The sequence below is a fragment of the Phyllobates terribilis genome, unplaced genomic scaffold, assembly GCF_046119375.1.
Source record: "Phyllobates terribilis strain yellow unplaced genomic scaffold, ASM4611937v1 Scaffold_5__5_contigs__length_657084704, whole genome shotgun sequence".
Taxonomy (NCBI): Eukaryota; Metazoa; Chordata; class Amphibia; order Anura; family Dendrobatidae; genus Phyllobates; species Phyllobates terribilis.
In genome coordinates this window covers 213,074,801-213,146,889 of record NW_027362765.1, presented here as the reverse complement: position 1 = coordinate 213,146,889, position 72,089 = coordinate 213,074,801, and the positions used below count along the sequence as shown (strand labels likewise).

The window sequence follows — 72,089 nt, the reverse complement described above, 5'->3', positions numbered from 1 at the left end:
TCAAAAACTGGGTCAGTAGTGGGGCGTCTCTGCTGTTTTGGCACCTTGAGAGCTGTGCAAATGCGACATGGCATCCACAATCAATCCCAGCCAAAATTGCGCTCCAAAAAGGCAAATAGCGCTCCTTCCCTTCTGTGTTCCCAAACAGTCTATTGCGACCATCCTCCATGGGCATGCGTTCAGTAGAAATGGCTTAATAAATTTTTCGCTGCATTTCCTCTCACTACAGCTTGTGAAAATAAAAAATTTGGGGCTAAAGCAACATTATTCAACTTTGCATTAAAAAAATTTGAACCTAAAGCAACATCATTCCACTTTGCATTAATTTCCGTGAAGCACCAGAAGGGTTAACAAACTTCCTAAATGGTATCACTTTTGGGGTTTTTATAATATATATCCCTCAAAGTCATTTCAAAACTTAAAAGGGCTATAAAAAATTGATTTTGTAAATTTACTGTAGTTGAATAAATTAAAAATACTGTTAAACATTTACCTCAACAGCCTATCAAAATAAAAGCAGGTTTCAAAAATGATGCTGATGTAAAGTAGACATATAGAAAATGTACTGTAATATATTAACTATTTTGTGTGATTATAGGGCATAAAAATTAAAAGTTTAAAAATTGCTGTTTTTTTTTACATTTTCATTAAACTTCCGATATCTTCAAAAGTAAAGACAAATGTTAGCAACTTTAATGTACCACTATCATAAAGTAAAAAATGCATTACAAAAAAACATTCTCAGAATCACTGGGGCTGAAAGAAGAGATCCAGAGGTATTACCATATAAAGTGACACATCAGATGTGACAAATGGGGCTATTAGGAAAGTGAAATTGGCTGTGGTCGTAAAGAGTTAAGAGGAGATGCTTCACTTTGTAAAATTATGCAGAATGGGTGTGATCTCTCAACAAAAAAAGCCGCCAACTTTGACAAGGATGTTATCACCGAGTTTGATTATGAGAAAATACAATAGCAATATATGGTTTTCGCAATGAGGTTTTAAAAAATGTGCAATAAGCAAGTGTGCATCATGTAAGTAAGCTAGAGAAGTAAAAAAGTGTTCAAACTGCAATAAGTAGCAAACAACATTATATAACCCAGTTCATTAACTGCAGTAGTATATATGTAGTATATTGCATACAATGCACATTATGTGGAATTACACGGTGTGCACAACTTTAGGCAAGTTGTATTTTTGATCATTCATTTTATTATTAAACAACTACAGTGCTGTCGGGCAATTCAAAAGGTTAATAAACCAGGACCCTAAATATTTAACCCCTTTACCCCCGAGGGTGGTTTGCACGTTAATGACCAGACCAATTTTTACAATTCTGTCACTTTATGAGGTAATTACTCTGGAACGCTTCAACGGATTCCGCTGATTCTGAGAATGTTTTTTTCGTGACATATTGTACTTCATGATAGTGGTAAAATTTGTTCGATATCACTTGCGTTTATTTGTGAAAAAATCGGAAATTTGGCAAAAATGTTGAAAATTTTGCAATTTTCAAAATTTTAATTTTTATGCCCTTAAATCAGAGAGTTATGTTACGCAAAATAGTTAATAAATAACATTTCCCACATGTCTACTTTACATCAGCACAATTTTGGAACCAAAATTTTTTTTTAGAAGGGCGCTATAAGGGTTAAAAGTTGACCAGAGATTTCTCATTTTTATAACAAAATTTACAAAACCATTTTTTTTAGAGACCACATCACATTTGACGTGACTTTGAGGGGTCTTTATAACAGAAAATACCCAAAAGTGACACCATTCTAAAAACTGCACCCCTCAAGGTGCTCAAAACCACATTCAAGAAGTTTATTAACCCTTCAGTTTCTTCACAGGAATTTTTGGAATGAACATTTAACTTTTTTCACAAAAATTTTACTTTAGACCCAATTTTTTTTATTTTTGCAGGGGTAACAGGAAAAAATGGACCCCAAAATTTGTTGTGCAATTTCACTTGAGCATGCAGATACCCCATATGTGAGGAAAAACCACTGTTTGGGCGCACGGCAGGGCTCGGAAGGGAAGGAACGCCATTTAACTTTTTAAATGTAAAATTTGCTTGAATAATTAGCGGAACCATGTTGCGTTTGGGGAGCCCCTGATGTGCCTAAACAGTGGAAACCCCCCATAAGTGACACCATTTTGGAACTAGACCCCCCAGGGAACTTATCTAGATGTGTGGTGAGCACCTTGAACCCCCAAGTGCTTCACAGAAGTTTATAACATTGAGCCGTAAAAATAAAATTTTCACATTTTTCCAACAAAAATGTTTTCAGCCCCCAATTTTGCATTTTCACAAGGGTAACAGGAGAAATTGCACCATGAAATTTGTTGTGCAATTTCTCCTGAGTATGCCGATACCCCACATGTGGGGAAAAAACACTGTTTGGGCGCACTGCAGGGTTCGGAAGGGAAGGAGCGCCATTTGACTTTTTGAATGTAAAATTTGCTTGAATAATTAGCAGACGCCATGTTGCGTTTGGGGAGTCCCTGATGTGCCTAAATAGTGGAAACCACCTCCCCCTCCCCCCAGTGACTCCATTTTGGAACTAGACCCCTCAAGGATTTTATCAAGAAGTATAGTGAACATTTTGAACCCAGAGGTACGACACAGAATTTGATAACATTAGGTCATCATATTAAATAAGTTGTCATTAGTGTTGAGCGATACCTTCCGATATCGCCGATTCCGATACCGGAAACCAATGCAAGTCAATGGGACACAAATATCGGAATGAAAATAAAACCTTCCTTTCCTTGTAGGTTAATTCTACATGAAGTAAAACAACTAAGAATAATGTAGAGTGTATTACGCGAAAAGCCAGCAATTCATCAGCGGCATACACCGGTACCCGACAATTTACAACAGAAAGAATAGAGCTTCACACATAGATTAGATAGATAGAAACATGTCAGTCACATATATATGAAGTACAGTGACAGTGTTGCTTACTGTACTTGTCATTTAGTGTAAAGGATTTATTTAAAAAAATAATAGTGTTTTCATGCACCGTCTCTTTAAAAAAGCCGGCCGGCAATTCAGCAGCGGTACCCGACAATTTATAACAGACAGAATAGAGCTTCACACATAGATTAGATAGATAGAAACATGTCAGTCACATATATATGAAGTACAGTGACAGTGTTGATTACTGTACTTGTCATTTAGTGCTAAAATAAAGGATTTATTTAAAAAAAAATTGGCGTGGGGTTCCCCGTAATTTTAGTCTCTAGCGGAGGTTAAGCAGACAGCTGGGGCAGATGTTTGAAGCCTGGGAAGGGGGTAATACCCACGGAGCTTCCCAGGCTACTAATATCAGCCCCCAGCGGAATACCTAGCCTTTACTAGCTATTAAAATGGGGGACCCCCCCAAAAAAATGACGTGGGGTCCCGCCTAATTTAATAGCTAGCAAAGGCTAGGCAGACAGCTGGGGGCTGATATTAATAGCCCAGGAAGGGTGCCATGAATATTGGCCCCCTCCCAGGCTAGAAACACCAGCCGTCTGCCGCCCCAGAAATGGCGCATCCATAGGATGCGCCAATTCTGGCACTTAGCCTCGCTCTTCCCACTGCCCTGTAGCGGTGGCAGTGGGGTAATAGGGCTGGGGTTGATGTCAGCTTATAATGCCAGCTGACATCAAGCCCAGGTTAGTAATGGAGAGGCGTCTATAAGACACCCCCATTACTAACCCCATAGTCAAAGTTAAAAAAAACACAAACACCCAGAATAAAGTCCTTTAATTGAAATAAACACACAATTCTTTATTGTTCTAAATTAAACCATACTTACCATCACGCCCATTCCAGCTGAAGCCAACGATCTCCTGCAATAAAAGAAAAATAATAAAGCAACATCATCCTTACCTTTCCATGGTTCCCAGGACAGCTTCAGCTCTGCTACATCGAGATGACAGGCTGGACCACAGCAGAACGCTGACATCCAGCCTGTCATCCCGCGGACACTGAGAAGCGCAGGCATGCTTGCGCTCTGCAGTGTCTTGCTGTGACGGCATAAAGATGAGCCGAGGTCATGTCCAATGAACTCGGCTCACCTCATGCATGTCACTGACAGCGTGGGAAAATTCTCCTGCACTCAGCGCTTCAGCGTGAGAATTCTCCCACGCTGTCAGTGACGTGCATGAGGTGAGCTGAGTTCATTGGACATGACCTCGGCTCATCTTTATGCCGTCACAGCGAGACACTGAGGAGCGCAAGCATGCCTGCGCTTCTCAGTGTCTGCGGGATGACAGGCTGGATGGCAGCGTTCTGCTGCGGTCCAGCCTGTCATCTTGATGTAGCAGAGCTGAAGCTGTCGTGGGAACCATGGAAAGGTAAGGATGATGTTGCTTTATTATTTTTCTTTTATTGCAGGAGATCGTTGGCTTCAGCTGGAATGGGCGTGATGGTAAGTATGGTTTAATTTAGAACAATAAAGAATTGTGTGTTTATTTCAATTAAAGGACTTTATTCTGGGTGTTGTGTTTTTTTTAAATACTTTACTAGAAATTCATGGTGGTCATGTCTAATATTGGCGTGACCCCATGAATTTCGGGCTTAGGGCCAGCTGATAATGCCAAGCTGGCCCTAACCCCTTTATTACCCAGTGAGCCACCGCACCAGGGCCCTGGATGAGTTGGGTACAGCGCCAGAAGATGGCGCTTCTATGAACGCGCCATTTTCCGGGGTGGCTGCGGGCTGCAATTTGCAGCGCGGGTGGCCCAGAAAGCTTGGGCCTCCCAGCGCTGCGAATTCCAGCCCCCAGCTGCCTAGTTGTACCTGGCTGGACACAAAAACAGGGCGAAGCCCCACGTCAATTTTTTTTTAATTATTTCATGAAATAATTTTAAAAAAAGGGCTTCCCTATATTGTTGTGTCCGGCCAGGTACAAATAGGCAGCTGGTGGTTGGGGGCAGCCCGTTCCTGCCTGCTGTACCTGGCTGGACACAAATATAGTGCGAAGCCCCACGTCAATTTTTTTTAAATTATTTCATTAAATAATTAAAAAAAAAAGGGCTTCCCTATATTGTTGTGTCCGGCCAGGTACAAATAGGCAGCTGGGAGTTGGGGGCAGCCCGTTCCTGCCTGCTGTACCTGGCTGGCATACAAAAATGTGGCAAAGCCCACGTCAAAATTTTTGGTAAAAATTAATTAAAAAATAAATAATAATTTAGGGACTGCATCTTTATTAACCCCTCAAGTGTCATTTAGTGTTAAAATAAAGGATTTATTAAAAATAAAATTGGCGTGGGATCCCCCATAATTTTAGTCTCTAGCGGAGGTTAAGCAGATGGCTGGGGCAGATGTTTGAAGCCTGGGAAGGGGGTAATACCCACGGAGCTTCCCAGGCTACTAATATCAGCCCCCAGCTGAATACCTACCCTTTACTAGCTATTTAAATGGGAGACCCCCCAAAAAATGACGTGGGGTCCCCCCTATTTTAATAGCTAGCAAAGGCTAGGCAGACAGCTGGGGGCTGATATTAATAGCCCAGGAAGGGTGCCATGAATATTGGCCCCCTCCCAGGCTAGAAACACCAGCCGTCAACCGCCCCAGAAATGGCGCATCCATAGGATGCGCCAATTCTGGCACTTAGCCTCGCTCTTCCACGCTGCCCTGGTGCGGTGGCAGTGGGGTAATAGTGGTGGGGTTCATGTCAGCGCCAGCTGCCATGAAGCCCAGGTTAGTAATGATGGGCGTCTATAAGACACACCCATTACTAACCTACAAAGTGTTAAAAAGAAAAAACACACACTACACCCAGAAAAAAATAATTTATTTGAAATAAAACACACCATTTTATTTAATTCTTAGTTTACTAAAAAAAATAGTTACCTGTCCACTTTCCTGCGCTGATCTCCTATGCACAGCTGTCACATCTGGAGATGGTGACAGCTGTGCATGGCTGCTGTAAGCTCACGCTGCCGGGAACACGTCCGCTCCCGGCAGCGGGAGCCACTGACTGAGGTCACCGGAGTGCATTCAGTCAGCGCAGCTCCGGAGACCTCCTTTACGGCACTGCTGTACCGTGGGAATTTCTCACGGTACAGCGGGGCCGTAAAGCAGCTAACCGGAGCAGCGCTGCCTGAACTTCGGCGAACCCGCTTATGCAATGACGGGGCTGCTTTACGGCCCCATCATTCTAGCGGCGGCAGCGGTTCAGAGCGGTCACATTCTATGTGGCTGCTCTAAACTGGAGATCATCGTGGGACACTCGTGGACTACTACGGAGGGGTAAGGATAAGGTTGTGGTTTATTATTTTATATTTTATTACAGGAGATCGATGGCTTCGGGGAATTAGGTGTCTAGGTGAGTATAGGTGTAGTTTTTTATTTTTTACTTTATTTTAGGTGGCGATCGGCGGGGACAGGTAATGTATAAACTAATTTATTGTAGGTAACCACTGGCCACCAATGACATGTATTAAAATTTATTGGAGACCATGGGGCAGTTTAAATAGCAGGATCAGGCTGATGGGAACTACTGCTCCCATCGAGCTGATCCTGCTGGCACGAGTGGACGGGGGACAGACATAGGCCGATGGGAGTAGTAGTGTCACATCGGCCTATGTTTGCCTGCACGCAGACACCGGCAGACATCTCACAGACACCGCACACACCGCACAGACACCGCACACACCCGCACACATCGCATAGACACCCACACACACTAATCATGACGGGTCTGGGAGGTGAGGCTGACCTGTGCGACCGTGGGAAAGTTCATGTGAGTTCATGCAATGCAGTCAAGCATGAACTCACATGAACCCTCTGAGGGCACCGCGGCTACTTCAAATGAACAGCTGATCGGCATCACCTAATACCTCAGCTGTTCACTTGAAATAACCGGCGGGAAAGCGCAGCACAGAACGGTAAAGCCGGCGGTGAAGTCTTTTCACTGCCGGCTTCCCCGCTCGGGTCCTTCGCTCCCCGCTCCTTGGTGCTGCGCTCCCCGCACGGTCATAACTTACGATCTGGATGGGGGGAGCGGAGGATCGGGGTGGGAGGCTGCGGGGAAGCAGTATGGGGCTGTGTGATTGTTTAAAAGCCGGCAGCTTTTTACCGCCCGCCGGCTTTTAAACAATCAGGAGAATTCTCTCACGTTGGGATGGCATTCTGATGACAGGCTGGATCGCAGCTGAGCGCTGCCATCCAGCTTGTCATCCTTCAGAGACACTGCAGAGCGCAGGCATTATGGGAACTTCCGATTCCGGTATTCGATATTGTAAAAGTATAGGAATTAAGTATCGGAATTCCGATACCGCGAATATCGGCCGATACCCGATATTTCAGTATCGGAATGCTCAACACTAGTTGTCATTAGTCTTGAGTGCAAGTGCTCGCTACTTGAGTTTGCATTGGGTACTCGGGTATGCACAAAGTATCGCGGGTGCTCAAGTGACATGCTCGAGTCCCTACCCCGCATGTTTCACGGTTATTAGACACCCAAAAAAAACCATGCGGGGACCGCTCGTGCATGGCAGGCAATCCCTGCGAGGTTTTTTTGGCTGTATAACAGCTGCAAAACATTTGGGGCGGAGACTCGAGCATGACACTCGAGCACCCGCTATACTCGGTGAATACCCGGGCATCTGATGCAAACTCAAGTAGCGATCACTTGCGGTCAACATTAGTCGCCATATCGTCATCATTTTTTTTCTTTTCTTCTGAAAAAATCCCAACCCCAACCCTAACCTTAGTCCAACCCTAACCCTAGCCCAACCCTTGCCCAACCCTAAACTTAGCCTAACCCGAGCCCAACCCTAACCTTAGCACAACCCTAGCCCGAGCCCAACCCTAGCCCAACCCTAACCTTAGCCAAACCCTAGCCCTACTCTAACCCTAGCCCAGCCCGAGCCCAACCCTAGCCCAACCCTAACCTTAGCCAAACCCTAGCCCTACTCTAACCCTACCCCAACCCGAGCCCAACCCCAGCCCTAACCCTAGCACAGCCCTAACCCTAGCACAACCCTACTCCTAGCACAACCCTAACTCTAGCACAACCCTAACTCTAGCACAACCCTAACCCTAAAGTTTATTTTTTACGCCGTTCCTCGTGCGGTATAAGTGATTAGACGTCTTTATTCTTTGGGTTGGTGCAATTACAGCGATGTCAGATTCATATCAGATTTTTATGATTGACAGCTGTCACACACTAAAAGACGCATTTTTTTGCAAAGACTAGTTTTTACATCACCATATTTTGAGAGCTATAATTTTTCCAGATTTCGGCCGACAGAATCATGTGATGGCTTGTTTTTTGCGGGACAAGTTGTTGTTTTTATTGGTACCATTTTCGGGCACGTGACATTTTTTGATCGCTTTCTATTCTGATTTTTAGAAGGCAGAATAAACAAAAATCAACAATTCAGGAATTGTTTTTTTTTAATGCCATTCTGCATGTGGTAAAATTGATAAGGTAGCTTTATTCTTCGGGTCAGTACGTTTACATCGGTACAACATTTATATATTTTTTTTATATTTTGTCGCTTTTACACAATAAAAACTATTTTATAGAAAAAAGAATTGTTTTTGCATCACTTTATTCTGAGAGCTATAACTTTTTTATTTTTCGGCCGTTGAAGCTGTATGGTGGCTTGTTTTTTGTGGGACAAGGTGACATTTTCAGCGGTACCATTTTTATTTACATTTGTCTTTTTGATCGCGTTTTATTCCATTTTTTGTTTGGCGGTATGATGATAAAACATCGTTTTATGTTTCGTTTTTTTTTTTTTTTTTTTTTTTACTGTGTTCACTGAAGGGGTAAACTAGCGGGACAGTTTTATAGGTCAGGTCGTTCCGGACGTGGCGATACCAAATATGTGTACTTTTATTGGTTTATTAATTTTTTTTCAGAAGATTATTTATTTATGGGTACAATATATTTTATTTTTTTTATTATTATTATTATTATCTTCATTTTTTTTTTTTATATTTTTACAATTTTTTTTTTCACTTTCTGACATTTTTATTACTTTTTCACATTGTCCCACTATGGGACTTTCACTTTTTGCAGCCTGATCGGCTGCATGGCATACAGAGCAGCAGCTCCCTATGCCATGCAGCCTGTCAGCGCCGCACAGGGAGAAGTCACTTTGGTCGTGCACTGCGCATGACCAAAGCAACTTCCTGCCTCCTGGTGTCCCGGATGTTGTCATGATGACGTCGGGTCACCATGGCAACATCCGGGACCGGACTCAGACGCCCCAGGACGCCGGTAGAGAAGGTAAGTATCGCGCTTACCTCCTCTTGCCACCGGAATGCTGCGATCGATTTCGGGACCACTCCCTGCACATAGCACAGGGTGTCAGCTGTGACAATCAGCTGACACCCGGCGGCGATCGCGCCCGCACAGCCTGTGTGCGGGCGCAATCGCCAGGGCGTATTAATACGTATCAGGCCCATAAGGCCCAGGGCACAGATACGTATTAATACGCCCTGGGCCAGAAAGGAGTTAAAGGGAACCTGTCACTTCATTTCAAGCATCTAAACTGTTCCCAGTGCGTTGTTAGTGATGCAATGTGTATCACTAACACGTTATTTACATTAAAATCAGCGCTCTAATCATGTTCCAAAAGCACTTTATATACTTACATCATACCTGCTCATTTAGTCATAGGGGAGTGCTTAATTTTCATTCAGTCAGGGGCGTCACAGCCCACGCAATTTGATTGATTGTCCTGAAAGCCCCGATGTCACTCGAAACTGTGGTAAAATACCACGCTTGCGCAGTGTGGAGCATGGAGTGTGAAGCCACGCTTGTGCAGTGTTGAGATCGGGCAGCCGTGCTTGCGCAGTGTAGCTCGGAGCTGCGCTTGTGCAGTGTCAGGCGGGGAACCACTGGTGGCAGTACTAGCACGGGGAGCAGCTCGTAACGGCGCATGCGCGGCTTTCCGATCGACACTGCACAAGTGCGGCTCCACGCTACACAGGGCGCAAGCACGGCTCCAAGCTAAACACTGCGCAAGCGCGGCTGCCCGGGCTCAACACTGCACAAGCGCGGCTTAACACTCCACGCCCCACACTGCGCAAGCATGGTATTTTACAACGGTTTTGAGTGACGTCGGCGCTTCCAGGACAATCAATCAAATTGAGCGGGCAGTGACGCCCATGACTAAACAAAAATGAATCACACCCCTATGACTAAACAAGCAGGTAACTATATAAAGTGCTTAAGGGCATGATTAGTGCGCTGAATTTATTGAAAATGACGTGTTAGTGATGCACATTGCATCACTAACAACGCACTGTGGACAGTTTAGATGCTTGAAATTACATGACAGGTTCCCTCATAGCAAGTAAAAGTGAGGTTTTGTCTTTCTTAGGAGAATAGCTACAGTGCGGAAAATAAATATTTGATACACTGCAAATTTTTCAAGTTTTCCCACCAACAAAGAATGGAGAGGTCTGTAATTTTTATTGTAGGCACACTTCAACTGTGAGAGACAGAATCTAAAAAAATATCCATAAAATCACATTGTACGATTTTTACATAATTAAAAGGAGAACATAATATTAGGTCCAGAAACCTTTGTTTGCAATTACAGAGGTCAGCTGTTTCCTGTAGTTCTTGACCAAGTTTGCACACATTGCAGCAGGGATTTTGGTCCCCTCCTCCATACAGATCTTCTCCAGATCTTTCAGGTTTTGGGGCTTTCGCTGGGCAATGCTGAGTTTCAGCTCCCTCCAAAGATTTTCTATTGGGTTCAGGTCTGGAGATTGGCTAGGCCACTCCAGGACCTTGAAATGCTTCTTACACAGCCAATCCTTAGTAGCCCTGGCTGTGTGTCATTGTCATGCTGGAAGACCCAGCCACGACCCATCTTCAAAGCTCTTACTGAGGTAAGGAGGTTGTTGACCAAAATCTCGCGATACATGACCCCATCCATCCATCCTCCCTTCAATATGGTGTAGTCATCCTGTCCCCTTTGCAGAAAATCACCCCCAAAGTATGATGTTTCCCCCACCATACTTCACGGCTGGGACGGTGTTCTTGGGGTTGTACTCATCCTTCTCCTTCATCCAAACATGGTGAGTGGAGTTTATGCCAAAAAGTTCTATTTTGGTCTCATCTGACCACATGACCTTCTCCCATACCTCCTCTGGATCATCCAGATGGTCATTGGCAATCTTCAAACGGGCCTGTGACTAGTATAGCCACCCTTAATTTCAATAACAGTCATGAGACTTCCATCGATGAAGACTATCAGTTTCTTAATCTGTTGACAATCATTTTTTTTTTTGGGCAGCCCTAACCATAGCCTCCCAGACACTGTTCATATGGGTGTACTGTTTTCCTTCACCGTAAATCTCCCGTTTAAGAAGGGCCCACAATATGGTTTAGATCAGCTGAGGAAGGGGCAATGTCATTATTTTTTCATCTTTAAGACTTTTACTGGCTTGCCAAACAGTGGAGACGTCAATGTATGCGATGGAGCATTGTCCTGCATAAAAAGGAAGTGTTTCTTGGGAGATGCAGATTTTTTCCTGTACTGCTGCTTGAAGAAAGTGTTTTCTAAAAACTGACTATAGGTTTGGTTGCTAATTTTGAGTCCATCTGCAACCCAAATGTTCAACCCACTTTGTGAGGTGAATCCTCTGAGCCCCGATCCGGGTGGGCACATAGATCCCGGGCGCTGATGCAGCAGCAGAAAGGCACATATGAAGCAAGGACTGGAGGCGCAGGCAGATAGAACACTGGAAAGCAGGTATGGAGCAGGCACCAGAAGCACTGGAGACCGCAGCCAGACAGGTCACAGGTAAACAGGTATGGAGCAGATAGTGGTGAACAGTCAAACTAAGAGTCTTAATACATATATAGGCCTCGGCAGATAATCACGTAAGAGCACGCCAGGCTACTTGTAAAACCTGGCATGGATCACAGCAGAGGACAGCGGCTATAGGGGAAAGTGATGCCCTATAAGCCGAGGCAGATGTATAACAGTACCCCCCCCCCCCCCCTTTTAGGGCCCCACCCAGAAGAGTCGGCAATAGATTATGTGAAGAATATGGGGGGATTTAATGGTAGTTTACAATCCTCCTTCAGCATGTGTAGCTGTATCAGGACACCTGACTCAGCAAGTGGTACAGCCCCACCAGCTAGTATCTAGGTTTCTACAGGATGACCCCTGTGGAACCTACGCTGTGTAACTGCTTCATCCAGTCATATAGGATTTCATAAGGAGATTTAAGGAGAATATGGAGTTATCATAAGTCCTGACTATGCATTACATTACATTAGTTACATTTTCGAAATCTTTGGGCCTTCCAGGGTCTCAATCCATTCTAGCACCCCAGGAGAGGATGAAAATTTAGAATGGCTAGCAGAAGCCAGGTAGCAACGCTGTGTTTGGTCCCAAAAGCTGTGTTTAGTCTCCAAGTGTAACGGGGGCCCGGCCGGATCCGATTAAACAATACAGAAGGTATTCACATCCCTATAGGGAATACAGATCACTAATACCTAATTACCCAAAAGGGTAAATTAACCCAAATTTAGTTGCTATTGCTAATAGTTTTGCTGCTAGTGGCCAGAGCTGCCATCCAATGGTAGTGCAGGTAAACAACCGGACGGCTGCGCACATATGATGGTAAGATCGATGAGTGGCTAGATAGGCACCTATCGAATTCCCTATTGTAGGTAAGCGGTGTCAATGGCGTCTGATGTGTCGGCGATTTACAGGCTCCCTGGAGCAAGGTCTTCTGGGAACAGATTTTGTCTAAGGTAAGGATTGGACGGGGTATAGAAATTGGGAGTTGGCAAGTACATAAGATGGATCAGTGATTGTTTTTGTGTACTGGGAGACCGACTGGCTCCCTTTGGTCCTATAGCGCACAAGCAGAACCTTAAAAAGGTCAGTAGCACTTTTTTGTTTTCATCTTAGCACCAACCCCCTGAGGAAGCCCTTGTGGTGAAACTTGTTGGGGTGGCTATACGAAGTAATTTTAATGGCTGTTACGGATCCGGGTGGTGGAATCTCTGTGCTGCGGTGCAAGGAGGGACCAGAGGTGCGTGACTAGGCATCAACTCGGACTGACCAAGGTCGCACGGCGGCTCAATCGACTCCGTGAACCAGGGAAGGACCGAGCAGAGGGACCAGGTGCTACTCTGGGCCAGTCCTTGTATGAGAGCAGGTGACTCCCACGGGTCAGAAAGCAGGGACTGACCGGTACAGCGGATGAGCACGGCAGGCAGGCTGACGGGTGATCCGGGTAGACGGACTGGTAGACACCACGGGTAACTGGCAGGAGCCTCCAGGTAGGCTGGCTGGTAGGCACGGCAGGTAACTGGTACGTTCTCCGGGTAGGCAGGCAAGCCTGGCCCATAGACAGACTGGCGGGTTTGGACCGTAGGCAGACCGTCGGGCTGGAGAGTGTACTTGGCTGGCGGAGACAGGTAGTCAGGCTGGCGGACTGAACTGGTAGTCAGGCTGGCGGACTGGACTGGTAGTCAGGCTGGCGGGCTGGACTGGTAGTCAGGCTGGCGGACTGGACTGGTAGTCAGGCTGGCGGACTGGACTGGTAGTCAGGCTGGCAGACTGGTAGACTAGCAGCGGGACCTGAGGGCCAAAGCAGAGTTTAGAACACAAAGCTACAACCTTGCACGGGCACCTCCATTTTGGAGGAGGTGCCTTTTATATGAGAGGTCCTCCGGCCATTGGCCGGGGACTCCTTAGGACGGCACGTGTGGCCCCTTTAAGAGGGAGGGAGCACGCGTACACGCGACCTAAGCACAGTGCTAGGGAAGCTGCGCGCGCCGGCAGCAGCAGCAGGAAGGCAGGAAGACGCTGAACCCGGAGCGCGGCGGTAAGAACGGGCGTCTCTGCCTGTCAGGGGGCAGAGGCGCCGATGCTACAATGGCATTATGCGTACCAGTGTGCCAGTAATATAGGCCCAGCTGTTCATCAATGTTAAAGCATGAACTGCAGTCATGCTGGTTATATACTGTTAGGTAGAAATTGGGTCAAGCAATAAATAGACTGTTAGTCTCTTATAAGTGGTGAATCACTCTGACATGCAGATGTGGTTTTAAATGTTAGTTCACAGGTTATTTTATAATGAGTAAATAAAAGTCACGTTTTAACTCATCCCTAAATTTGGGTTCAGTTACCCTTTTGGGTAATTAGGTATTAGCGGCCGGATCCGATGGCACCAGAACCGCTGTCCTATGAACTTCCATTGAGAAGTTATGATTATTCATAGGTTTGGGAATTTTAGCTACAAACATCCAGGTGAATAGGGATTAGGACCATCCCGGGGGGCCAAACAGGTAGTGACCGACCAAGGGGTTAGAAGGCTTGTGTAATGCTATGTGCTCTCTCTTTGTCTCGCATGCTGTTGAATTATAAAGGGGGAACAATGTTGAGTAACATGCGTGAAGGAATTGGAACCAGCTGAAATCCGATGCAGCCCAGCTCACATGGTCGAACACCAAACCGGTAACTGACATGTTTCATCGGCTTATATCTTTTGTACTTCACTTGTATTTGCTTATATGGCCATTGTATATGTATAACCATTGCATATATTGTGTTTTGCCTAGTGTGCCCTTAAGGCGATTAGATATATAATTTAACCATGGGCTGCTCTTTTATATCGATCCACAAATTTACACATCCGTGTTCTCAGCTTTAACTTCACATGCTACCGGCGCTGGTTTCTGGTCCGATATAATTCCGATATTGTTACGCTCACGCCCGGACTGACTGGCGTGAGCGTGATTAGTGATCCCACTGTACCATGAACCGAGGAGTGCCTGGAGGGGCGTAACTAAGTATCAACCCGATCCGACCACGCTTGCACGGCGGCTCAGTCGACTCCGTGAACCAAGGAGGAACCGAGCAGAGGGACCAAGTGCTACTCCAGGTCAGACCCCGGTCACAGCTGTTGACCCACACCGGGGAATGCAGGAACAGGCAGGTTAGACTGGCATACGGACTGGTGGGTATTGGCAGGCACGGCTGGTATGCAGACAGGGGAGTACTGGTAAGCACGGCTGGTATGCAGACAGGTGGGTACTGGCAAGCACGGCTGGTATGCAGACAGGTGGGTACTGACAAGCACGGCTGGTATGCGGACAGGTGGGTACTGGCAAGCACGGCTGGCGTTTTTGACAGGGAGATACTGGCAAGTACGGCTGGAGTGCAGACAGGTAGGTACTAGCAGGTTGGAGCGCAGGCTGGATAGGGTCCAGTACAGACTGGGAGACAGGAACAGAGCAGCAGATGCGGTAGACGAGCAGAGTAAAGCGAAACCGCCGGAGCGGAGGACAAGGCAGAGCGGAACCGCAGGTGCGGTGGACAAGGCAGAGCAGAGCGAAACCGCCGGAGCGGTGAGCAAGCAGAGCGGAGCGAAACCGCTGGTGCGGTGGACAAGGCAGAGCAGAGCGAAACCGCCGAAGCGGTGGACAAGGCAGAGCAGAGAGGAACCGCCGGAGCAGTGGACAAGGCAGAGCAGAGTGAAACCGCATTTGCGGTGGACAAGGCAGAGCAGAGAGGAACCGCCGGAGCGGTGGGCAAGGCAGAGCAGAGAGAAACTGCTGGCACGGTGAGCAAGCAGAGCAGAACAAATCCGCAGGTGCGGTGGACAAGGCAGAGCAGAGCGAAACCGCCGGAGCGGTGGACAAGGCAGAGCAGAGAGGATCCGCCGGAGCGGTGGACAAGGCAGAGCAGAGCGGAACCACCGGAACACATGGAAAATACAGGAAGATGGCTAGAACACAGGAGGTAGATACGGAGGAAGGGAAAAGGGACAAGCAGAACCAGATACACACAAGGTACTTACAATGAAGTAGCGAGTAGACACAAAACTCACAAACAGAAGTGCAGAGACAACGAGTTGGAGTTAGGTGCAGGTTCAGACACTGCAGGAAAAGGGAGGGTACGGACATAGAGACAAACAGGTAACAGGCTAGGAGACAGTTCAGACAGGAACTGATACTGCAACGAGATACAGGAACGAGCCTGGGTATACAGCCCCCAGGGTGGCGGAAATGGACTAGAAGTCACAGATAACAGGCCTGGGTATACAGCCCCAAGGGTGGCGGAAACAGACTAGAAGTCAGAGATAACAGGCCAGGGTATGCAGCCCCCAGGGTGGCAGAACAGACCAGAAGTCAGAGATAACAGGCCAGGGTATGCAGCCCCCAGGGTGGCAGAAACAGACAAGATACAGGACAAGACCTGGCAACTCAGAGGCAAGGAGCACACTGATAGTTAGTGTTGCTCAGGCACCTCCTTCTGGGTGGAGGGGGTTTAAATATCCAGTGACTCACAGCAATAGGCTGGAGACGCATTAGGGGTGCGCCCACAGCAGCTATAAGAATCAGGAAGTAACCGGGCCGCCGCCCTAAGCAGTCAGACAAGAGACATGCACACAGCATGAACTGGAGCAAGGTTTGCAGGCTGGACTGATGGGTAAGATTGCGGTCTTGCATGGTGGGAGGTGGTGCACTATGCAAGCACGCTGCCAGGGATGTTACAGATATCAGACCGGGCTTATTTATAACGAGGAACTGGAGGCAGTCCCACCGGGCTGGAAGGGCTCTATTTTACTGGTGCTACTGAAAGGGGCCTCTCAGGGTTGTGAGTGAGTGTAGTGCCACGTCAGCGGCTGCGTGGGCCACCTTCCCTCACTCCCTGTGCCTCCCTGGGCCCGTGTGGACTCCCCAGGGGGTGCGGAACATCACGCTGGTGCAAGTGGGGAGACCATACTGCATGATCCCTCTGACGTAATAGTAACGTCAGGCAGGGTGGCGAGGTGCGGGTTTGTCACATGTGGTGACAGCAGTGGGATCTGTGGGATCTCTCTGGTGCCATCCTTCACAGATGAAACAGAATGTTTAACACAAATTTTTTCGAGCAGGATTGAAGCATCTATATCTTTTTTGGTCACTTAGCATTTCTCCTCAGGACCACAAGTCATTTTACAGTCTAGAACCTGGTTGATTTCATACTCCATGATTGGATCAGAATCAGAAGAAGGAACCGTTTTGACTGTAGAAGATTCTTGGACTTTTAAGGGACAGGGGACGATCTGCAGATGGCGAGATAGAAAGCGAAGAAGCAGAAGCAAGGACACACTCAGGCTCACTCATGTCTTTTCTGTAGTTCTCTTTGACCCCATTCTTAGTGAACACATCTGGGAAGTTCTGATAGGAGACAAGAATATTAGAGGCAGCAGATGCTGAGCAGAGTTTCTGAGTAGCTGGTTAAAGCGGAGTGTGATGGCTGTAGATGTGGACCCACTGCACCACTGGCCGGGCTTACTCTGGAAGGGTCTAGTCACCAGGTGCCACTCCAGGGCAGTTCCCGGACCTGCAGCAGCTGACTGAAAAGTCAGAGACACAGATGCGAAGCACAGAGGGCGTAAATAGAGATGTGGTCAGAAAGTTCAAAGTCGGGCAGGCAGCACAGGTTCAAAATACGAGGCTGGGGTCAGAAGTGGAGAGGTCAGACAAAACGAGGAAACAAGCCGGGTTAGTAACAGGAGAGACAAAACTATAATGCACCTTGACAGGATACTAGAGACCCACTGAAACTAGGAACCTTCAGGCAAAGTGTGGAGGGTGGAGCTGCCTAATATATTCCCTGTTGGCAGGGGATAGGCCAGGGAAACAAAACTCTGCAGGACACAGAAGGGTTAAATTCTTGCAAAGTCTGGTCATGCCTCCCTATATCCATGTGGAGACTCCAGCCACATGAGGATGCAATAGTGCTGGGAGTGCTGCACGAGGCAGTTTAGCGTGATGGCCTGACACTGGGAGGAGCAGAGCAGTGAACTCAGTGAGTAGGACGGTGCTGAGAAGGCGTGCAAGCTAACGGCGTGACATGCAGTTTTTAAACAGTTATGAACGCAAGATGACTCGCACTGGGCGATCTGGTTGGATGACCAGTCAATAACCTGGAGCATGTAGCCACGGAAGTTACAAAAGCACCGGTGTATCAGGTAGCACTGACCAGGATGCTGGACAAGAGACTTGGGTATCCATCCGCTCATATCTAGTCCCAACTGTCCTGGATTTGTGTCTACACTCTGCAGTCTCAGGCATCTGCTGAATGCCCCACATTACCAACGCCCCTCTGATATCTCCTCCTGGTGGGGGAGAAAGAAATAGTAAATAGGTGTGGATTGGGGTGTGGCCATGGGCGTGGCCGATAAGCCTGCCGCATGATGTGTCCAACTTTCTGTTTTTCAAAAGTTGGGAGGTATGCCACTGCACCTGCATATGGTCTCACAAGGGGTCTGAGGATCTCATCCCGGTACCTAATGGCAGTCAGGGTACCGCGGTCTAGCACATGGAGGGCTGTCCGGCCCTCCGTTGGAATGCCTCCCCGCACCATTAATGACCCACTGCCAAACCAGTCATGCTGGAGGATGTTGCAGGCAGAACGCTCTCCACGGCGTCTCAAGACTCTGTCACGTGCTTAGTGTGAACCTGCTCTTATCTGTGCAATGCACAGGGTGCCAATGAGGAGTCTGACAATTTTGGTGTTCTCTGGCAAATGCCAATCGCCCTGCATGGTGTTGGGCTGTAAGAGAACACCCACTTGTGGACGTCGGGCCCTCATACCACCCTCATGGAGTCTGTTTCTGACAGTTTGCAGACACATGCACATTTGTGGCCAGCTGGAGGTCATTTTGCAGAGCTCTGGCAGTGCTCCTCTTGTTCCTCCTTGCACAAAGCTGCTGGGTTTTTGCCCTTCTACAGCCTCCTCCATGTCTCCTGGTGTACTGGCCTGTCTCCTGGTATCTGCTCCATGCTCTGGACACTACGCTGATGGACACAGCTACCCTTCTTGCACAGCTCGCATTGATGTGCCATCCTGGATGAGCTGCACTACCTGAGCAACTTCTGTGGGTTGTACTGCAGACACCTCACTGTGCTGGCAGTCCTTCTTCATAGAGGACAGTGGAAGGTGTAACCTGACACCTCACTGTGCTGGCAGTCCTTCATCATAGGAAGATAGTAGAGGATGTAACCTGACACCTCACTGTGCTGACAGTCCTTCTTCATAGAGGACAGTGGAAGGTGTAACCTGACACCTCACTGTGCTGGCAGTCCTTCATCATAGGAAGATAGTAGAGGATGTAACCTGACACCTCACTGTGCTGACAGTCCTTCTTCATAGAGGACAGTGGAAGGTGTAACCTGACACCTCACTGTGCTGGCAGTTCGTCTTCATAGAGGATAGTAGAAGGTGTAACCTGACAGTCCTTCTTCATAGAAGATAGTAGGTGTAACCTGACACCTCACTGTGCTGACAGTCCTTCATAGAAGATAGGTGTAACCTGACACCTCACTGTGCTGACAGTCCTTCTTCATAGAAGATAGTAGGTGTAACCTGACACCTCACTGTGATGACAGTCCTTCATAGAAGATAGTAGGTGTAACCTGACACCTCACTGTGCTGACAGTCCTTCATAGAAGATAGTAGGTGTAACCTGACACCTCACTGTGCTGACAGTCCTTCTTCATAGGCAGTCTGTCTTGCTTTGATGAAGAAGGATTTGAGATGCTTTTCAAAGTGGATGGTCAGTTAAAGGGGTTTTCCATTTTGAAAAAAGAGGTCCCCGAAAGACTGGATACTTGTAAAAAAAAAAAAAAAAAAAGGAAAAGCACAGTACTCACTCTCCCTGGGTCCAGAACCAACTCTTCACTTCTGCTCCAGTCTGTTTTTTTACACTGGTGACATCACAACTACAGCGCACTCTGCTTCACTCCTGTAGAGCTCAGTGATTGGCTGCATGACATCACCACTGCAGCCAAACCAAGGATGGAAGCAGTGTTGAAGATCCATTGAAGGGTGGTACTATTTATTTGTTGTTTTACATTTAGGCAATTGTTTCAAAGTGGAAACCCCCTTTAATGAATATGATGGATGTTCACTCGAGCCCCTTTAAAGCTATTTTAAAAATGGAGTTATTGGATGAAGACGGCGATACCCTTGAATGTGACTTTACAATGTCATCACTCCAGAACAGTACAGGACACGAGTCTGCAGCCATTGTCGTCCGGTGATCGCCCCCGGTGTCCCCGGCAGAGGTCACGGCACATGACGTCACGACTGTACACTCAGGAGACGCTCACTTATTAGTGTCCCCAGCTCCACCCATTCCTGCACAAGGCACGCCCACTCCGTTCCTGTGCCGAATTATGATGACGTAACCAACCGGCTTCTGATTGGTCGGCAGAGCTGTACCACTTTAGTAGGGGTGTTCTAGCAGCGCTTTGCTTTCCATTTCTGCCTCTCATGGAAATGCTCGCGGCACGGCAATCCCTTCTCGAGCGCGAAGTGGTACAGTCTGGGCCTCGCTGTTTTTTCGTTGTTCCCGGGAGCGGAAGGAGCCTGGAGTCCGGTAATAGGTGAGGGTGTCTCTTGTGGGGAATAACGGAGCCAAGTGCGGGGGCGAGTGGGGTCCCGAGAATGATATTGTGCACGGCGCCGTCACGGGAGGGCGCACTGTGTGTGCTGCACGGTGCAGAGGACACTACGTGTGTGCTGTGTGTATAGCCCAGTGAGCAGCCTGCGCCCATGTGAGCAGTGCAGGTGGTACGGGCCGGCCGTGTGTCCTGTGTGCTCGTACAGTGTGCACTGCTATGGCTGCGAGCTGCACACGCTCCCCATGTACAGCCTTGCTCGTTATTACATCGCAGGTGCTGTCATTCCTGACATTTGACAGTTTAAGAAGTTGGCTACTTGATCTCAAAAGTGGCCACTGAGTTGACTGCTTGATTTGTGCGGTGTCGGATGAGGTTGGCGAGTCTGTGGTCTTGGCCTGGTGTCGTGGTCCTGATGACCCGCTGGGGTTAGCGCTGACGCCCACCTGGGTTGTACCGATGCTGAGGCCTGTGCTGCTCTCTGGACCGCGGTGATGGGGCACCGATCAGTCCCACAGTCCACGCTGCAGCTGTCACTGATCATGCATGTTATATGAATCCTCAAGGACCGTGGTGATGGGGCACCGATCAGTCCCACAGTCCACGCTGCAGCTGTCACTGATCATGCATGTTATATGGACCCTCAAGGACCGCGGTGATGGGGCACCGATCAGTCCCACAGTCCACGCTGCAGCTGTCACTGATCATGCATGTTATATGGACCCTCAAGGACCGCGGTGATGGGGCACCGATCAGTCCCACAGTCCACGCTGCAGCTGTCACTGATCATGCATGTTATATGGACCCTCAAGGACCGCGGTGATGGGGCACCGATCAGTCCCACAGTCCACGCTGCAGCTGTCACTGATCATGCATGTTATATGGACCCTCAAGGACCGTGGTGATGGGGCACCGATCAGTCCCACAGTCCACGCTGCAGCTGTCACTGATCATGCATGTTATATGGACCCTCAAGGACCGCGGTGATGGGGCACCGATCAGTCCCACAGTCCACGCTGCAGCTGTCACTGATCATGCATGTTATATGGACCCTCAAGGACCGCAGTGATGGGGCACCGATCAGTCCCACAGTCCACGCTGCAGTGTCGCTGATCATGCATGTTGTATGGACCCTCAAAGACGACAGTGGTCACACACGTGCACTACCGTCCTGTCTGTCTATGGGACTGGACAAGATAAGCGTGCACAGTTGGCAGCTCTGCCAGTCCCCTAGTTATTGCGTGTAGCTGTCTTACAAGTGACAGATGCACCATTGAGTTAAGATCTGGGAATAATATTTGCGGTGTGGCGGGGCACACTATCCTGCTGATTGGGGATGCCATTAGGGTACACCGCTGCCATAAATTGGTGACCTGATGAATGCCAGTACCTGAAGTTGCCGCTACCACCACCAGCTTGTCTGCTTCCTGGTGCCCTCTCTCCCCTATGTAAGTGATGCACCCGCCACCTGGCCGTCCACAAGAAAACCTGACTTATTAGTCAGACTATCTCCTCCCTTTGCTCTGTTGTCCAGTTAGAATATTTCAGTGCCTATTTCTTTTAGCAGTGGACAAGTCACTCAGATCCTTATTCTTTCCACTTTTTTCCTGCTTTTTAACTACTCCTCCTCAAAATCTGATCACAAACCTACTGCCTAATACCTCGGACAGGGGCCATTGTCACAAAATGAGTGGTGTTCTCTTCAATGGCTGATCTGAGTGTATTAGATGAAGGGCTGCTGTCCCTTTTGGAGGTGGCTTTGGAGCTATTTTGGGTCTATTTTTTGTAAATTCCTGAATAACCTCTTAGACATTATTAATGATAGATTATGGAGACTCTGATTTTCTCTATGGCATGCCCCTCCTTTATGTCTTCTGGTTGGTGGCCTCCCATAGAGGTTGTTGAGGACTGATCTTCTGAACACTTAGGCCTCATGCACGTTATCTGGCTTCCGATCTGTTCACTTTCTCTGTAGCATGAAGTCACAATAATGTGCTGATTTTTGCCTATGAAAATTTTTATTTCTCCATGTGAGGCCACAGTTTTGCACATTTTTCATCTATTTTAATATTCCATTCCACTTTCTTCCCCAAAAGTCAGTAGAAACTCAAAATAAAACTCAGTAGTGTAGTTTGTGCGTCTGTACAGGGCTCCAGATGGTGCAGTATTTGTCATGTGGCCTTTGTGCATAAGGCCCCCGAACGGGGAACTCCAGCCATTAGAGGCGAGGAAGCCACCCCTTCACTGAGTATAGGGCCCCAATCTGGCAGCCGTCTTTCATGGATGATGTTTACAGAACACAAATCCATTTATTGTTTATGGGCATTTTCACATAAAGACTTGTCTACTTTTGATCCAAATTGTGGAAATGAGCTCAGACAAAATAACGGATGGTACTTGGATGTTATCTGAGTGCTGTCCATATTTTTTTTAACGGTTAAGGGATGGGAGAAACTTAGGATGTGTTTCTTGGAGGATCAGTTTGCCATATGAGAAAAATGGTTGCCACACTGATTCTAGGAATGGACATATGGATCTCGAGTTTTCTGGGGTCCTAGTGGTCAGACTCCCAGTTATCAGCAAGTCATCCTCTTTCGTATGGAGACTCTGAAATCCACCTCTGAGATTGATGACCTCTTGCATAAGTAACATGGCTGGCATACTCATGCTTTATGACATTTGGGTGATTTTGGCCCCCTATGTGCTGCGGTCCCAGCTTGTAGTCACCACTCGTGCTTTTCCCGAGTAGCTTTACAGCTGACGTATGTGCATTACATTTTTCTTATCTCTTTCATCAGTAAAGAGACGTATATGTTATAAATTGTTGGAAGTGGAAATATGTCATTCGCGTTTTTGAATTGCCGTCATGTTTTCCAGGACACAATCGGGGAGCTCCAGCATGCAAATCTGACTGAAGATGTCTTCTGCTGCCTCCTTCCTGAAGAGAGACCACCATGTAGAAACGTAGACGGAGCTCACCTTTGGAGCTGTGTCGGTAATAGAAATATAGCTACTCTACAAAGATGGAGGTCTATGTTTTATACGGCACAAGATTTAGTTTTTTTCTTTATTACCCATCTTCCCATTACAGAGTCAGAGCGAGAGAGTGACAAACACAGCTATGGACTCAGAAAAATGCCCTGACCCAAGAGACACCCAAGAAAGACCGTTCTCTCCTGAAATCGATCACGAAGGTGACATCGACTCTGGGATTGAGGATGAGCTGAGAGCAGAAGACAGCGGCTCCACAATCTTTGTAGCATTTAAAGGAGACATAGGGGATATCGATCTACAGTGTAAGCTAGAAAAAATTTTGCAAGGAGTACCCGATCTGATCAGCATGGGTAAGAACATTTAGCTTGTTAGTGCTCCTAGTTGCTTAGTTTTCAATATTTTAATATCCTAGATTAGTGGGAACTGGTCATCAGATTTATGGTGCCCAAACCATGTGCATGAATCAGAGTTTGGCTCTTACAACCAGGTACTTTTTTCTTTAAAATACTCCCCTTATTCAGAGAAAACGTAGCGTGAAAAGCTTGCCAGGAGTGTCTTGAATGACATGCGAGCTACATTTCTCAAAATCTAGGACTCGTGAATAGCATACATCCATCCGCATCTGTCAATCACTAGTCTGTTTCTAGCCTAATTATGTACCTAATGCAAAATATCTGTAAACTCCTGGTTCCCCTTATCTCATCTTTTCTGTACCCCTCTCCCTCTCTGTCCCCCAAAACACTGCTTTTTATTCTTTCTTTCTTGGGTGTATGTGTTTGAAGCTGTATACTTGTGTAGGTTACAGTTGGTTATTCCTGTATTACTGCTTTCCATCTTGGCACTCCTGTGTAGCATAGGCTGAGCTTCATAAGAGACCGCAATTTTCACAATATATCAATACTGTAGTATAGAAACTAAAATGCTTTTTATTTATTTATTTAACAAACTTCAGAATTTTTCCGTTGTATCATAGAGCAAAACAACCTACCATGTTTTTCGGACTATAAGACGCATTTTTTTTCCTCCAAAATTTTGGAGGAAAATGGGGGGTGCGTCTTATAGTCCGAATGTTGGGGGGGGGGGGGGGGGGTGTATGTTTGTGTGTGTGTGTGTGTGTGTGTGTGTGTGTATATAGATATAGATATAGAGAGAGAGAGAGAGAGCACTGAATATTCATCCTCCTTTAATAGCGGGCACACGCCATTGCCCGGCAGCAGCAGGAGCATTGCTGCGGCTACGCTGTGTGCCGGCTATTAGGGAGCATGAAGTCCCGGCGTGGGGAGCAGTGATTTCTGGCAGCTGATCTCCCCTTGTGAGCCGCGCATGGCAGTGACTCCATGCGCGGCTCACATGAGATCAGTGTGGACAGACAGGACGCAACGCTGGAGGAGAGAGAAGAGAGGTGAGTAGGAGTGTTTATTTTTTTTCTTGTGCAGCGTGATGGATATTAGGGGGGCCATGCATACCAGGATGAGGATGAGGGGGGGCATGCGTACCAGGATGAGGTTGTGAGGGGGGGGGGCATGCGTGCCAGGATGAGGATGCGAGGGGGGGGGCATGCGTGCCAGGATGAGGATGCGAGGGGGGGGGCATGCGTGCCAGGATGAGGATGCGAGGGGGGGGGCATGCGTGCCAGGATGAGGATGCGAGGGGGGGGGCATGCGTGCCGGGATGAGGATGCGAGGGGGGGGGCATGCGTGCCAGGATGAGGATGCGAGGGGGGGGGCATGCGTGCCAGGATGAGGATGCGAGGGGGGGGGCATGCGTGCCAGGATGAGGATGCGAGGGGGGGCATTCGTGCCAGGATGAGGATGCGAGGGGGGGGCATGCGTGCCAGGATGAGGATGCGAGGGGGGGGGCATGCGTGCCAGGATGAGGATGCGAGGGGGGGGCATGCGTGCCAGGATGAGGATGCGAGGGGGGGGGGGCATGCGTGCCAGGATGAGGATGCGAGGGGGGGCGTGCGTGCCAGGATGAGGGCCACGTATAATAGGAAGGGGGGCAATATCTACCAGGATGGGGGGATATTTTCAGAATTGGGGGACATTACCCCAATACCAGTGTCAGCAGCAGACCCACTCCCCCTTAACAGTGCATCGTGACCACATTTTTTGCTTAAAATTTTTTCTATTTTCCACCTCTAAAGCCTAGGTGCGTCTTATAGTCCAAAAAATACGGTACTTAATGATAAGATTTACAAATTTTATTCTATTAAAAATATATATCTTTTTTTCTATGGTCATATTGTATCAGTATTTTCTATGGTTGTATATTAGGGTTACTACTATCTAAGCTATATTCTTTTAATCATACATTGGGCCGTTGGGTTCACACAAACTGGACAATTTGCGGCAAGTACCTTCATTTTTTAACATATTTTCTACAGCAGTAATGCAGTTCCAATTTCATATATTCATTGTTTACATACTATAGCTTTAATTTGTTAATGGCTCACTGACAAGAAGAACTGAGCACGTTATAATGTTCTAACAGCAACATGCGAAAAACGTGACATCTTTCAATGAAAAGAAAATAGGAAAATATATGTTCATTAAAGAGGTTGTCCACTACTTTTACATTGATAACCTATCCTTGGGATAGGTCATCAATGTCTGATCGGCCGTGATCCGACACCCCCACCAATCAGCTGTTATCGGTGTAGGCGGCGCCAGCCGGAAGTACCCACTTGCAGAGCTGGCCATCTTCTGATAGTGGCCGCCACAGGGTACTCCTCAACTGCCTCCTATTGATTTGAATGTGTAGTACCAAGCCTCGGCCACTTCTAGATGACGGATGAGCTTGGCAAGTGAGTACTTTCGGCTGGTCGGCTGCCGTCACCAATAACAGCTGATCGGCCGGGGTGCTGGGTGTCTGACTGACTGATCAGACATTGATGATCAATCTAAAAGTAGTGGACAACCTCTTTAAATGTTTTTGGTATTGTATGGATTCTACGTTTTTGCTTTTATCTTGTATTCTTTCTCTTAGTATGAGCATCTTTCCAGTTGTGTTCATGTTGTTGCTGTTTGGTAATAGATGTACCATTGAGTTGTTTTACTGTGCTTGCTATGTAGATTCCAACCAGCTGAAGCTTAGAAAGGTGGAGCCGTGGAATAGTGTTCGAGTCACCTTCAACATCCCCAGAGAGGCCGCTGAACGCCTGCGCCTCCTTGCCCAAGGCAACAACCAACAGCTGCGGGATCTAGGAATTCTGTCTGTCCAGATTGAAGGTATAATGTCGACATGCGGTTGTTTCTTTGCCAGTACAATGCAGCACCCTGAACTTGTGCATTTTGCTAGGAGGGAATTGCCAATTCAGTTTTTTTGCAGATTGAAGTTATAAACAGGCATTAAAGGGTTTTTGTCTTTTCACTCAACATTTTGCATCATTCCCATCAGTACATACAGGGAAATCACATACGATGGTCAGCATTTCAGATATTTGTAAGTACTGTAAAGGACGAGCGCAGTAACAGGACTAGAATGTGCCTAAAAAGATCCGTGTTTTCCAGGTCTCTAAAATGAGTGACCTAGCCTTAGGATATGAATACCAGATTGGTTTGGTTCCAAATCTTGGCACCCTTCACAATCAGCCGTTTAAAGGGGCTACAGCCTTTTCATTGGTTGCATTGCTCCGTACACCTGAACGTGCACTTTTCGTAATGCAGTGCTGGATAGTGAACGTCACTTTGTTCACCTGAACATGCTAAAATGAACCATTGTATGTGACTGGAAAACCTTTACTGCAGAAACCATGGTGAGGAAAGGGATTGTAGTGGGAAATTTTGTTACTTTGGTTACAATCGATTAGGTTTATTTACTCTACCTTTTTAACACCACATGTGTTTTAAAGGGATCCTGAGACGTCCAAAAAATGCTATTTAGCTGCAGATGTAGGGTCAATCTGCAGGTAAATAGCGTTTAAACCCTGTGCAGTGGCTACAAGGAGGAAAAGAAGTTTTATTCTCCCTGCAAGCGCTCACTTTGTCATTGGGGAGGCGCAGGGAGCGATGAGTCACTGATCACTATACTGTGAGCGCGATATAATCACTCCCAGCACTTTGACAGTCCGCTCTGCCACTCTGTAGTGTGTGTGTATTTCTTCATTTTCTCCCTGTAGCCACTGCTCCAGTAAGTCAACTAAACAAGATTTAAACACTATTTACCTGCAGATGGCCGCTATACAGGTGCATCTCACTAAATTAAAATATCAGCAAAAAATTAATTTATTTCAGTTTTTTAATACAAAAAGTGAAACTCATATATTATATAGAGTCATTACAAACAGAGTGATCTATTTACAGTGTTTATTTCTGTTAATGTTGATGATTATGGCTTACAGCCAATGAAAACACAAAAGTCATTATCTCAGTAAATTAAAATACTTTATAACAACATCTTGAAATTTTTTTTTTAAAATACGAAATGTTGGCCTACTGAAATATATGTTCAGTAAAGGCACACAATACTTGGTCGGGGCTCCTTTTGCATCAATTACTGCATCAATGCGGTGTGGCATGGAGGTGATCAGCCTGTGGCACTGCTGAGGTGTTATGGAAGCCCAGGTTGCTTTGATAGCAGCTTTCAGCTCGTCTGCATTGTTGGGTCTGGTGTCTCTCATCTTCCTCTTGACAATACCCCATAGATTCTCTATGGGGTTAAGGTCAGGCGAGTTTGCTGGCTAATCAAGCACAGTGATACTGTTGTTTTTAAACCAGGTATTGGTACTTTTGGCAGTGTGGACAGGTGCCAAGTCCTGCTGGAGAATGAAATTTCCATCTCCAAAAAGCTTGTCGGCAGAGGGAAGCATGAAATGCTCTAAAATTTCCTGGTAGACGGCTGCGCTGACTTTCATCTTGATAAAACACAGTGAACCTACACCAGCAGATGACATGGCTCCCCAAACCACCACTGATTGTGGAAACTTCACACTAGACCTCAAGCAGCTTGGATTGTGGCCTCTCCACTCTTCCTCCAGACTCTGGGACCTTGATTTCCAAATTAAAGTTGGAACTCTGGGACCTTGTGGAGTGTGTCAATGACTGCCTTCTGGACATCTGTCAAGTCAGCAGTCTTCGCCATGATTGTGGAACCTACTGAAACAGACTAAGGGTCATTTTTAAACGCTTAGGAAGCCTTTGCAGGTGTTTTTTGTTAATTATTTTAATTTACTGAGATAATGACTTTTGTGTTTTCATTGGCTGTAAGCCATAATCATCAACATTAACAGAAATAAACACTTGAAATAGATCACTCTGTAATGACTCTCTATAATATAGGAGTTTCACTTTTTGTATTGAAGAACTGAAATAAATTAACTTTTTGATGATATTCTAATTTAGTGAGATGCACCTGTATCTGCAGGTATAGCTTTTCTGGGTGTGTTCCCTTTAATGTCCAGGCCATTTTTAACAATTTTCTGTTTGTACAGGATAAGCTTTGATGTTTTGACATTCTGACAAAGTTGGTTTTTAGAATTATCAGTTATCAGCATGAGGTTTCCATGTGCTTTACCCATCTGATTAAAGGAATTTTTTTCTACTGCGTTTCAGGAGAAGGGGCTATTAACCTAGTATTACCCCAAAATCCATCTCAAGAGGTGAGGATGAACGGCCCGGTGGCAGCAAGTAATGCAATGAGGATTGACCCCAGCTTTGCAGTGCAGAATAGAGCAGGTATGTCTAGCTATACTAGGTCAATAATGATTGCCTCCGGTGACTCCTTTTCTCACGCCTAGCTCCAGAAGACATATTGGCTAGTCAGTTACTATGTGTGGTATATAGCTGCAGCTTTTGAGCGTTGGTGTCAGTCACACAAAAGGTGACACTTTTAGGTGTTACCTTCTCTGAAATCTAGACCTAGCACCCATCTATAGTTTTCTTTTAACTTGCATTAAGGCCTATTTCTGCCCATAAACTAGCACCAATTGGTTATATAGCCAAGATTAAATGGCCCACATGAGCTACCCAATCAGACCCAAACAATATGGGGTTTTGCTCATTTGACAGCTGATCGGCGTCATGTTTACATGGGTTAAATGGTGACTTAATTGTTACCGTCCTATAAAATGTGAATTTTGTTATGTCTGTGACTGTTCAGGCTTGATCAGAATGAACAACCCCGCAACAACCTCTATGATGTCCCAGGGTCCCCATGTTTCATCAGCTATGATGGCTGCCGGTGTAAGCAATGAACTCCAGCCCAGGACTCCTCGGCCTCCTTCACACCAAGGTAAAATGGATGAGATGAAATAAAACTTTCAAAGACCATACAATGAAAAATCCTAGATCAACCTGTTATTTTTCAGCAGTCTGATGGTTTAGGGTAGTAATTGCATTTTGGTTTTGCACTGCTGCGGATAGCGCTCTATTGATCCCCCGAACTGCATGTCTGGAAAAGCTGCTTTACAGTGCAGGCGGCTTGACCTTATGGTTGTCACTTACCTAATCCATGGTCACCTTTTTGACAAACTTATATCACCTCAAGTGTACACCCTGTTAATATATTTCTGTGCCCACTTTCCCCCAAATGTTTTTTTTTGTCTCCCGTTACATATTTGTATACCTAATAATCCTGATTCTAAGGAAACTATTGATTGTGTCTGTTATAAAAAAAAGTTCCAAATTTGAGAAAACCAAATAAAAACAGTTTGAAAAGAGAAGGTGCCTTTGTTCTGCTGTTTTATAGAGGGCCCAGAAGTCACCCCCCCAACGCTGGTCACACTGCCGTCAATGTAAATACCATTTTAATGCTTGCTGGCAGCACCATGCTAACTAGACAGACTGACATACATTGGGAAACTAAAGTACATTTCCTTAGCTTGAAAGTTTTATACCATGATGAAACCCATCCAGTAAGTGATCTAAATTGATGGGTTATCCATATAATTCCATAGGTGTTGATTTAATTTATTGATGGTTATTTTTGGAAGGAAATAATGTATTCATTTTTCCTAAGGATTGTATTGTTTTTTCTTACCAGTCAATGTCCCATAGGTGGTAATGTGCTTATATGTGTTTCTTTTGTTAGATATTATGGATCCCTTTGTGCCTGGTTTAAATGCACAGCCACAGAGTCACCCCTCCAGTTCCATGGCTCCCCAGATGCTCCCCATGCAGGGTGGTGTTGGTAATCGGCCAGTCAATCCAGCCAACTTTCAACAGTTTCAGCAGCAGACTCGTCTGCCCCAACATCAGCAAGTAACTCAAGGCCTTCGTCCTGCTTTCGCAACCCCTGCACAAGTTCCTGTGCCCCCAGGCTGGAATCAGCTAGCATCAGGAGCTCTGCAGCCTCCTCCAGCACAAGCAAGTATGGGGACCGTGGCCTCCAACCAACAGTGGAAGAAATCTGGTCTGGGTGGAGGTCCATTACAGCAACAACAGCAGTTTCCACCAAGGCCATCACTGTCCACAGGACAAACACCTTCTCACCCCCCACCTCCATACCCATTTGGCAGCCAGCAGGCATCACAAGTTCACTCTAATTTCCCTACCATGGCCAATTCAAATCAGTTCAGCTCACCTCCAATGAAACCAATGCAGGGAGCACCTCCAAGGGTGCTCACTCCATTGCAGCAGCCTCATCTTTCCAAGTCTCCTGCCTCATCTCCTTCCTCCTTTCAGCAAAGCTCTCCTGCCTCATCCCCTACAGTGAACCAAACACAACAGCAAGCCATGGGACCACGGGCAGGACAGGGCGGCACATTGCCTCAGGGGTTTCAGCAACAGCCTGTAAGCTCTCCAGGGCGCATGATGCCACAGGGAAGCACAGCAGGAAACTTTATGATGCAGCAGAATCAGGGTCCACAAAATATTCACACAGGTACGTGATTACCTAATGGTGTATATAGTTCTTAAAATGACAAAAACTGATTTGTGCCATTTAGAGAAGGGTCATTGTTCTGTGTAAATTTACCTATATTTTTCTTCAGCAGTAGAGTAAAAATAAGTAGCCCACATTTGGGTGAAGGAATGTGAAATGCGTTGCATTTGTCCTATAAGAAAATGTATTGTGTTCTTAAAAATACAGCTATATTTCAAGCACATGGACCAATATAAATAGAAAACAGACAACCCCTATAATACTACTACTGGTGTCATGCTGATTGACAGCTGCTCTCTGCTGCCTAATTGGAGAAAACCAGTTGTTACTCAGCATGATGCCAGTAGTCCCGCTCTGTCAACAGGAAGATAAACCGCTGCTCTGACAGGGATCAGGTGAATCTCTGTTAGGAGCGGTCAATGGCCGGCGCCGGGTACAACAGACAGGTAGTTGCCTCTGATAGCAACCACATGACTTTTTTTTTTTTTAAAGTTCCAGATATCCCCTTTAAAGCAGAGTGATCATGCTCAGGGCTGTGGCGTGAAGCTGCTGCTAGGGGACAATGTTCCCAACCTCTCCTCTGTATCTTCACAGTCCATGAATGTAACACTGCTCTGATCATGTTCTCACAGCGATCAGAGTTGAGGGCAGTAAAACAGTGATGGACACATGAAGCACTGCAGAGAGGCAGGGAGCACTGATACAGTACTTCTGGTGACTCTTCTGAAGAGATTTCCCCTGCAGCCGTGGGTACAGTATCTTACTGCTTAATGCAAAGGGAATGATGTGCACGGCTGCTGAGGACATGGCTTCTGAAGAAGAGTCATCAGAAGTCAGTGCTGTATCAGTATTTCCTGCCTCTCAGAAGTTCTTCAGGTGTCCTTGACTGCTCTGATCACTGTGTTCTTACACCAATCAGCGTGAAGATCAATGTGAAGGTCATGGAAAGTGAAGATACTGAGGAGAGGCAGGGACACTGTCCCCCGGCAGCAACAGGCTTCCTGTTCCCTCCTCGTGTGCATTAGATACATCTATGGTGCTGAGGAATCAGTGAGAAGCCGTTCCAACAGCAAGATGGAGTCGTGCTTCCATTGAATAATTGGTATATAAATTAATGTTTTTTAGATACTGACTGCTTTGAAAATCAGTATCTACAGTACAGACCAAAAGTTTGGACACACCTCATTTAAAGATTTTTCTGTATTTTCATGACTATGAAAATTGTACATTCACACTGAAGGCATCAAAACTATGAATTAACACATGTGGAATTATATACTTAACAAAAAAGTGTGAAACAACTGAAAATATGTCTTATATTCTAGGTTCTTCAAAGTAGCCACCTTTTGCTTTGACGACTGCTTTGCACACTCTTGGCATTCTCTTGATGAGCTTCAAGAGGTAGTCACCGGAAATGGTCTTCCAACAATCTTGAAGGCGTTCCCAGAGATGCTTAGCACTTGTTGGCCCTTTTGCCTTCACTCTGCGGTGAAGCTCACCCCAAACCATCTCGATTCTGTTCAGGTCTGGTGACTGTGGAGGCCAGATCATCTGGCGTAGCACCCCATCACTCTCCTTCTTGGTCAAATAGCCCTTACACAGCCTGGAGGTGTGTTTGGGGTCATTGTCCTGTTGAAAAATAAATGATGGTCCAACTAAACGCAAACTGGATGGAATAGCATGCCACTGCAAGATGCTGTGGCTGCCATGCTGGTTCAGTATGCCTTCAATTTTGAATAAATCCCCAACAGTGTCACCAGCAAAGCACCCCCACACCATCACACCTCCTCCTCCTTGCTTCACGGTGGGAACCAGGCATGTAGAGTCTATCCTTTCACCTTTTCTGCGTCGCACAAAGACACAGTGGTTGGAACCAAAGATCTCAAATTTGGACTCATCAGACCAAAGCACAGATTTCCACTGGTCTAATGTCCATTCCTTGTGTTCTTTAGCCCAAACAAGTCTCTTCTGCTTGTTGCCTGTCCTTAGTGGTTTCCTAGCAGCTATTTTACCATGAAGGCCTGCTGCACAAAGTCTCCTCTTAACAGTTGTTGTAGAGATGTGTCTGCTGCTAGAACTCTGTGTGGCATTGACCTGGTCTCTAATCTGAGCTGCTGTTAACCTGCGATTTCTGAGGCTGGTGACTCGGATAAACTTATCCTCAGAATCAGAGGTGACTCTTGGTCTTCCTTTCCTGGGACGGTCCTCATGTGAGCCAGTTTCTTTGTAGCGCTTGATGGTTTTTGCAACTGCACTTGGGCACACTTTCAAAGTTTTCCCAATTTTTCGGACTGACTGACCTTAACTTCTTAAAGTAATGATGGCCACTCGTTTTTCTTTACTTGGCAGCTTTTTTCTTGGCATAATACAAATTCTAACAGTCTATTCAATAGGACTATCAGCTGTGTATCCACCAGATTTTTACACAACTGATGGTCCCAACCCCATTTATAAGGCAAGAAATCCCACTTATTAAACCTGACAGGGCACACCTGTGAAGTGAAAACCATTTCCGGTGACTACCTCTTGAAGCTCATCAAGAGAATGCCAAGAGTGTGCAAAGCAGTCATCAAAGCAAAAGGAGGCTACTTTGAAGAACCTAGAATATAAGACATATTTTCAGTTGTTTCACACTTTTTTGTTAAGTATATAATTCCACATGTGTTAATTCATAGTTTTGATGCCTTCAGCGTGATTGTACAATTTTCATAGTCATGAAAATACAGAAAAATCTTTAAATGAGAAGGTGTGTCCAAACTTTTGGTCTGTACTGTATCTAAAACAAGTAATCAGGCATATAATTACATTTTTTAATTTGAAAATAAAAGTTTATTCTTACCGACAGGTCCTCTTTAACTTGTTCCTCTTTAATGTTTCAAGGAGTTCCCAAACGGCTTCCACAAGGTTTTCCAGCAGGACAAACAAATGCAAATTTTCTACAAGGACAGACTCCATCCAGTGCAGCTGGATCACCGGCCAACATCGGAGTGGCGCAGCCGCAGGCAAACACTGCTGGGCAGGCAACTGGTATGTATCTCTCTGAGGAACTCTACCTATAGCCAGCAATGGCTCCCGTTTATGCTTCAAAATGCAATAAAAACTAAGAAACTTCTAAAGAAATGTTCACTGTGTGGCGCAGGATATCAGCCATGTCCTCTTCACTTTCCAGTGTTTGCAGCAGGAGCCTCCCCCTTACCTGTCTACAGTAGGACAAAGGTTGCTAAGCCCCATTCTATTAGTCGTTCCTCAGCCCAAAGTTGAAACATTAAGAAAGAGAATAAAATAAATAATCCTCCAGTTTCAGCAACTGTAGCCGTCAATTTTATAGATATTAGGGAATAACAGTAACCCATTACTTTTATAGGAAAGCTGGGAATTGCAGCAGCCTTGGGATTAAAATGAGTCCTCTCTGTACCCCAGTTTCTTCACCAGTTATGATAAAATAGAGTGATGCATTGATCCTGACCCAGATAGATGGAAACCAAGCAGGTGGGAAGATGTATATAAATGTTGGCCGTCATAAAGCACCGAGCATCGGTGGTTGCTTTGAACAGTCATTCTGTGCTGACAGTCCATTTAATTTGCAACAGTTTAACCTCAAAATGCCAGCGTGATGGTAGCATTTAGAAGGCTTCCATCATGACTGCCGTCACTTCTCCCAATTGTCACCCCTACTTGATTCAATTGCCTGATGCCAATGACTTGTCATAGCAGCTTGGGGTCTACTGAAGACCCCATGTCTGCCATGTTAAAGCCCATATGAATCCCAGCCTGTTGCTGGACTTCATATAAGATTGCCTACACAATACACTGCAATACTAAATTGACAATCAAGCGATCACAAGTTGAAGTTCCCTAGGGAGACTAATTTAAAGTTTAAAAAAATATATACATTTATATAGAAACAAAAAATGGCAATTCAAAAAAGTAAAAAGTTCTGTTTTTCCAAGCACATCTACATAACGTTTCGGCTCTGGCAATGAGCCTATTTCAAGTGCTGCTCATTACCAGAGCTGAAACTTTGCGTAGATGGGTAGAAAAACAGTGCCAGATTTTGTCTTGCCACCTGCGTAATTGCCCAAGCTAATGGGATAATAACATATCTTATAAGGCTAATGCGGAAATGTAAGCAAAAAAAAAATAAAATGCTGTTTTTTGGTCGACCAGATTCCACAAAAAATGCAATAAAAAGCGATCAAAACGTTGTATTCCAAAATATCAATTCACAAAGAACAAGCCCTCAAACAGCTCAATCGACTGAAGAATATAACTGTTATGTGTCTCAGAAAATGGTGACACAAACCAAATATAAAAGTTGGCCAGGTGCTTTGTAATGCATAAGGATCTCTATAAAACAAAACCCAAGATGTCATGGCAGAATTGCATTCTTTTTTTCACTATTTCACTGCACTTGTAGTTTTTTTTTCCAGCTTTTCACTACCATTATAGAATAACATGATTGATCTCATTCAAATCCAAACTTGTCCCTCACTAAACAAGCCCTTAAATGACTGTCGACGCTAAAATTTAGTTATGCCTCTTGATGAAAGGGAGGCAAAATTATAGCGCAAAAAAACAAACAAAAAAAAAAACTAAAAATTGCCTGTCCCCTAAGCGGTTAGATTAGATATGCATATAGGATTGTAGTGTCTGATAGTAATCACTGTTTTTTTGTGTCCTTTTGTAGGTAGTCAAACAAATGGAGCTTCCCACAGTCAGATGCAAGGATCCCATGGTGGTCCTAATCTGATGCAGACCAATCTGATAGGACTTCATAACAACCTGAATGCCCAGCAGCCAAGTGGAGGTGGGGTGAGCCAAGTGAATATTGGTGGTTTGCATGGCCAACCCCAGCAAGGAGCTCAATCTCAGATTCTTGGCATGCACCAGCAGATAATATCCTCCCAAGGTCAAATGGTGAACCTTCAAGGTCAAGCCCCTTTGAATACACAGGGACAGCTGGTACTTTCAAGAAATCAGCTTATGTCACAGGGACAGATGTTGGGCACATCTCAAAGTTTGGGTCAAGCGACTCAGAGAATGACACCTCCTAAGCAAATGATTCCCCCTCACAGTCAGATGATGGTGTCCCAAGGTCAAACGTTAATGCAGCAGAATCCTGTCATGGAGCAAATTATGCAAGGCAATAAACAGGGATTTAGTAACCAAAACCCAGGAGGTGTGATGGTGGGACCTAGCCAGATAGTAAGGGGACAAACCCCAGGTCTGGCCAACACCATGTTACAGTTTCCGGGGCAGACTGTTTCCCAACAGGGCACAGCAGGTGGTAATCCTTCACAGGGTGGTAATATGCAGGGTCAGGTCATCCGACAAACTGGACCTGGCCAGCATCTTCAGCAAGCCCATGCTGATGCCACAGCTCAGTCTGGCAGTGATTTGGGCGCTATGTTAAATGACATTTCCATGCAGCAACAAGGAAACATGGCACAACACCAGCAGCACTTGCAGAACATGCCAGGGAGTGGTGGCCCTGGACAACACTTTCCAGGCCATGGTTTACCTTTTGCATTTGGTCAAGGGGGCAATGGAAATCCGCTTTCCTGTGGTCAAAACCCAGCTTTCCCTATTAATAAAGATGTCACACTGACCAGCCCTCTCCTGGTGAACCTGCTTCAAAGTGACATATCAGCTGGACACTTTGGTATGAACAACAAACAGAATAGTAATGCTGCCAAACCTAAAAAAAAGAAGCCACCAAGGAAGAAGAAGAACCAGCAAGTGGAGGAACATATGAGGTAGGTAGAAAATGAGAAGGGGAACTCGATTTCATGTCAATTAGAACCCTAAGTGAAGACTTATTTTCTTATATATGCAAAGATGAAGGTTCAGAAAATCATGAACATACTGTATATGTGGGTTCACAGGTCATTTACAGCCCATGGCGCAGCTGACATAAGGCGAGTTGAACTTTTTTCTCAATGAAGAGGGACAGACACAATATGAGATAAAGAACAGGTCACTGGTTGGCATCTGCAAGATACATTTTCTGCACTGGTTCCCTGGCTAACCTTGGTGTGTGCTGTCACATACGGCCTTCCCTTCTTAATTCATAGATGGGGCATATATCAAATTAAAAGGGGTTTTCTACCATTTTCAAAAATCTGCTGAATGGTGTGAAATAATGTCACTCAGCTTAAAGCACCACTCCAGCTTCTTTTTTTTTTTTTTTTTTTTTGCAGCGCTGCATTGGCACTTTTAACGGTAACTCCCCTGCCCCCCCGGTCACTGGTTTTTGGTACTGCTCCGCTCCTGCAATGCCATCTTGTGAGCACAGCCTCTCAGTGGTCAGAAATCAGAAGCTGTGTCCCAAGCTCTCAATGCAAGTCTATGAGAGGCAAAACGAGGCTCTCATAAAGTTGTATTGAAAAGTGACTTCCGTTCTGCTCCATGGAGCTGCCTCCAGGTCCCTTTTTTGCTGAAGACTGATGGGATTGATGCTGAAAAATGATGAACGCGGCAGAAGATGAGATTGAGACAGGGTGCAGGGAATTACATTTAAAGCGCCACTCCAGTGGAGCAATAACCCCCCCCCCCCCCCTGCTGGAGTGGTGCTTTAAGCAATGCCTTGCTGGTCCCTGTTCATAAAATAAATGATGCACACGTGATTACTACGGCCAGTAAATCATATTTCTTTATTTTATACCATTCTCTACCCTGTTTTCTAAAATCATGGAAAACCTCTTTTAGGGTCTGTCCACACATTGCATTAATAGTTTTTGTTGCATTTTTTTCTGCTCAGTTTTGTCACAAAACCTGAAAGATTTCCTAATCCCAGCAAAGTGAAGGAGAGTCCTGAAGTCTTACGCACACGTTGTTTAATTTTTCCTTGCAGATTTGCAGCAGATTTAAAGCTGTAGCATGTCAATTTTCATTGGTTTTGCTGCACCCATATTAATGAATTGGAAAAAAACGCATCAAAACGCATGTATTTTATGTTGAGTTTTTCTTGCCACACCATCCGTATTTGCAGCAGATTTTTCTGCTGCAAATACTGAACGTGTGCACATACCTTTTAAAGGGATTCTGTCACCAGATTTTTGCTACCCCATCTGAGAGCAGTATAATGTAGGGGAGAGACCCTGATTCCAGTGATGTGTCCCTTTCTTGGCTGTTTGCTGTCATTTAGATAAAATTGCTGTTTTATCTGCTGAAGATCTACCAGATATCTGAGTTCTGAGCTCTGTATAACTCTGCCCACACTAATTGGCTGCTTTCTGCTTGTGTACAGAATACACATACAATACACATATATGTATACAGAAAGCTGCCTATCAGTGGTGTGGGTGGGGTTACACAGAATATGGAGGACTTCCAGGCAGCAGGTTTAAGAGTCCTCTAGTTCTAATCTCCTGCTGATAAAACAGTGATTTTTATCAAAACTGCATCAATTAACCCAGTAAGTGACATATCGCTGGAATCGGTGTCTATGACCCTACATTATGCTGCTCTCAGATTAGGTGGCAAAAACCTGGTGACAGATTCCCTTTAAGCAAAGAATCAGGGCAGGACATTTGCTAGAAACATTTTGGCTCATTCTTGCATGTGCCCACACCTCCTGATTGGAGAAGGAGATGCAGAGAGTGGATAATTGTCCTCCGCCTTCCACTACCATAACTTAGGTACAAAACCAATAAATACCCAGTATTCAAAACGCAGCAATCGGGTATTCCTAAAATACCATTAAATAACCATTCTGCCACTCTCATGCATTCTCCAAGGCTTTATAGAGCAAATAGTGCATATAACCTGCGCCGACTGTGGCATGCCACGTTGCAGTGAGATGAGGCCAAGTGTCTGCCGCCTTAGTCAGACACCGGCTACTTCTCTATGAGCCTCTGAGTGGCTGGTTTGTCATTTTATTACACATTTTCATATAGGTATTTATTGCCCATGTCCAAGGTGAATGGCTCCATTTCTTGGGGACTTGGCAGTTTTACAATAAGCTATTGGGCCAGTGGCTGCCACTCCCAGCATAGGCTGCTAATAAATAATAAAGGTCAGACAACTGTTAATTGTAAGAGACAGGTTCTCGCCCTGCTTATCCAAGTGCCTCAAAGTGATACCCTAATAGTCTCTGTATATTTGGGTATGTGCAGATCCACGCTGGAACATGCCTTAGAAAGGTCCCTAAAAAACGCTCTGAAGATTAAACCTAGGCATTTCAGTGTCAAAACAACTTGCTGTGCACATGTTCAGTCTTTAACCGATTTCCAGTTTCAAAAAGCACAATGGTTTAAAGAAGTGACCTGACCATTCTTCTGGTGTCTTCTGCTTGGAAGATGCTACAAACTAAATAAGGAAGTCTATGGGGAGTCCAAAAAGAGAAAAGACACCTGGTGCCTTTTGTAGTGTATTAAAACACCACAAAAAAGCCGACGTTTCAGGAAGCGGGTTCCTCTTAATAAAAAAAAAAAAAAAAAAAAAAAAAAAAAAAACAACTTTGGATTCACCGGAGTTTAAATAAAATGTGTGCACATACCCCAATGAGCTAAATAGGGGAGAAAGCACTTTTTTTTTTTTTTTTGAGCTGAAAAATTTGCTGAACCTTTTAAAAGGAAATGGCATGGGCAACGAAGTGATGCCACTTGGTTGATCTCCCTGGCTCCTGTCCGTAATGTACAAATCCCTTTGGTACCTAATGCTGAAACTGACTGTTCAGACATAGGCATGTTTGGAGTATCTCAGCTACCTAACTACATGCTGGTGGTTTAATTGCCACAAACTGGTTGCCTTTAGCGTGCAAGCAATGAAGCCATTGGCAGCATATATACTAATATACATTTGATTTTTTTTTTTTTTAATTAAAGTTTTATTTGTAATAAATAACCTTATATTAGATGCAGGAAAAAAATCAATGTAAAGCACTGATGTATAACAACCTCAATAAGTGTATCACAAGAGAATTTCTAAATGTTAACATAGGGTGACCATTTTCTAAGTAAATATATTTCTAAGGGTGCTATTAACATTATCCAGTTGTTGGTAACGACCCATCCAGTCCACAAAGGCAAAGAAAACAAACCATAGATGCCCATAAATTATGTATAATAATGAGAAATGACACCAGGAAAAAGTATTGAACACATGAAGAAAGAGAGGTGCAAAAAGCCATGGAAAGTTATGTCACCAGCTGAAATCGATCAGTAATTAGAAAGCAATCCTGCCACTTAGTGAAAAATATCAGCTGGTTCAACTGATGGCCTATAAAAAGGTGTCTTATTACCAAGGTGCCACAAAAGAAACATCTCATGATGGGTAAAACCAGTGAGCTGTCTGAAGACCTTTGCAACCTTATTGTTGCAAAACATACTGATAGAATTGGTTACAGAAGAATTTCTAAACAACTGAATGTTCCTGTGAGCACTGTTGGGGCCATAATCTTGAAGGGGAAATAACATCATTTTACCATAAACTGGCCACGACCAGGTGCCCCAGCAAGATTTCAGACAGAGGAGTGAAAAAAAATTATCAGAAGAGTTGTCCAAGAGCCAACAAATACCTGTGGAGAGTTACAAAAAGACCTGGAATCGGCAGGTATGATTGTTTAAAAGAAAACTCACTCAACCTCCATGGCCTGTATGCACACTCGCCACGCAACACTTCATTGCATACAGCGCGTTTAAGGTTTGGTCAACAATATTTAGGCAAGCTTATGAAATACTGGGAGGATTTAGTCTGGTTAGATGAGACCAAAATTGATCTCTTTTGGATGTCCTAATACACACCATGTTTGGAGGCCAGAAGCAACTACATATCACCCCAAAACACCATACCAACAGTGAAGTTTGGAGGTGGGAACATCATGGTTAGGGGCTGTTTTTCAGCATGTAACTCTGGCAAACTTCATATAATTGAAGGAAAGCTGAATGGACAAATGTACTGAGATTTTCTTGATAAAAATCAGCTGCTATCTACCAGGATGATGAAGATAAAACGAGGATGGACATTTCAGCAAGATAATGATCCCAAATACACAGCCAAGGAAACTCTCAATTGGTTTCAGAGAGAGAAAATAAAGCTTCTAGAATGGGTCAACCAATCACCTGACCTGAATCCAATAGAAAATATATGGAAGGAACTAAAGCTCAGAGTTCATAGAAGGAGCCCAAGGAATATTCAGGATTTGAAGGATGTTTGTGTGGAAGAATAAACCAAAATCACACCTGAGCAATGCATGTGACTAGTTTCTCCATACTGGTGGTGTTTTGAAGCTGTCATCACCAATTAAGGCTTTTGTATGAAGTATTAAATAATTTCAGTAAGTGTGTTCAATACTTTCTCCCGGTGTCCTTTCTGATAATTATACATTAACTTAATTTATGGACATCTGTGGTTTGATTCCTTTGCCTGGGTGGATTGGATGGGTTGTTACCAACATCTGGTGATAATTTCCTGTCAATAGCACATTTAGAAATATATTTACTTAGAAAATTGGTGACTTTTTCCATACATATACACTGTGTTCCAAATTATTATGCAAATAATATTTTCTCAGATTTTCCCAAATTACCTATACGAATTGCAGTCATTGTAATTTTCCAGTCAAATAACTATTAGAGTACAATTGAAAGGTTTTTGCACAAACTGCCTATAACAGTATATTTTTTAAAAACTCAAACTGCACTCAAAATGCATGTTCCAAATTATTATGCACAGCAGAGTTTTCAACCTTTTCATTTTAATAAAGAACAAAAAAATTGTCATTTTTGAAATTATAAGCATTAGCCGGTTATTACAAACTGAAATCAAACAGTTTTCAACTCAAAACTTTATTCTAGGTGATGTTACATTTGCACATAGGACCCCTTGTTCGAAAGGAGCTTCTGAACTCTCTCGTTCATTGAATTTGTCAGGTTTTGGATGGTTTCTGCTTCAATTGTTTTGCATGAGGAGAGAATACCCTCCCAGAGCTGTTGCTTAGATGTGAACTGCCTCCCGCCATCATAGACACCCCTTTTGATGATGCTCCAGAGGTTCTCAATGGGGTTGAGGTCAGGGGAGCATGGGTGTCACACCATAAGTTTGTCCCCTTTTATGCCCATAGCAGACAGAGATGCAGATGTGTTATGTGCAGCATGAGACGGGGCATTATCATGCATGAAATGATCTCGATGGTCCAGATGGATGGAGTGGAGGATGGCTGGTTGATGGACATCCCATGCAAACACGGCTACGGCGCTAACAAGGAGGAGGTGGAGTAATGTTTTGGGCTGGAATCATGGGGAGAGAGATTGTCGGCCCTTTTAGGATCCCTGAAGGGGTAAAGATGAACTCCATAATGTATGTTGAGTTTCTCAAACAGCACTTCCTTCCATGGTTCAAGAAGAAGAACCGTGCATTCCGCAGCAAGATCATTTTTCTGCATGATAATGCCCCGTCTCATGCTGCACATAACACATCTGCATCTCTGGCTGCTATGGGCATAAAAGGGGACAAACTTATGGTGTGGCACCCATGCTCCCCTGACCTCAACCCCATTGAGAACCTCTGGAGCATCATCAAAAGGAGTGTCTATGATGGCGGGAGGCAGTTCACATCTAAGCAACAGCTCTGGGAGGGTATTCTCTCCTCATGCAAAACAATTGAAGCAGAAACCATCCAAAACCTGACAAATTCAATGGACGAGAGAGTTCAGAAGCTCCTTTCGAACAAGGGGTCCTATGTGCAAATGTTACATCACCTAGAATAAAGTTTTGAGTTCAAAACTGTTTGATTTCAGTTTGTAATAACCTGCTAATGCTTATAATTTCAAAAATGACCATTTTTTTTGTTCTTTATTAAAATGAAAAGGTTAAACTCTGCTGTGCATAATAATTTGGAACATGCATTTTGAGTGCAGTTTGAGTTTTTTATTTTTTTAAAAATATACTGTTATCATAGGCAGTTTGTACAAAAACCTTTCAATTGTACTCTAATAGTTGTTTGACTGGAAAATTACAATGACTGCAATTCATATAGGTAATTTGGGAAAATCTGAGAATATTATTTGCATAATAATTTGGAACACAGTGTATATATACAGTGGGGAAAATAAGTATTTGATACAGTGCCTATTTTGCAAATTTTCCCACCTACAAAGAATGGAGAGGTCTGTAATTTTTATCGTAGGTACACTTCAACTGTGAGAGACAGAATCTAAAAATAAAAACCTGAAAATATTTTATGAATTTTACACAATTAATTTGCATTTTATTGCATGAAATAAGTATTTAATCACTGTATGTAGGTAGTTTTTTTTTTTATTTTTTATTTTTTTTTAAAAAGGGCTAAATATCAAAACATGTTTTTCTCATCAGTACCAATGAGACTCGTATCGAGGACTCTGATCAGACTGGATTAGTCGGTGACCAGCTGGCAAACCTGGAGGCTGGGCAAAAGCTTTCAGATTTTGCTAACAGGCCATCAGGTAAGCAACACCCTTAATATATAAATTACAGTGTGTGTGTGTGTGATTATATATAGATATATATATTTGAACAAACAATGCCCAACCATATGTCGCTAAGCAGACCACGGTACCTAGGCAAGCATGTCGAGTCCCGGGTCAGTATTTGCCTACTCATATATTTGGGTTTAAAAAAAGGAGAACAAATGAGTAACATGGCATGATAAACATAATTTTATTAAGTGAAAAATGACATAATGATAAAATATGCAGTATCACAGAAGTAAGGGAGTAAGGTGCAAGGTGCCGGAAGCTAAGGGAACCTTGAGGGGGCGGGACAAACACAGTCTATAAATACATAAATATGTAACTAAGGGCGAATATAAATAGATAAAAAGGGAGTAGGCACAGGACAATGAAAAAGTGTTATCCACACATAAAATGACAAAAGCCTCACAATAAATAAATAATGTGTGCAAAGCACAAGTAAGGCTTATTAGCAAAGAGTGAGGTCTAAAGCATTATGAGAAATATAAACAAATTGGTAAATGACAGCAAACTGGGATAAGCCTCAACAATGTTCCAATATATTCCCTGTGCCCACAACAATGTAACTCGCCCAAGTGATAATCAGAAGGAAGCCCACAAATCTCAAAGACCCCCCAGCAGGTACGAATGAAGGAGGACACACCCCGACGCGCGTTTCGCCGATCCTTCTCAAGAGGCGCTTGATTAGAGCGCCACAAGGACCTGCAGATATACGCCTCTGATCCATCATGTGATCCAGGGGTCAGGGGAGCTGATTGGAGTAAAGCGGAGCCACGCCCCCTGCTGCACGCACCACGGCCGTCAAGTCTCAGGCATGCGCCCGGGGGCGCGCTAATGAACACGCCCCCGGAGGCGTGCCAGGGACATAGAGACAGCCGGGCACGAATGTGGGCGAGCAAGGGACCGCAGCACACGCGCACCACTCCAGCATCAGAGAGTCAACCACACAAAAGAGGGGAGAGGAAGAACGGAAGCATGCTGACCCCAGCGAAGGAAGGTAAGTGTAAAGAACCTGTCCATGACCCCGCATCCCAAATGGCCACCAGGGACGCCCCACAAGGGGGTGGGTCCGTCCATCAGCCCACCCATACATAAATTCCCCCAGTGCCCCATATAAAAAGACACAGACAGAATAAATATGTGAGGAAGACATAGCATACAAAGTAAATATAAGTTAAACCTATCAAATGGGGGAAAGGATGACAGGGGTATCTCCAAAGGCTCTCCTCCATGTTGAGTGTGGGGTGTCTCTCGTTAGAAAGTGGTCCAAAAGGGTGGTGCTCACAGCTTGTTAGCGATAGTAGCACTAAATATAAGAAGTAGGAAGGAAAATCAAAAAGTTAAAAACAGAAGATTAAAAACACAAGCTAAAAATCATGGGTACCAATTAAAGGATCAGAAGAAGAGGGCCAAGGGAGAGCATCAAAGAACAAAGAAGCACTATCACAGGAAAGATGAAAACCCCAGGTTTTCATTTAGGCCTTGCGGGGCCAGGGTGTCCGAAATGGTTATCCATCTGGCTTCTTTTTGGGCAAGACAAAGTTTGGAATTACCACCCCGGGAGCCCAAATGCACCATGCCAATATCCCGCACCATTAAGGTGCGTGGATCACAGTCATGAACTGCTTTAAAGTGTCGCGGTAATGTTTTGAGCTCCCGGGGATCCGTCACTGATTTGGCTGCGCCAATGTCCCGCACATGCTCCCGCACTCGAATTCTCATTTCTCTAGTGGTGAGTCCCACATAGATCTTCTGGCAACCACATGTGGCGTAATACACCACATGGGTTGTGCTGCAAGAGATAAATTTAGAAATTTGAAACGTGCGGGAGCCATCAGATGACATAAATGATGTACAGCGAAGGACATTGGCGCAAGCCACGCAATGGCCACATGGATAGGATCCTACCCTGGGCCCGCGTGACCCAAAGGGGTTAGGTAGAGGTGGAATATAGTAACTAGAGGTAAGGAGATCACCCAAATCCTTAGCTCGTCTAGCTGTCATAAGTGGGTAATTTCCCACCGCATCCCTCAGGGAGGGCTCCGTGTTGAGAATATTCCAGTGTCGAGAGAGGACCCGTCTCATGATTGAAGGTGGAAATGAAGCGGGTCCTCTTGGGAATCTCGGGACGAGGTCGCCGAGCGGGGTACAGAAGGAGACTGCGGGGGGTACTGCGTGCCCTGCCATAGCCACGGCCGATGCATCTGTTGCTACAACCCCTTTGTCTGAACCGTTCAGTCAGATCTGCCGCCTGGTTTTCAAATTTCGGATCAGTAGAGCATATACGTTTCACCCTCAGGAACTGTCCGACCGGGGCGGCCCTAATCGTAGATGGATTGTGTGCAGAGGCAGCATGAACCAGCGAATTGACCGCTGTGGGCTTTCTGTAGACATCAGTCTGGATGAAGGAGTGTGAGTCCACCTCCCGAGTGACATCCAGGAAGTCCATACGTTGATGGTGATAGGCATATGTAAGTTTGATGCCCCACGTATTAGTGTTAAGTTGCCTCATAAAGTCATCGAGCTCCTCCACTGTCCCCCGCCAGAAAAATAAGACATCATCGATGTACCTGAGCCAAGTCACGACCTGGTTTGCGCCACGCGTGCCATCGCCCCCAAAAAGTTCCCTCCTGTGCCTACTCCCTTTTTATCTATTTAGATTCGCCCTTGGTTACATATTTATGTATTTATAGACTGTGTTTGTCCCGACCCCTCAAGGATCCCTTAGCTTCCGGCACCTTGCACCTTGCACCTTACTCCCTTACTTCTGTGATATTGCATATTTTATCATTATGTAATTTTTCACTTAATAAAATTATGTTTATCATGCCATGTTACTAATTTGTTCTCCTTTTTTTAAATATGTACATATTTGTACAGAACAAAGTGTTCAATGAGAAAATTTCATTAATTCAGACTCCAAATCCAGGCCTCCATTGGTTAATAAATTTGATTTCCATTGATGATTTTTGTGTGATTTTGTTGTCAGCACATTCAACTTTGTACAGAACAAAGTATTCAATGAGAATATTTCATTAATTCAGATCTAGGATGTGTTATCTGAGTGTTCCCTTTATTTTTTTGAGTAGTTTGTGTGATTATGTATTATATATATATATATATACACAGTACAGACCAAAAGTTTGGACACACCTTCTCATTTAAAGATTTTTCTGTATTTTCATGACTTTGAAAATTGTACATTCACACTGAAGGCATCAAAACTATGAATTACCACATGTGGAATTATATACTTAACAAAAAAGTGTGAAACAACTGAAAATATGTCTTATATTCTAGGTTCTTCAAAGTAGCCACCTTTTGCTTTGATGACTGCTTTGCACACTCTTTGCATTCTCTTGATGAGCTTCAAGAGGTAGTCACCGGAAATGGTCTTCCAACAATCTTGAAGGAGTTCCCAGAGATGCTTAGCACTTGTTGGCCCTTTTGCCTTCACTCTGCGGTCCAGCTCACCCCAAACCATCTCGATTGGGTTCAGGTCTGGTGACTGTGGAGGCCAGGTCATCTGGCGTAGCCTCCCATCACTCTCCTTCTTGGTCAAATAGCCCTTACACAGCCTGGAGGTGTGTTTGGGGTCATTGTCCTGTTGAAAAATAAATGATGGTCCAACTAAACGCAAACCGGATGGAATAGCATGCCGCTGCAAGATGCTGTGGTAGCCATGCTGGTTCACTATGCCTTCAGTTTTGAATAAATTCCCAACAGTGTCACCAGTAAAGCACCCCCACACCATCACACCTCCTCCTCCATGCTTCACGGTGGGAACCAGGCATGTAGAGTCCATCCGTTCACCTTTTTTGCGTCACACAAAGACACGGTGGTTGGAACCAAAGATCTCAAATTTGGACTCATCAGACCAAAGCACAGATTTCCACTGGTCTAATGTCCATTCCTTGTGTTCTTTAGCCCAAACAAGTCTCTTCTGCTTGTTGCCTGTCCTTAGCAGTGGTTTCCTAGCAGCTATTTTACCATGAAGGCCTGCTGCACAAAGTCTCCTCTTAACAGTTGTTGTAGAGATGTGTCTGCTGCTAGATCTCTGTGTGACATTGACCTGGTCTCTAATCTGAGCTGCTGTTAACCTGCGATTTCTGAGGCTGGTGACTCGGATAAACTTATCCTCAGAAGCAGAGATGACTCTTGGTCTTCCTTTCCTTGGGCGGTCCTCATGTGAGCCAGTTTCTTTGTAGCGCTTGATGGTTTTTGCAACTGCACTTGGGGACACTTTCAAAGTTTTCCCAATTTTTTGGACTTACTGACCTTCATTTCTTAAAGTAATGATGGCCACTCGTTTTTCTTTACTTAGCTGCTTTTTTCTTGCCATAATACAAATTCTAACAGTCTATTCAGTAGGACTATCAGCTGTGTATCCACCAGACTTCTGCACAACACAACTGATGGTCCCAACCCCATTGATAAGGCAAGAAATCTCACTTATTAAACCTGACAGGGCACACCTGTGAAGTGAAGACCATTTCCGGTGACTACCTCTTGAAGCTCATCAAGAGAATGCCAAGAGTGTGCAAAGCAGTCATCAAAGCAAAAGGTGGCTACTGTGAAGAACCTAGAATATAAGACATATTTTCAGTTGTTTCACACTTTTTTGTTAAGTATATAATTCCACATGTGGTAATTCATAGTTTTGATGCCTTCAATGTGAATGTACAATTTTCATAGTCATGAAAATACAGAAATTTCTTTAAATGAGAAGGTGTGTCCAAACTTTTGGTCTGTACAGTATATAAATATAAATATATATATATATATATATATATATATATATATATATATATATATATATATATATATATATATATATATATATATATATATATATATATATATATATATATATAATATTATACACATAATCACACACACTGCTCAAAAAAATAAAGGGAACACTCAGATAACACATCCTAGATCTGAATTAATGAAATATTCTCATTGAATACTTTGCTCTGTACAAAGTTGAATGTGCTGACAACAAAATCACACAAAAATCATCAATGAAAATCAAATTTATTAACCAATGGAGTCCTGGATTTGGAGTCACCCCCAAAATTAAAGTGGAAAAACACACTACAGGATGATCCAACTTTGTATTGTAATGTCCTTAAAACAAGTCAAAATGAGGCTCAGTATTGTGTGTGGCCTCCACGTGCCTGTATGACCTCCCTACAACGCCTGGGCATGCTCCTGATGAGGTTGTGGATGATCTCCTGTGGGATCTCCTCCCAGACCTGGACTAAAGCATCCGCCAACTCCTGGACAGTCTGTGGTGCAACGTGACGTTGGTGGATGGAGCGAGACATGATGTCCCAGATGTGCTCAATCAGATTCAGGTCTGGGGAACGGGCTTACCAGTCCATAGCTTCATCTTGCAGGAACTGCTGACACACTCCAGCCACATGAGGTCTGGCATTGTCCTGCATTAGGAGGAACCCAGGGCCAACCGCACCAGCATATGGTCTCACAAGATTCTGAGGATCTCATCTCGGTACCTAATGGTAGTCAGGCTACCTCTGGCGAGCACATGGAGGGCTGTGCGGCCCTCCAAAGAAATGCCACCCCACAACATTACTGACCCACGGCCAAACCGGTCATGCTGAAGGATGTTGCAGGCAGCAGATCGCTCTCCACAGCATCTCCAGACTCTGTCACATGTGCTCATTGTGAACCTGCTTTCATCTGTGAAGAGCTCAGGGCACCAGTGGCGACTTTGCCAATCCTGGTGTTCTATGGCAAATGCCAAGCGTCCTGCACGGTGTTGGGCTGTGAGCACAACCCCCATCTGTGGACGTCTGGTCCTCCTACCACTCTCATGGAGTCGGTTTCTAACCGTTTGTGCAGACACATGCACATTTGTGGCCTGCTGGAGGTCATTTTGCAGGGCTCTGGAAGTGCTCCTCCTGTTCCTCCTTGCACAAAGGCGGAGGTAGCGGTCCTGCTGCTGGGTTGTTGCCCTCCTGTGGCCCCCTCCACATCTCCTGGTGTACCGGCCTGTCTCCTGATAGCGCCTCCAGCCTCTGGACACTACGCTGACAGACACAGCAAACCTTCTTGCCACAGCTCGCATTGATGTGCCATCCTGGATGAGCTGCACTACCTGAGCAACTTCTGTGGGTTGTAGAGTCCGTCTTATGTTACCACGAGTGTGAAAGCACAACCAACATTCAACAGTGACCAAAACATCAGCTAGAAAGCATTGGTACTGAGATGTGGTCTGTGGTCCCCACCTGCAGAACCACTCCTTTATTGAGTATGTCTTGATAATTGCCAATAGTTTCCATCTATTATCTATTCCATTTGCACAACAGCATGTGAAATTGATTGTCAATCAGTGTTGCTTCCTAAGTGGATAGTTTGATTTCACAAAAGTTTGATTTACTTGGAGTTATATTCTGTTGTTTAAGTGTTCCCTTTATTTTTTGAGCAGTGTGTGTGTGTGTGTGTGTGTGTGTGTGTGTGTGTGTGTGTGTGTGTGTGTGTGTGTATGTATATAATATATATGTATATAATGTTTTATCTGTAAGTAGATGTCTTTTAGAATATGTCACATGGATGTGTCCAAGTAAAACGTACTTGGGTAACTTGGTAGCTGGTAATTTAAACAGCAAAATAATGGAAAGCAAGGGGCACAAATTATGTGTTTCTTGTATGTCAATTGCTGTCTCTCTGAAAACTGATGGCTTCATGGACCACCATGCAAACACTGCTCAGCTGGAGTAGCCAGTGCAGATTCTGATAGATTTGATGCCCAAGTTGTAAGTGATGATTTTACTTTAGTCTTTTTTTCCGATTTGCGTTTTGGAGGCATCTCTAAAAAACTGTTGCATAGAAAACCACTTCTAACTAAGCATAATGTATGAATGAGTAATTTTCCAGATGTGTTAAGTAGTTGGCAGATTTTTAACCTGTCACTTCAGTTTCCAATCACATACAGTGGGGAAGAAAAGTATTTAGTCAGCCACCAATTGTGCAAGTTCTCCCACTTAAAAAGATGAGAGAGGCCTGTAATTGACATCATAGGTAGACCTCAACTATGAGAGACAAAATGAGAAAACAAATCCTGAAAGACATTTTTTGTCAAATTTTGGTGGAAAATAAGTATTTGGTCAATTACAAAAGTTCATCTCAATACTTTTATATATCATTTGTTGGCAATGACAGAGGTCAAACGTTTTCTGTAAGTGTTCACAAGGTTGGCACACACTGTTGCTGGTATGTTGGCCCATTCTTCCATGCAAATCTCCTCTAGAGCAGTGATGTTTTGGGGCTGTCGCTGGGCAACACGGACTTTCAACTCCCTCCAAAGGTTTTCTATAGGGTTTAGATCTGAAGACTAGCTAGGCCACTCCAGGACCTTGAAATACTTCTTACGAAGCCACTCCTTCGTTGCCCTGGCGGTGTGCTTAGGATCATTGTCATGCTGAAAGACCCAGCCACGTTTCATCTTCAATGCTCTTGCTGATGGAAGGAGGTTTGCACTCAAAATCTCACGATACATGGCCCCATTCATTCTTTCATGTACACGGATCAGTCATCCTGGTCCCTTGGCGGAGAAACAGCCCCAAAGCATGATGTTGCCACCCCCATGCTTCAGAGTAGGTATGGTGTTCTTTGGATGCAACTCAGCATTCCTTCTCCTCCAAACAGGCCGAGTTGTGTTTCTACCTAACAGTTCTACTTTGGTTTCATCTGACCATATGATATTCTCCCAATACTCTTCTGGATCAACCAAATGCTCTCTAGAAAACTTTAGATGGGCCCGGACATGTAATGGCTTAAGCAGGGGGACACGTCTGCCACTGCAGGATCTGAGTCCCTGGCGGCGTAGTGTGTTACTGATGGTAGCCTGTGTAACGTTGGTCCCAGCTCTCTGCAGGTCATTAACTAGGTCCCCCCGTGTGTTTCTGGGATTTTTGCTCACTGTTCTTGATCATTTTGACCCCACGGGGTGAGATCTTGTGTGGCGCCCCAGATCGAGGGAGATTATCAGTGGTCTTGTATGTCTTCCATTTTCTAATTCTTGCTCCCACCGTTGATTTCTTCACACCAAGCTGCTTGCCTATTGCATATTTAGTCTTCCCAGCCTGGTGCAGGGCTACAATTTTATTTCTGGTGTCCTTCAACAGCTCTTTGGTCATTACCATAGTGGAGTTTGGAGTGTGACTGTTTGAGGTTGCGGACAGGTGTCTTTTATACTGATAACAAGTTCAAACAGGGGCCAGTACTACAGGTAATGAGTGGAGGACAGAGGAACCTCTTAAAGAAGTTGTTACAGGTCTGTGAGAGCCAGAAATCTTGCTTGTTTGTAATTGACCAAATACTTATTTTCCACCAAAATTTTTAAAAAAATTCTTTACAAATCAGACAATGTGATTTTTCAGGATTTGTTTTCTCATTTTGTCTCTCATAGTTGAGGTCTACCTATGATGTCAATTACTGGCCTCTCTCATCTTTTTAAGTGGGAGAACTTGCACAATTGGTGGCTGACTAAATACTTTTTTTTTCCCCACTGTAGCAATAGCCTGTGATTCACTTTGGTACTCAAATTATAGAAATCCGTCTGACACCCCATCTGGTTTAACTAGACTTGCCATCTTGTCTTGGTAGCAGAAATCCACGTGTGGTTTGAAAAGTGCAATTCCTTGGGTGGTAACTTAATGCATAAAATTTAAAATATAACTTTCAGAAACCATCTTCAAATAAAATAGTGTCACTCATCAAATCTTTCTTTTTTCATCTCATTACTTACATTCTGGCATTACAAACTTCAGTGCTATGGGAGGGGTTACTGGCACTTGAGGTGATGGCCGCTATGCGTCTACTCGCCATTAGAAGGCTAGTAGAACCATAGGAATATGCAAAGAGGCAGTCTGCTGAAGCCCCAGCACTCTTTTTCACCGCTCAAGTTTGTATTGCCAGAATGTAAGTAGTAAAGATGATTAAAGAATTGGTGACTGCCACTATTTCATTTTTCTTTGAAGATGATTGCTATGCATATTTATTTATAGTGTTGAGCATCGCCTGTATTAGAAGCTCCCCAAGGACTACTAAGGAATTGTTGCCACCCGTGCTCCACTGCAAGCAATTCTGGTTAGTTTCTATTTGTGGTGGGTAACTTTCAGAAATTGAAAGTGATTCTTGATTATTGGGTGTGTAAAATGAGTGACACAAGCACCCAGTGAAGCTTCACATTTCTCTTTACCTTGTCTACAGCATTGTGTCCAGCCTTACTATACGTCTTGGGAGGGCAGCACTCAGCACTTCTGTACCTTTGTGTTACTTCTCACCTGGTGATCGAATGTGACTTCATTACCTCATTAACTATTCTTTTAAAATATTACCATTTTTCAATTTTGTTACAGGTTACCCAGCCCAGGGGATTGAGCAAAGACAACTTCAGCAGATTCCTCCTCAGTTAATGCAGCTGGGACAACAACAGGGTCAAAGTGGACAGACTCCTCCACAACAAATGATGATGATGTTGATGATGCAGCAGCAACAACAGCAACAACTTGACCAAAAACCAATAAAGCTACCCTTACAGCAAAATGTATTCAACCCCCGGGCATCTATGAACTGTGATCCACAGAGGATGCCCATGCAGCAAGGTGGTAACTTGTCTGTTTTGGTAAATTTACAGGGCTCTGGTTCTATACCACCTTCTCCAGACAAGCCGAGGATGTCTATGGTGTCCAATGCATCATTAGGAGGAAATGGTAGAAAGATGGGATTCCCAGAAACTGGGCAAAATCAATCTGGATCACCTCTGGGTGATGGATCCTCAGCAGCTCCCCTTCCTGACATTCCGGACCTCCCTCCAGCCTCTGGACTGCAAGGCGGCATGGCACCACACTTGCTTATCTCTCAAAATCCAATGATGATGTCTGGCACAAAACCAGGAGTTGCTTCCTCTCTCTCTCTAGCGCAAGGTACAAGTCCCCAACAACAGCACTCCAACACTATGGCAGGATCTCATGGACACCATTACCAAAGTGTTCAGACCCAATCACAGTCATCGAGGCCTAAAACTCCAAATAGAGCAAGCCCCAGACCTTATTACCCCCAGACTCCTAATAACCGCCCTCCTAGCACAGAACCTTCGGAAATTAGCCTTTCCCCAGAACGACTAAATGCGTCTATAGCGGGTCTCTTCCCTCCTCAGATCAATATTCCATTACCTCCGAGACCTACACTAAGTCGGGGCTTTGATCAACAAGGTTTGAACCCAACTACCCTAAAAGCAATTGGACAGGCTCCCCCTGGTTTAACTGTAAGCAGTCAGCCTTTTGGCCAACATGTGAACAAGATGGATAATGGTTCAGGGAAACCACCAAATGGTACTAACAAGCGAGCAAGCCCCAGCAACAGTAGGCGTTCAAGCCCTGCATCAAGTCGCAAGACAACACCAAGCCCTGGTAGACAAAACTCCAAGACTGCAAAAATGATGATTGGAGGACCACAAACCCCTGGTGTTCTACATAACATGGAGATGCAAAGGAACATAGTGACCAACCAAGTGTCTGGGCAAAATCAGGCAATTGCACCTCCAATTGGACAATATCCTCCTATTTCTATCCCAAGTACTGCTGTCATAACTGAGGAGATAAAAGAAAATCCAAGTGTGATTCTAGAAAGTGAAACACTATCTATGCAGATGGTTCCTAAAGAACAGGCTACAACAGATTTTAAAGTAAGTGTCCACCAACACATTAGGATAACTTCTCCCGAAGAGCTTCCTAGGAAAGACACGCTGTATACAGACGTCCCAAAGCCTCCGAGTGGTGAGGACTTGGCTGCAATTTCCCCAGCCATGAGAGATGCCCCTACATCATTAAGTCAATTACTTGACCATTCAAATGCCCCCAATGTAAATATGAAGCCTTCAAATCCGTCTCCTGAAACCTCACTCATGCAGATGCCCACAGAGGAGACAAAAACAAGAGGTGCTGTTTTACCAGGAGATGCAGTAAATAACGAAATCCATGGTATAACTAACCCGCAACAGGTCCCAGAAACAAATTCTGCTCAGTCAAGGATAGATTCAGCAGAGTCTAGTGCTAATGTACAACTGACCCTCCCTGGTACATCGCTGAAGAGGCCTGCAGGTTCCACAAACGTTTCCAGTGGTTTGCCTCCAAGCCAGATTACAGTCTTTGTGACATCAAATCCTATCACCACCTCTGCAAGTGTATCTGCCCCCATGGCTTCACATCTGCAGTCCACTTTGGTACCAACTGTGGTTTCTATGCCAAATGTGGGTAATAAGGTTATTGTATCTGAAGGTCAGGCCTCTGTCCAGGCCAGTAGTCGCCCACAATTTATCACTCCAGTCTTTTTTAATTCTTCATCCATCATCCAAGTTATGAAAGGTTCTCAGCAAAGTAATATACCTACCTCCAGCACTAACCTGATGCCTCAGTCTGTTGCCGTTGTGGGACCTTTGCATATTTCACAAAATATTCAGTATCCTGGACCAGCTGCTGCTTCTGCTCCTACCAGTAGTAGCTCTAGCCTTCCTACCACTCTACCAGGCCTTATAAGCCCAGTACAAAACACACCCCAATTTACACTTTCCCAGTCATCTTCACCTTTGCCATTACCTCCTCCTCCTCCAATGCAGAGCAGCTCGGAAGATAGCAGCTCCCAGCTGGGAAAAACTCCAGAATTGTGTCATCCTGCGCCATCACAATCTACAACATCACCAACACTGGACACCAACCCGGAGACGTCTACAAGCCAGTCCATGACTGTCCCCTCCATAGCAAATTCCACAACAGAAAAGGACGACAATGCTGATGTACCCGGCTCAGTTCCCGAATGCTCTGATGCAAATGTCCTCTCTGTTTGTACGCCCGGAGGAACCATACCACAAGGCAGCCATATTTCTTCTGAGACAAGTAGTACTTCCACACGTTCCCTGGATCCTGTAGGTCCTATTGCGAACACTCCTGTTGACCTTCTGTCTTACCCTTCTGATCCTTTATTGTTGGCTGATAAACCCAGCGAAGCCTCATTAGCGGAACGGATCAGCACCACCTTTGATGAAACTGTTCCTGAACAGATCTTAGAAACAGGTATATGTTATGTAATTACCATAATGCATAATTTATTTAACGCTATAACACTAGCTCTGCAATCAGACTGTGGATGTTACAGAGGTATTGTGGTTTCAGTAGCAAAAAGATTAAAAAAAACATGTCATGGAAATATAGGTGCAGGGCTTGCTGAAAAGACTTAGCTCGGAGGACTGTACTTTTACTGTAATGAGCAGTGCACTTATATGTCCATCACATATGGGACTGGGGAATAATAAGGGTAAATGACAGCATGCAGATATCTTAAAGATCATGGGAAATTGCTACAGAAAGTATGTTGAAAAATTGTAACCCTAACGTTTAATTCCACAATACGTAAGATTTTGCTGTGTTAGTTTGCTTATACAATTAAAGGTGTCTTTCTAAAATAATGGATCACCTATTTATAGGATGAAAGGCCTGATGTCCACTGTCAGTCTAATGCATATGGGGACTCCGGACTCTTCTCCCTCTGACAGGTGATGTCAGGGAAGGGAAGAACCAGCGGAGTTTCAGCCTTTGGTTCTGAATGAAGTTAAGCCGCTGCTAGAGTGGTCTGTCAGTAGCTCTATCATAGACATCATAGGAGCGCTCTGCCAAGCCAGGGGGAAAGTTGGGCGAAGTTGGAGAATATAGTTGTCCACTGCATGCTATGTAATGTGTATGGGGGCATTTAATCTTAGATATTGATCATTAGAACGAGGAACGTGAATTCTCTGTCCGTTCTTACCAGTGTCTATACAAACTTCTTACTGAGCTTGTGCTGGTGTCTAGTCTCTATGCTATTTATTTGTGGGGCCCTTTGGATTAAACAAGTATCAATGAAAGGGTTTTTTCATGTAAAGGCAGCTGCATGTCATATAGGGGTCCCCTGCTAGAAATATTTCTGCTTGTGCCGGAGCAAAGAGCTGCTCTTGTGGACCTAGCACTTCAATGCATTACATCAATTTCCATTCTGTTAAATGGCCATGTAATGCTACATTTCCCCTTCAGCAGAAAAACATATGGCTGACCGAGCAACTATCCGCTAATCACACTGTCAACTTTTGTGAAAAGGCATTGTCTTCATGAGACCGCCCTCTATGCTATGTATTGGTGATCAAGGTTTATTGTGAGACCCTCGTAATCATATAGCTAGATGTTGTCGATATTATCACTGAGCTAATATAAGATGCAAGATGTATATGAATGTCGTGTATACCGGAAGGGAATATGCGGCAGTAGACTAATGACTTTTATATGATTCAGGATTTTAGACGGATATTTTTATAGTGATGGTGGGTAGTAAGACCCCTGCCCATTGTTGGACCACTTAGTTGCCACTTAGACCTGTTCAGTGTCGAGAGCTGTGAACAGAGGTTTCTTGACATGATGACCCATATTTTTGATGGTTAGAAGCTCTGTCTACATCCACTGCCTTGTGTTCTCCTCATATTTCTCCTTTCTTCCTTAAAGTCTAATTATAATGGCAAAGACTTTTCCATCCTGATAACTTTAAAATCTTGGCATGGCTGCAACCTCCTCCTCCTCTGTATTGGGTACTCCCCATGTTACTTTTTTTTGACGTCTGCTGAGTGGACATGTCCCTCCTGTTCTTGTTTTTGGATATTGATGAAAGTCCGTTTTGTGGCTTCTCTGCTTTCAATACCTTTCTTCTCTCTGTTAACCTTTCCTTGACAAAGCTCCTTCTGAAAACACTGGGCAGGAGGAAGGAGCAGTCAGTGACAAGCAAACTGTTCCAGATACCGTAGGTAAGATGTCGTCATGTAACGCTTTTCCGTGCCATGAAGGTGCTCTGTCACACATACATTGGGCGTCATGTATGAAAACCATCATGAGAGAGTGGACATTTTCAGCCAGTTTCATTTTGTACTTTGGGAGATGAGCGGAGTTGGCATTGTCTGGCAGCCGCTTATCCCTCCTCTTGGCACAGGCATCTTAACAGACGTTATCTAAATGTAGTAAGTTTTCTTCCTCATATTGTCTGGGGCAGTCTCCATTCATATTCCTTCCCCTGGCCATTATCCCTTGCCATCCACAGCAGGTCTGAAAGCGAGGAAATCGTGCTTAGATTACATGTAGTCTGCGCAGTGGTCTTCTATATAATACATTTGTGACCACGCTGTGTGAAACATAAGATATATATGTAATGAGATATATATATATTTTTCTTGTAGATCCAGAGTCACAGGATACAGTGGAAAGGTGAGTGCACCTTGCTTGTGTTTAGCTCTTATCTTATGCTATAAATGTCTATGTATCCAGGACTTCCATAGAAATCAAATGAAGATTGCTTTCAACTGAGAGCAGCTGCAGCACCAAGTAGGACTGGAGGATGGGGTTTGTCAGGGCACCTCCGAGATGGGTGCAAGTCTTTGCGCCTGTGGCTGTTGGAGGCAGGCAGGTTCAAGGTCATTGGTTTTTGAAGCCGCTTTTGTATATTAGTTCAGCAATGGTGTAACTTGAAGCTCTTGGGCCCTGATGCAAAATCTCCAACATGGCTCCCAACGATGACAGGTCATTAATAGCAATTGCCTTTTCATATGGGCCAAAGGGACCTTTTGGGCCTCCTAAGCTTCAGGGCCTGGGTGCAGTTGCAACCCATGCATCTACTTTAGTTACGACCCTGCCATCCAGTGTGGGCTTCTGAATTGTTAGACCTTGCCCAGATTGCGTCGTTAACACTTTTACTGATTGTATTGGGACTTTCTGTTCCAAGTGGTTGAGAATAAGCATGTGATGATCATTGTATCAGTCAGTGGGTGTATGCAGAACCCTAATGATCTCAGGTCTCCTGGAGCAATTTGCCTACTGCTTGTATGCTCCCACTTTCACAGCATTTTCTATGCTTGTATTCCTTCTTAATAGCGCTCTTCCATTTCCCTGATCGTGTACATCTCTGCCACCATGGAGAGGTTTAGAATAGACTGGTGTAGGGGGTTGTTAGTATAGTAAGAGGTAGATGTTACACTAATGTCTGCAGTACACCACATTGGAGTTTAAATCACCTTGTGACCTCTGATTTTCTCATTGTGCAATAGTTTATCACTAGTAATGGCACAGTCTGTCCAGTCTTCCTGGATAGACAATACATGGTGATACATACATACATACATACATACATACATACATACATACATACATACATACATACATACATACATACAACTACTAATTCAAGGCTTTCAGATGTCAGCTTCCTAATAGATATTGCATCATTTTCCGCTATAGTGAACCAGCTGAGCAGTCGCGGCCTCCAAGCCGAAGAAATTCGAGAGCAGAGGAGTTTCCCATGCCTCAGGATAGTATGGAAAGTGGACAGCGAAAGCGTTCAGCACGACCCAGCTCTGCATCCAGCTCAGCTAAAGGTGAAGGCAAGCAGCCAAATAATTTACAGCAGATACATATGACTGAGCGGTTGTGAATCCAGCATGTCTCAAAGGTTGTGTATAATTAGTGGCTTTTGAAGTGTGGAGGCATAAGTGGGTTTCCTTCCCCCAGTAAATTAAAGGGACTGTCCAGGACTTCCATATTGATGACCATTTGTAGAATAGGTGATCAATTTAAGATTGGAGGGTTGCAACACCTTGCTTCTGCACCCATCAACAGATATCTAGTCTGGTAACGGCCAGATGTAAGCAATGTACAGAGCTGAATGGCACGCCCAAAACATTGCTTACAAATCTCAAAAAACTGACCGTCCCTTCCAAACAGACAAATGTGAACATGTGCAAGCTAAGTGAGCCACTCTATATGTAACTAGCAAACTAAAGCTGCACCCTGTAACGCTATAGTATCCAAACATTGAATAAATGAAATTGGAATTGCATTACTGCTATAGAAAAAAAAGTTAAAAGTGAAAATACTTGGCGCATTAATTGGCCAATTCATGTTTGCCCAATAGCCAACGACAAGGTGATCTAACCTGATATCATGCCTCTCCTAGGCTTATATTAGGTTAGATTCCCAGCAGGGAAGATCGCCTTCTCGTTGGCTGTTGGGCACACATGAAATGGCCAATTCATGCTCTAAGTATCTTAATTTTTTAACTTATTTTCTATAGCAGTAATGCAATTCCAATTTTATATATTCAGTGTTTGCATGCTATAGCGTTACAGGGTGCAGCTTTAATTTGTGATTGTTTAGTGGCCACTGCTGGAGCAGGCATCTACTGCTCTGCGGATGTGGCAGGTATTGGACCGGCACCAATCTCATATTGACAGATGAGTGGGGTTCCCTGTGAACCAGGACTTTTAATTATGTGGGCTAGTAGTGCTCATGTGTAAAGCTGTACAGTAACCTCCTTCCAAACACAGTGCCACAACAGTGGATCTACTTGCCAAGTCCACAGTGATCCTGCTTATGACAAATGTTCTGTATCCCCTGCTCTTAGTAACCAGTTATTTCTTCGTTTTTGTGTTTTTTGCAGAATCAGGAGCCAGCCCCCCTCAACCCAAACGGAGGAAGTCCAAGTAAAACTTGTTTTCATGTCTACCCCTTTTTTTATACAAATCTGCTGACAGATATGTATATGTTTGTGAGCTGTGATATATCTATTTTTTTATTGACTGCTTGTACAGTTCTCATCGGCTTTAATTATTTTCTTTCCTGCTTCTGTGAAGAAACCTTTTCCTTTGTTAAATGAATTTAGTTACGCTACCTAACTTTATTTGAACCTGTCACTTAATTATTATTTTTTGTACCACTAGAGGGCAGTGGGCTCCATCATCATTAGAAAACATCTGATCTAATTGGAAAAGTGTTTCCAACTATTATGAGTTGCAAAGTGTTTGTAACCTTTTATTGAGGCATACTTGTACAGATATGGCTGCCTCTGTGGTATTCATCCTCCTCCTAAAACATCAAGCAGCAAAACACTGTGATCCATTGTAACCTATTTAATGAAATGTCTAGTGTATAAATGAAAACCTATGCTTAAAAGAATTGTGTGCGTCAGATCAACGCTTCTCATAGGTTTTACAGTGTAGCATCGAAACTCATGGGGTAAAATATATGGCATATCAACTAAAGGGGTTTTCTCATTGTCTGGTGCGCTCTTACAAGCTCTATTGGTAAGCATGTGTAAGCACTGCGCATGGTTGGCCACTACGGCTGGTAACATTGGCAATGAGCAGTAACCTATAAAATTAAAACTCTCCGTTCTTGAGAATGGATTTTTAATAACCAATAAATTGCATATTTGCTGTTACAAGGAATTTACAATTTAACCTATTATAAGATCATGAGAATAACCCTTTAAATATCCCATAAGTGATGTCTATGTCTGGCCGATAGTTGAAAAAATTGATTGCTCATTTTCCTCCAACTTCTGAAAGGTTTTCATGCATTTCTCTCCACTTACAGTAGACAATTCAGCTTATCTGGCTGTTTTAATTTCTCCCTAGCTGTCAGTGAATAGTAGCTGCACACATGGGCATGGCTACCCTTTTTAGGATCTGAGGGGTTCCCCAATCGCCCGACCTCGGCAGATAGACTTCGGTTCCCTTTAAGGCCGCCATGGATCAACAACCTCTAATATATTAGGCAATTGTTGCATTTATGCACCTTACTTGTAGGGCAGTCATACAATGGGGTACGTTGTGAAACCCCATCTGACTTCATGATCTATATAATCTTCTCTCCATGCAGGCACATGAAATCGGACAGTGTTTCACATCGCACCCGGATTGTTATATGGCCTCAATATATTTAGTTCATTGCCCCTGCTCTGATAGGTTAGGCCAGTTCTGAAAGCCCATGAGGTGGGAGACACCTACAGTGGTACCACTAATTTTTGTAAAGTAGTAGCTTTACTTCTAGTTCAGACCATAAACCATGCATTTCCTTCCACAGCTCTCCAAATGTTGTGAAGGTGCGACTCTCAGCATACCCTGAGGCTGCTACTGGGAGTTATACCCACAACAGCGGAGAGCCGCAGGCTGTACATAGCTGCGATATCGTGTATATAATAAAGGTGATCCGTGACCACAGAAAATGAATGGTTGTCCCTCCCTCGCTTTTTCCAGCAGTGAAAACGTGGCCTATTTTGTGTTGTCAGAGTACTGTATTTATATAGCCGAGTAATAAAGCATCAGCTAGCAGACTGAAATGTTGTAAATAGTTTTAACAATCATATGGTTAATTTGTTGTAGAATTGGACCAGTGGAAACGTTTGTAACAAATATGTGGATGTTTTAAAATTAAATGTTTTTTTTTTTTTTCTTACTGACCAACGTGTGGCTTCTATTTTGTGTGACTGGCAATGAATTTATACATGTATGGTATGTAGCCATCTCACCGACCACACACTAATGCATTATATTCTATGAGACTATTCACTTGTTCTTGTTTTTTTTTTGCTGCCCAATGGTACACATACAAAATCTGAGACATGTCCCACTCTGCTCTTTCTAAAGAGGCCCTTTCACCAAATGTTTCATGGTAAACTGGATACATGATGTAATGGTGGCTGCAGAGTTGAATAAAACTTTTTTTTAAAACTTCACCTGTATGTTGCAGAGATGATTGAAATCAAGTATTTGGCTCCTAATGAGTGAACTTTTTTTTTTTAAGTCCAAGTGGGTATTGTCATACAGTTTTCACTGGGGGAGTGTGCTTTTCTACTTTTTCTTCCTGTAGGATGCTGACCAATCATAAGCAGACAGCAACACTCAGGAAAGAATAACACTCCCCCAGCATTGCTTAGAGCAGGTTTCTCTGTGTGTGAGATGTAATGACACAACTCTGATCTCCTGGTCGATTTCTCCTGTGAGAGTCAGGGTCAGGCGCAGTGCTGCTGAGTTTAGCTGTGTCACATTACAAACTCTTCTATCAGCTCTCCTGATTGCTGAGTGTTTCAGTAATTACACTTAGGTCTGCTGTGATCAAGCAACTTGTACTCGCTCTGCAGTGAGATCAGGACTATCATTACACCTCACACAGAAGTGATACAGTGGGAATGAATATTCATGAAATCACATTCACTTTGCTTGAACAGCTCTTTCAAACATCATTGATTTTTCTCAATTTTGCAAAAGTGGTTCCATTTTCAGCATTGTTCGTTAAGTGTCAGCTTTTGCCATCAAAGTATTTTTCCACTTTTTTTTTTTTTGTGCAAGAGAAGCTTTCTCAAGCTTCTATCAAACAAACATGAAAATTGGTCAGCGCTATGATAGCATCTCTTTTTTCATCACTGACCCATAGATTTGCATTAGAAAGTTTGATCCATGACTCGGATCAAATTCGGATATACCTCCGTGGTGTAGTGCAAACTACTCAGTCTGCATGAATACATGGCCATCTGAATTACCCCATAAACCTTGTACCCAAGTATGTGAAAAACTGGCATGTATGCTAATTTAGGTTACTTTGAGTTTTCTAGTGATTTTTTTTTTTTTGCGTGTTTCTATAGATTTTTCTCTTTCCCAATGACGGCACCACGGAGAGAGGGGATCCACCCTTCAAGGACAGGAAACCTACAGATAAAAAGGGCGGCACCTCTCTCCCGCATCAGTTGGTTTCCTGTCCTTGACAGGGACCTACGGATGAAAAATCCTAAAGAAACGAAAAAAGAAGATTTTACTTACCAGGCCCGACCAGTCCGACTCAGGCAGCGGGGGTTCCCTGCCTCGGCTGGTGCGGTGTCCTGAAGCGCCACAGCTGGGGTCAGCGGGCCTCCAGGGTGGCAGGGAGACGGGAAGCTGAGCCGCGGTCTCCTGTGGCGTCGGTCCCAGGCGGTAAGTATAGGGGGTCCGGGGCTCGGGTTGGAGTAGGCCTGAGCCCTGGGCCCAGGGTACCTGGGCCTTGTGCAGCGCGCGCCCCACATGCTTGCCGGATAGCGATTCGGCGTTTGGGCGAGTGCACGCGCGCTGACGCTCCCCCACGCACGCCCGGAAGTGACACGGCCGCAGATCCCTATGGGAGCGGCAAGTTCAAACGCGCGCGGGAAAGGCCTAACATGTAGGACACAGCGGTGCCCTGGCCAGAGGGGGGCGCTCCCCGCATCGGTGTTGGAGGGGGAGGGGGCGGTCCCCTGCATAGCTTAAATAGCCAGGGAAGCCATGGGAAAATGCTTCCTGGCATACGTTGAGATCAGCAGTATGAGTGACCAGGAGCCCCAGGAGGTGCAGCCCCTGCGCCCCCACTCACCATCTCCATCACCATCGCCTCAGAGGAAACGCACGAAAGGACCCTCCAGTGGCCCTCCACGTCAACATACTCAAGGTGACGGAGGAAGCGGTCGGTCCGGCAGGTCTTCTCAGCGTGGCAAAGATTCCGGCACGGCATCAGCCTCGGCGAAAGACCCAGCTACCAGAGCAGGTTCCTCTTCGAATGCGGTATTCCCTCTCTCTTTCGTCTGGGCGGTAAGTGATCTTCGTGAAAGTTCACTTGTAACTTGGGCCCTCCCTTTTTTCTTCTTAGGGAAGGAAGAGCACAGGGAAGTTTAAACACAGGGCCTGCGCACTTTGCGCAGCAGATCTACCCACCACATGGCAAAAGAGACTATGTAGCTCATGCATCGAGCAAACCATCTGTGAGGAGACCCCTAAGTTTGCTACCGAGCTCAGATCCCTGATAAAATCGCAAGTCGAAGATACCTTTAAATCCCTCCAAAAGGGGGGGAAGAAGCATAAAAAAAACTAGGTACCTTTCCCCGGTGTCAGAGTCTAGTAAATCAGATGAGGAAGTTGCGGTATTTGAATCATCCTGTTCATCATCTGCTTCCTCATCTTCAGAGGACGGGGGTCGTAACTGTTTCCCTATAGACGGAACAGATGGCTTAATCAAAGCAGTTAGGTCCACCATGGGGTTTGAAGACCCTCACCCCAAAAAGTCCATCCAAGAGATAATGTTCAGTGGCTTAGGTCAGAAAAGAAAGAGATCCTTCCCTCTTAATGATCAGGTACATGATCTGATTAAGAGAGAATGGAAGAAGCCACAGAGGAAAGGGTTGTTGGCCCCGAAAAGGAAATACCCCTTTGAGGACCCTGTATGCTCTTTCTGGAATAAAGCACCAAAAATTGACGTGGCGATAGCCAAAGGCTCTAAAAAATATTCCCTGCCGTTTGAAGACATGGGGGTACTCAAAGACCCTATGGACAGCCAGATCCTTGATGGTTTGGCTGGACCAGCTAGAATACCAGCTAAAAGACAAGGCTTCAAGGGAGGATATTATAGGGGCCATCCCTGTGATGAAAGGCGCAGCGGCTTTTCTGGCAGACGCCTCAGCCGACTCCGTCAGACTGGCAGCCAGAGCAGGGAGTTTTTCAAATGCAGCTAGGCGGGCCCTATGGCTCAAATGCTGGCCAGGCGACCTCCAAACAAAATCCAAACTGCTCCATCCTGTGTGAAGGGGAATTTTTGTTCGGATCTACCCTGGATGACATCCTGGATAAAGCCGGGGATGACCAAAAACGATTTCCGGTCCTCTCCGGTTCATCATTCAGGAAGGGTTTTCGGAGCAAAAAATTCATGCGAAGGAGGCCCCCCAAAGATCAGGATAGGTGGGAAGATAGGAGACAGAGGAAGGCCAAGGGGTTTATGTTCAACAGGCCCCTTAGTGACAACAAGAAGCCCGCCCAATGAAACGCAGCCCCAGGTGGGGGGGAAGACTGCTCCATTTCCTCCCAGCCTGGGAAAAGATTTCAAATGTGGGCTGGATTTTGGGCCTGATAAAATCTGGGCTAAAACTCCAGTTCCTCTCCACTCCTCGAGGAAATTTCACAGTAACCCCCGTAAGGTCCTCCGTGGTAGAGCAGTTGACTCTAGAACAGGAAGTCCTAGACCTAGTGGACAGAGCAGTCCTGCAGGAGGTCCCAGCTCAGGAGGCAGGCGAGGGTTTTTACTCCCCCCCTATTCCTCAGGAGAAAACCGGACGGTACACTCAGGACTATTGTGAACCTGAAGAAATTGAACAAGTTCTTGAATATACAACCTTTCAAGATGGAATCAATAAAAACTTGTGTGAAATTACTGTTTCCAGGCTGTTTCATGACGGTCTTAGACCTAAAAGATGCCTACTATTATGTCCCAATTCACAGAGACTGCCAGAAATTCGTGAGGGTAGCAATACCAATAAGGGGCACAATCAGACACTTTCAGTATGCGGCTCTTCCCTTTGGGTTAGCAATAGCCCCAAGAGTCTTCACGAAAGTGGTGTCGGAAGTCATGGCTCATCTGAGGGAGAGGAACATCCTGATAGTCCCATACCTAGACGATCTACTGGTTATAGGCAACTCGTTCAGCCACTGCAAAGACCAGCTAGTAGTAGTCATGGATTCGTTGACGAGTTTGGGATGGCTTCTAAATCTAAAAAAATACAGATTGGAGCCAGTTCAGCTACAGGAATAATTAGGTATCCGGTTAGATTCAAGGAGTCAGGAATGCCGTCTTCCGGAAGGGAAAGTCCAAAATATGATAGCCCGTGTGTCCTATGTGGAAAAGCATCCGGTTATGACACTAAGGGGAGCAATGTCCCTCCTAGGTTCTATGACTGCCTGCATCCCGGGTGTCCGCTGGGCTCCGTTGCACACCAGGGTCTTACAACGGGAGATCTTGGGGGGCGGAAAAATCTCTAAGAGGGCACTTAGAAGGTCGACTGACCTTATCCTCAAAAACTTTACTTTCCCTAACATGGTGGACAAAGGAAGAAAATCTAGGCAGGGGCGTCCCATGGACAATATCAGCACCCCAGATTCTGACGACAGATGCAAGCCCCAGGGGGCGGGGGGCTCATCTAGACGACCGAGTGGCTTAGGGGGTCTGGACAAAGGGGGTGGAAGGTTCTTCCTCCAACATGAAAGAACTTCTGGCGGTGAAGTATGGCCTCTTGGAATTTCTAAACGTGTTAAAAGGTCACCAATTGAGAGTGTTCTCGGACAACCGGGTAGTGGTGGCATATCTAAATCACCAGGGGGGTACCCGGTCCATCTCCCTTCTTCAGGCGTCAAGCTCCATCCTCCACATAGCAAAGAGAAATTTAGAGTCCTTATCAGCTCTGCACATAAAAGGGTCAATGAACGTCACAGCGGACTTCCTAAGCCGGACCCAGTTGAGACAGGGCGAATGGGAGCTGAACCAGCTAGTGTTCAAAAAGATCACGAGGGCTTGGGGAATCCCATGTATAGACCTATTCGCCAACTGGAAAAACAAAAAGGTGGACACGTTTTGCTCGATCGACCCCAGGGGGAACCCAGTAGCACTAGACTCTTTTTTGATTCCATGGGACCACCAGCTAGTATATGCCTTTCCTCCGATTGCTCTCATTCCGGCAGTTCTGAGGAAGATCAGGGAAGACGAGGCGAATGTGATCCTGTTCGCCCCCTTCTGGCCAAGAAGGCCTTGGTTTTCCTGGCTGAGGATCATGTCCGTCTCCGACCCCTGGGTCCTTCCGGAAGTTCCAGACCTGCTGTCTCAGGGTCCAGTACTCCACCCGCAGGTAACAAACCTGCACTTGACAGCTTGGAATTTGAGAGGTCACTCTTGAGGGATAAAGGGTTTTCCCCCAATCTAATCTCTACCTTGCTGCAGAGTAGGAAACCTGTAACTACTAGGCTCTACGGGAAAACTTTGAAGAAATTCCTTTCCTTTGCAGGTACGAATATAGTAGGGGAGGCCCCCGTGGTTACCATCCTGGAGTTCCTTCAGAGGGGGTTGGAGCTGGGGTTGGCCACGAGCACGCTGAAGGTTCAGGTGGCAGCTCTGGGAGCCCTGTATAACTGCAGCCTGGCAAGGGATAGATGGGTCTCCAGGTTCATCAGGGCATCTCATAGATCCAGGCCCATCCCCTACTGGAAGGCTCCTCCATGGGATTTAAATCTTGTTCTTTCAGCCCTGACCAGAGGCCCCTTTGAACCACTAGGGGAAGCGTCCCTTAAAATCTTGTCCCTTAAGACGTCCCTTCTGGTAGCCCTCACCTCGGCTCGCCGCATTAGTGACATCCAAGCATTATCCGCGGGATCCCCCTTTACGCAGATTCTAGACGACAGAGTGACGCTTAGGACCGACCCAGCGTACCTTCCTAAGGTGGGATCCTTTTTTCACAGGTCACAGGAGGTCACCCTCCTTTCCTTCTGCGCAGCCCCAAAAAACAAGGGGGAAGAGGCCCTTCACGCCTTGGACGTCAGGAGGTGCATTATGCAATATTTAGAGGCCACACGGGAGTGTAGGAAGGACAGGGCTCTTTTTGTGTGCTTCCAGGGATCTCGGAAGGGACAGAAAGCTTCCAAGGGAACCCTGGCGAGGTGGATAAGGGAAGCCATTTCCCTGGCTTATTCCTCAAGCGGGGAAACAGCGCCAGTGGGCCTAAGGGCTCACTCGACGAGGGCAGTGGCAGCCTCCTGGGCGGAGATGGCCGGAGCTTCAATCGAACAGATATGTAGAGCGGCGACCTGGTCTTCTCCCTCCACGTTCTTTAAACACTACCGGCTGGATCTAACATCATCTTCAGATCTTACCTTTGGCAGAAGGGTTCTGGAAGCGGTGGTCCCTCCCTAATCTTCATTGCTCTGCAATCTCTCCGTGGTGCCGTCATGGGGAAAGAGAAAGAGTAGTTACTTGCCGGTAACGAAATTTCTCGGAACCCATGACGGCACCCGTACATTCCCTTCCCCTTTTTTTCTTACACATGGGTGTGCACAATCGTTACTACCTGTTTGTTTAGTCACAGGGTGTGTATGGAAAAAAAAAAACAACCATATATAATATATATAAATAAAAATGCCTTATTTGGTGTTTCTAACCTGGCGGTCCTCTCGGTGCTCTGTAAACCAACTGATGCGGGAGAGAGGTGCCGCCCTTTTTATCTGTAGGTTTCCTGTCCTTGAAGGGCGGATCCCCTCTCTCCGTGGTGCCGTCATGGGTTCTGAGAAATTTCGTTACCGGTAAGTAACTAGTCTTTCAGCTGTGGTTTTTGTCTTTTTAGTATGTGTCAAGTTTTAAAGGGAACCTGTCATGTGAAAAAAAAAAAACACCACTATTAACATGCAGATGTGGGTTTAATCTGCAGGTTAATGGCATTCTGAACATGCCTGGCTCCTGCACTGAGAGCCCCGCTGCCAGGAGGAAATGAATTTTATTCTACCCAGTAAGCTCAGGCTTTCAGTCCTAGCGGTGCTGCTTCAGTCATCGCTCAGTGCGTAGTGAGTGGTGGCTGTAACTGTTGAGCCTGCTTTTACTCAATGATTGGGCGGGGTTACAGCCACCACTCACTACGCACTAAGCGGTGACCACGGCAGCGGGGGTTCTCAGTGCGCGCGTCGGGCAGATTCAGGACATTATGAACCGGCAGGTTGATAGTGGTTTTTTTTTTTTTACATGACCGGTTCCCTTTAAATAAAACTACTTTTCTTGTCGCAAAAGAAATTGACATTCTTTGAAGAAATGCATCAATCAATTTCCGCAGAGTTGACAGACAGCACAGTGGGTATGGGATTTGCATAAATGTCATTGTTTGCTTGAGCTTTAATATGCATTTTTGGTGCATGAATATACATTGCAGAAAAGAAAAACTTACCAAATACTCATGAAACTCCGGCTACATTTCTACATCATTATGACCTGTTCGGGTGCTGTCTGATCCATGTTTCCAGGTCAGAATGGTCTATAGGGATCCGTAAACCACAGAGGCAAGTTGGAAGACTTCTGATTTACTTCTGTTTTGTATCTGTGTCACAGAACTGTTTCTTAGTGATAAATTTGAAATAAAAAAAAAAGTGACCTTTTAGGGGTCTTTTAATGAGCATGGGAATATAGATGGTACTTCAGTGAAATAAAAAAAAAAATGGATGAGAAATTCTAATGCCACACCGAAGTAATCTTCTCACCTACTGAAAATAAAACGTTCCGTTTCTCCCAGTGTGTGAATGCAGCCATAAGCAATTTTTCTACACAAAAAACAGTGGAAAACAGTTTAGGCTATTTGCACACAAGTGTTTTTTTTTGGCGCGGATCCTCTCCAAAATCACCTTAATGACTCCTGGAAAAACGTTTTAATATATTTCTATGGGAAATCTGATGTGCGTTTATTTTTTTTACCCCAAACCGAAAAATAAAAAGTGCATGTTACTACTTTGAATCAGAACCTGAAACCTCTACAAACTAGTCCACTCAAAAGACTGCAGAGAACGCTTCAGGAAAAAGAAATCTGTTTCAAAAGCTCTTAAGGAAAAGCAAAACTCCAACAAGAGAGTTTCCCAAACCTCTTTCTGCTTGCTTAGATGTAGACCTGATGATGCTAATGTATTTACTTTTAAAATCAGAATGGCTGTTTAATCTATATTAAAATGAGCAGAGCTGAATTCAAAATGTTCATTTTAATATCAGGCTGGTGAACTTTTAAAAATGATGATATTGATATTCTCACATGGATTTTTAAAGTAAGTATATCATCTTCATCAGGTGTAAGATGTACACTGCTCAAAAAAAAATAAAGGGAACATAAATACCACATCTTAGATATCACTGAATGAAATATTGAAGTTGCAAATTTATTAATTACATAGTTGAATGTGTTGAGAACAATAAAACATAATGATCAATGTAAATCAAAATTAATATCCCATGGAGGTCTGGATTTAGAATAAAGTCAAAATAAAAGTGAAAAATCAAATTACAGGCTGATCCCACTTCAGTGGAAATGCCTCAAGACAAGAAAATGATGGTCAGTAGTGTGTGTGTGGCCTACACATGCCTGTATCACCTCCCTACAACACCTCAGCATGTTCCTGATGAGGTGGCAGATGTTCTGAGGGATCTCCTCCCAGACCTGGAATAAAGCACCCGTTAACTGGACTTTCTGTGGTGCAACGTGGTGTTGGTGGATGGAACCATGCGTGATGTGCTCGGTTGGATTCAGGTCTGGGGAACTGGCAGGCCAGTCCAAAGCATCAATGCCTTCATCATGCAGGAACTGCTGACACACTCCAGCCACATGAGGCCTAGTATTGTCATGCATCAGAAGGAACTCAGGGCCTACTGCACCTGCATATGGTCTCACAATGGAATGGATCTGAGGATCTCATCCCGGTACCTAATAACAGTCAGGGTACCTCTGGCAAGCACATGGAGGGCTGTGCTGCCCTCCAAAGAAATGCCACCCCACACGATTACTGACCCACTGCCAAACCAGTCATGCTGGAGGATGTTGCAGGCAGCAGAACATGCTCCACAGCATCTCCAGACTCTGTCACGTCTGCCACATATGCTCAATGTGAACCTGCGCTCATCCGTGACGAGCACAGGGCGCCAATGTCGAATCTGCCAATTGTGGTGTTCTCTGGCAAATGCCAATCTCCCTGCACGGTGTTGGACTGTAAGCACAACACCCACTTGTGTACGTCAGGATCTCATACCACCCTCAAGGAATCTGTTTCTGACAGTTTGAGCAGACACATGGATGTGGCTTGCTGGAGTTCATTTTGCAGGGCTCTGACATTGCTCCTCCTTTCACAAAAGGAGGAGGTAGTGGTCCTGCTGCTGGGTTGTTGCCCTCCTACGGAACCCTCCACATCTAGTGTACTGGCCTGTCTTCTGGCATCTGCTCCATGCTCTGGCCACTGTGCTTACAGACACAGCTACTCTTCTTGCTACTGCTGGCATTGATATGCCATCCTGGATGAGTTGCACTACCTGACCAACTTCTGTGGGTTGTACTGTAGACGTTGCCTCATGCTACTGTACCTCTAATGGTGAGAGCAATGACAAAATGCAAAAGTGACCAAAACAGTCAAAAAGGATGAGAACAGAGAAATGGTCTGTGGTCACCACCTTCAGAACCACTCCTTTTATAGGGGGTGTCTATCTAATAGCACATCATTTCTCAGTGGTCCTCCTCAGCCACCCATACAGATGGACATACACTGGACCTTATCTTCACCCAACTCTGCTCCCTATCTAACCTCTCAATCTCCCCCTATCTGACCCCCATCTACTCACTTTCTCATCCCTATCTAACCTCTCAATCTCCCCCTATCTGACCCCCATCTACTCACTTTCTCATCCCTGTCCTGCTCACCTGTCACCCACGTCCAGCGACTAGCACACCCACGCAGGAACCTTGCACATCTAGACACTCAAAGACTCTGATTCTATTCATCCATATCTTCACTCCACGACACAGACGGAGCCACTACTTTCTACAATGCCTCTCTCACATCAGATATTGACTCAGTCACCCCTCTTGTGCATGGCAGAGTGCGACAAATCAATAGACAACCCTGGCACAATAACCTCACTAAAAAGCTTCGGCAAGCATCCAGGGTTGCAGAGCGGTGTCGAAAGAAAACACATTTGCAAGATGGCTTCACTGCATTCAAACAAGCAATG

General features: G+C 45.0%; 1 protein-coding gene across 2 annotated transcripts; it reads left to right on the top strand.

The window, feature by feature from the left end:
- The first annotated feature begins 20,193 nt into the window (after nt 1-20,193).
- NCOA6 (nuclear receptor coactivator 6) lies at nt 20,194-62,269 on the top strand. 2 transcript variants are annotated; one of them, XM_073683777.1, is made up of 15 exons: nt 20,194-20,378; nt 23,271-23,388; nt 23,485-23,737; nt 26,462-26,617; nt 28,940-29,062; nt 29,487-29,618; nt 30,417-31,208; nt 34,089-34,235; nt 35,896-36,964; nt 43,526-43,635; nt 53,055-55,766; nt 57,449-57,517; nt 57,944-57,971; nt 58,998-59,134; nt 60,196-62,269. In XM_073683777.1, exons 3-15 carry the CDS (start codon nt 23,515-23,517, stop codon nt 60,240-60,242), a joined length of 5,745 nt encoding a protein of 1,914 aa, XP_073539878.1. In that variant the 5' UTR covers nt 20,194-20,378; nt 23,271-23,388; nt 23,485-23,514; the 3' UTR covers nt 60,243-62,269. The 2 variants fall into 2 exon arrangements, with proteins under 2 accessions (XP_073539878.1, XP_073539879.1); XM_073683778.1 differs by lacking the exon at nt 57,449-57,517.
- The last annotated feature ends 9,820 nt before the right edge of the window (nt 62,270-72,089 follow it).

Coding starts and splice junctions, on each gene's coding strand:
- NCOA6 (XM_073683777.1), top strand. CDS start 23,515: ATGGACTCAGAAAAATGCCCTGACCCAAGAGACACCCAAGAAAGACCG. Junction 29,619..30,416: donor TCGGCCTCCTTCACACCAAG/GTAAAATGGATG, acceptor TTCTTTTGTTAG/ATATTATGGATCCCTTTGTG. Junction 34,236..35,895: donor CACTGCTGGGCAGGCAACTG/GTATGTATCTCT, acceptor GTCCTTTTGTAG/GTAGTCAAACAAATGGAGCT.